Below are 64,779 nucleotides of genomic sequence, written 5' to 3'. Positions count from 1 at the left end.
ACCGATGCAATGGTCATGGTCGTGGTTGCGGCAGCAGACGCCGAGGTCTTCACGGTGCCACCGCTCTCCTTCCACGTCTCCACCAAGTTCAGAGACAGTGCGGCAGTGGCGGACCCGTCACCGGCCATAAGGCCATTAGCTTTCACACCGGCCACGGTGGCCAACCTCGACGCAGGCTTCGTCTTCTTCGGCTGTGCGATGGTGGATGCCTTGATCTCCCTCGAAAACACCATGACGGCCACTGTAGACCCTTCCCTGCCCGCCGGCATGGTTGCAATCGCAGGCATCACCTTCCCATCCAGCCCGCACACGCCGGCTGCCTCTTCCGCGACCCGCTACACAACTACGGGGTTCCTGCTTCCATGAAAACGCAATATAATTTATATTCACCAAGAAGCAACAGAAGTAAGATCACTATATTAAATCCGGATGAACCATTTATGCCGAGATACATACGGAGCAACACATCGGTTAAATTAAATCTAGCAATATAGTACACTTGGCACCGGGTAAACCCCAGATTAAACAATGTGGTAGATAGTTGTTTAACTGAATGACTTGCTAGTGAGCTGCTAGAAATGACTTGTTAGGCTTTGTGTGATTTTCTCTACATACCAAGTATATGACATTTCTCTCATAGCAAACAACCGATTTTCCCTTGAAAGCAAACAACCGATCCTTCTCTTCTTACCTTAAAAAAACAATTCACCCTCTCACTCATCGCACGATGCAACGGTCACACTCACATCTCAATTCCCTGGCGTGCTCTGCCCACCACGGCTTCTCATTGTCGCCTCCCCTCGACGCCACGTCATTTAGCTCGCACCTTGCTCTCAGCGCCACACCCCCTCCTCTCCCCTCCACGACATCCCAGGCCGATTCCCGGTGCCAAGGACTGCACACCATCGTAGCCGAGGGTGACCACCACAACGACACAACCTGCTGCTCACCGCAACGTTGCACCTTCTCCAACAACATATTCCTCTGGTGTCTGTAGATGATGGATGCGGATTTGTAATTGCCAAAGAAACAACCGGTGTAGCTTCCTGTTTGACAGCATAGTAGTCAGAGAAATAACCTTGCATACCTAGTTCACATGGTCATGATATCATGATTAAACTGGATTTCTTTTGCTATGATAATAAAATTAACCATAGTGGACTCTACAATTCAGAAAGAAGTGGTTAATTTGGCGCAAGATAGATAACATAATTCTGGAAAAAAAAACTCCATAATTTTTTTAGTCAAACCACAAAATAATTTAGTTAGAGGAGATAGTAAATAAAATACCCCTTCAATTCTAGAATTGTTATAGAGGCGTCACAACTATGCTACTACTGCATAAATCTATGGAGTTTTTTGAAATCAAATTATCACATCTAAACTCAAAACATCGGGGCATCCTTAATTCATACATTCAGAGCAATGCAAACCTCCTAATCGAACATGCTGGACCTATGTTCTAGAAACTTCTAAAAAAATTGTAAATCAATAGCAGATTCATGAACCATACATGACCTGATTAAGACCTAGTAAGGATAAATCAGTGTCTATATGAATGCAACCACGTACCTTTTATCTCTTTATCTTTTACGTAATCCAATTCATATGATACCCTTGGTTTTCCTGAACTTGATGGGTAACAAACAGTCTTCAAATATCCCGAGGGAAGAAAATTATCTGAAAGCTGCACTCTAACCTGCAACAATACGGGGAGAAAATTAAAATACACATTTGCTAGAAAAAATGATCACCATGATCTTAAATAAGCAAATAGAGCATTATCATTTCCACAACTGCAAATGACAGAGTACAGCAAAACTGGAAGTACCAACCATCATATCTTGAAATATGTTGTTTACATCATCGACGAATCTAACAAAACTGAATTAAGTTAGAAACCTGATCAGGTGCAAGCTTGCAGTATGGAAGTAGATCGATCATGGGTACAAGAAAGGAATTAAATTCAATATTGAATAACCTCCTCACTCATCTCTGGTGCTTTTGCAAGAAAGGGATTAAATTCAATATCGGAGAGTAGATCTCTTATTTTAAGCTTGACTTGATTCTATTGTTAACTAAATTCTACAAAAAATAATGCTCGTGTTCTAAAATTTGAGTCATCTAGCAAAATGTAGTTCAATCTATAAAGTTGTTGGTGCAGACATCCACTCTGCCTCTAAAGCTCCATTTCTCTTTCTGTCATGGTCATATTTTTGCAGAATTTAGTTAGAACCATCAAGTGAGCTTTAGTTAACTCACAAGCTTATATACATCTAGAACTTTAAGTTATACTCAAATCTCTACAAAAAGGTGAAAAAACATGCAGGAACTAAGAACAGACCGTGAACTTCTAACAAAACCTCAAAACTGGCACATGAGCGGACATATCCTAATATTGAACGTAAGTCGGCATGAAGATGTCCCAAGATACAAACTTTGTGTAATTTATCATGAAAATTGTCCCTGATACAATCTAAAGTCCAAATTTTCATAAATCTTTATTACATAAAAAAACTTATGTTTTCTTTGATTAAATATGCATACCAGACCTCTCCAACAAGATGCACCCCTTCAAAATGCTTTATGAAGCTGACAGATATAGAAAGCATGTAGCCATACCTATTCTTGTGCATGTCTTCAAAGCTTGAGAAAAACCAGGTACCAACAGAATACTAATAGTTTGCTGAGTGCTAACCACCTTGCAGGCTGAATAAACACGATGGTCAAAGTCCTAATTAATTCAAACACAAACAACATAAAAAATTGAGATAGAAGCCACTGCACACATACTTTTCTGAATCTGACAATCAATTAAATTGGCGCCTTTCTATTTGTACACTTATAGACATCTCAAATATCACAAATTACAGTTCAGATTTTGTTCACACCAGATTTTGTTCACATACTCTAGTAATTACTGGTAGTGAAAAAATGGTTTACAAATAGAACGTGGTGTGATCTTAAAAAAAAGAATAGAACCTGGTGTGTTGTTGCTTCAGCATCGCGTTACTACAACGGGAAGCCATCGGCCTCCTTCCCGCTAGCTCCGAGAAACCGCATTTCCGTTGTCGGGGTGTCGGCGTCTTCTTCAACATGATAGCTCTCCCTCCATCTGCTTCTTGCTGTCTCCAGTTGTGCCAGCATCAGAGAACCATCCACCCCTAGCCTCGGCGAGTGCGCTGAATGGGCGACAGCAGAGTGAGAGTTGGGCCTGAAGATGCTATCACATGCCTTGATGATCATGTGACCTGTCAGACAGCAGTGTAACGGATAGGATCGGCGGTCACGCCATCCCCGGATGCACAGTTCCTCCGGTCCTTGCCCGCCACAACCCAGAGCCCTCCGTCATGCCCCATCACGACTCAGAGCCCTCCTCCATGCTCCACTCCTTAGCAATTTGTAAATCTAAGAAGTCAAAATGAACCACTCATATAAACCTTGCTGTGAAGTTGCTTCTACACGTGAACATAAGAAAAAGGGGTACCATAAACTACAATTAGGCAAAACTTGTGAACCTTCTTAGTCTCATACCTGAAGCTACAAGGCCGTTGTGGCACCTGTCAGACAGTATACCAACAGATAGGATCGGCGGTCGCGACATTCCCGGATGCACAGTTCCTCCGCTCCTTCCCCGCCACAATCCAGAGCCCTTTGTCATGCGCCGCCGTCACCCAGAGCCCTCCTCCATGCTCCACTCCTTAGCAAAATCAAAAAAGGCAAAACAAACCACACATATAAATTTTGTTGTGAAGTTGCTTGTACACGTGAACATAAGAAAAAGGGGTACCATAAACCAAGGTTGGAAAAAGTGCTAGGCGGTAGGCGGGCGGTGACCCTCTGCCTAGCGCCTTGCCTGCCTAGGCGTAGCCTAGGCGGCCCAAGGCGTTTCGTACGGTGGAAGGTTAGGAGGATAATTATTTGGGTAGATTTTGTACCATAGCAGGTTAGAAAGACAATGTGGTGATAAAAATAACATACATCAGGCAATGTGAAGAACCAAATATAGTCTATTCAATGGGGCAGCACGCCCAAAGAAATATCAAATATTCAAATAGATTAGAGGCAAACATCACACAAACCCAATTGGCATAGCATTATAAATTATGAGTTCAACAGTTCACACATCAAAATGAAGTTCTTTAATTCCTAGAATCTTATTGGGAAGACTTCTCTCACAAGTCAAAAAGGGAAATTCCACATGGACGCACACACAAACGGTTCGACTCAATGACATAGAGATATAATATATAAAAAGTACTTAAGAAAAGACACCTGTTCATTCGGGTCTCCTCAATTATTAATAGCCATTCTCCTCATCTGAATGCATCTCCTCCTCATCATCAAATTCCTCTTCTTCAGAATCAAATTCTTCTTCTTCATAAAGTTGTCTTGGTCTCGCACTTCTACGTGGCTCGAGCAGTTCATCGCCTCCCATTGCTTCTCCAATGCCACTCCCTGGCATCCCTGTACTATTCATCTCCTCCTCATCTTTATCCATATAGATGACTTCTGCATAATCATCTCCGCCCTCAAAAAGAAAACCTTGAGCTTCAGTAGTTTCAGCGGATAAGAGGACATCAGTGATCTTCTTCTCCTTGATCATATTTTTCTTGGCCATCATTCTCGAGTTGAATTGTATGAACACAAGAGAGTTTAGACGTTTTGTAGTTAGCCTATTTCTTTTCTTCGTATGTATCTACAACAGGAAAAAACATAAGGATTAAGAACAGGGAATGTTTTGACATGTGACGGACTAATCAAGCTAGATGTGAGATTAGAGAGTCAGGAGACTAACATTTTCGAAGGTACTCCAATTCCTTTCACAGACTGAAGAACTTGATGTCAATGAGAGGATTCTCACAGCCATCCTTTGTAGAGCCGGTGTTTCAGTTCCATAGAGCCTCCACCAAGCTGTTATGAATTAAAGCACAGAATCAAGTTAACAATGTATTGCATAAATTCTGAATATATATTGAATAAATTAGACTTCACAAAATCAGAATGCATACCTGCATTATAATCAAAATTTTGACAACTCCTCGCAAGCTTCTTTGCAAATGATCCTTCTTTAATTCAAAATTGACAGCTTGATCTTGTTTGTCATCATCACCATAATAAAAGGTCTCCACACAGCTAATGAACCCTTCGGCATTAAACTACAATTAGGCAAAAATTGTGAGCCTTCTTAATCTCATACCTGAAGCTACAAGGCCATATGTGTTCTAAATTTGCACGGGCTAGCATAAAATATATTTTTATATGGTATGTCTATCTACAATAGTCTTATGTTCTATGGCATGCATCGTCGTATAAAGTTAATAAAATACATAAATATATATAATCACGACTATAAACATTTTGGTATTTATAAATGTTGCACTATTTTAGTCCAGTTAACAAAACTCTTAGTTCTATTAATATATTTAATTTAAAACACTTGTGTAAGGGCATATTTATCCCTACGGTGTTTTGGTGATTGATGACAATGCATTTGCGGACTAATCGGGTGCTTTGAGTTCTTTCAGATATTCATCTTTCGGCACGAAACGATTATTTCCCCTCGGCGCTCTACTCAAGACGGTGTAGCTTCTTTCGTGACATTGTTGGTGGACTAAGTTTCGTAGTAGTCACCGTACTATCAAGAGGGGATCTGCTTCGGTATGGTTTGTGTGGAATCAACACGTACACGTTCTTCTCTCTCCCATCGTTTCTTTCCGTCTCTCTGGAGCTCCTCTTTTCTCCTCTGTGCGTCTTTTCCTGGACCCAGCGGTAGTACCGCGGGCCACAGCGGTAGTACCGCTGAGGCTCACTAAGCGGCAGTACCGCTCCTCGGAGCGGTAGTACCACGTGCAGCTGGTGGCGGGACAGGTGCTGGCCGCGGCGCAGGTGGCGGCGGCGGCGGCGCAGGACAGCCGGCCGGGTGGATGGGTGTGAGCTAGAATGATTTGGGGATTTAGTTGCACGGGCCTACATGTCAGCTCCGGACCCACGTCCACGCGGTCCCACGTGTAAGCTCCGGACCCACAACAACTAACGCCGGCGGACGGAATGGACTCAAATATGGCCGTTTGGCCTCGTCGTAGTTGCTGTGTTCGGACTAGGGGCAAAACTGAGGACAATTCGCATTTGAGGGCAAAACTGAGCACATGGACACCACTGAGGGCAAAAGGATAATTAACCCCTTTTATTTTTGCGGGAAAAAAAATCGGCTAGCTACAGTTGTGGTTGCTGGTGCTAGGAAACTGAAATCAGGACACATTAATGAATTAAATTAAGTTTCTAGGTGTTGTGAAACTTTAACACATTGTTTGGTTAAATTCGGCTTTTAGTTATTAGTTTGATGCATGTTCCACTCCTCAAATGTATGCAAGTTTTGGTAAATTCAGAGGTGGGCATTTTTTGCTTGAATACACACAATTCAGTTGAGGGCTATGTACTGTTTTGTAAAATAATCAAAATATCGCATGATTTTTTTAGCATCGTGCAAAATTCGGCTCGATGTGTTTCTACCCAAAGTGTTTTTATGTTTCATCTTATTCATGGACATATCTGGCGCTCTGGGTAACTGGTTCAAAGCCATCTCTCACTCCCAGATACTCACTCAGAAACAACTATAACCCAAATCAATGCCACACAGTCTGACAGGAAAATTGACAAATGAGAAACACATACATCTTGAGCAGCAGTTGCAGCCAGCATAGACAAGAGAAGACAAGAGAGATCGATCATCTAGGCGCTGGCTCTCAATGAAGCTATATATCCCTAGTCAGTCAGGATTGATCTTCTTATTATGAGTAACTTGAGAGGACTGTACAAGTGTGTGAGATGCCCGGCCGGCCAGTTGTGTATATACACTACTTCCATGGGTTTCTGGGCAGTATGATATGGTTTGACAGATCTAGATGGAGAAACTACATATATGTCTGTCCCTTGTCAGGGTCGAAGCTCTGCCTCCCTTGACCAACATCACAAGAACAACACACACACACACACACACACACGCGCACATATTGCTTATTTATTTAATTGTTGATTATTCACGCAAAGTTGTTCTCTCAGCTAGCAACTGCCGGCAATCTGCATAAGCATCACAAACAATTATTACTAATATATACTATGCTGCTCATGCAAACCTTGTCCAAATTGTATAGTACAACTATTGGTGAAGGAATGGCACATTCATGCATTTACCGATAATTAAAGCATTACCAGGAACCAAAAACTAACTACTCCCTCCGTCCCATAATATAAGAACGTTTTTGACATTAGTGTAGTGTTAAAAACATTCTTATATTTTGGGACAGAGGGAGTAGTAAATTAAGTGTCTACCTTAATTAGTTCTCTCTAAGATAAGCCTCCTTGATTCCGTGCAGCCTTGCAGCCACTTCATGCATGTCGAGGCGCTCGTTCGGAGACACCTTGGTGCAGCAAAGTCCAATGTTTAGCACTGAAATTAAACAGTTCAAGTCCTTTGCCTTCATGGCCGATCGACTTCCTTGGGGAAACTCCACTTCATCTTGCAGTAAGTCAAGGTCAACAATCTGTGATATTCCACAAGGATAGTTCACCTCGACGAATTTTACAATGTCCAGTCCATCCTTGAACATGTCGTCAGTTGGCCTCTTACGTAAGAATATTTCAAGTAGAACGATGCCAAAGCTATAGTCGATACATGAGCGTCCGTTGCACATTCTATAGTAGCTCACATGCAAGAATATATAGGTTAATCCCATGTTAGTATATATATACAGGCATAAATCATTCTCAACTTAAAGAGGAGGATATGAAAATCTCAGCATTATTACCTGGAGCAACATATCCAATTGTGCCCTTTATGGCAATTGAAGAAGTGGAGTATGAGCCGCTGGCTAATGATACCGCTGAATCAACTTTAAACCTTGCAAGGCCAAAATCTCCAACATGAGCTGTCATATTGTCATCCAATAGAATGTTGCTAGGCTTCATATCACAATGAACAATCGTCCTTTCATTGTTATGGTGTAGGTACTCCAATGCATCTGCTACGCCCACCACAATGCTTAGCCTTTGAGCCAATGTAATAACATATCTCCGGTCTGAAGAGCCCTCGTCGTCTTGAGTTGAGTATAGTAGTCTATGTAAGTCCCCTCCAGGCATGAACTCATACACTAGAGCTTTGAAATCATTTCCGTTAGAATCAATGCTTGAGCATGTAGTTAAGATAGGGACGAGATTACGGTGCCGCACATTTCTTAAGGCGTTACATTCTGAAATGAAGCTCTTCTGTGACCCCCTTGTCTCTAGATTGAAGACTTTTATGGCAACATCACTTCCATCTTGAAATAATTTTCCTTGATAAACAGAACCGTATCTCCCTCTTCCGATTATGTTGGCCGTTGCAAACCCCTGTGTTGCTCTAGCAATATCACTGAAAGACACTTTGGGAAATTGTCTACCAAATGATGGCAGCACTAAAGATTTCCTCTTATGTTTTCCCCTCCAGAACAATAAGACAAGTATGACCATAGCAATCAAGACTATAATGACCAAGGGGTCACTACTTTGAGTACAACGTAGGGCTTGTGATTGGTTGACTTTGAAGGCATATCAGGGCATGCCGGTAAGTGTAACTCCAAAACCCCACCACAAAGCCTGCGATCTCCATGAATTCGCACAGCTGTTGCATTCTTGAAGATTCCTTCAGTTGGGACCTCCCCCTCAAGATGGTTGAATGACAAGTCTAGTTGCTCAAGATATTTCAGGTTGCCGAGAGAGGCTGGTATCGACCCAGTCAAGTTATTGCTAGAAATATTGAGAACACTTAGGCTGTGGATGTTGCCTATTGAAGTGGGGATGCTACCGCTAAATATATTTGAATCCAAATTGATTCCTTCCAAACTTTCACAATTACCCAGAGTGTTTGGAATATCTCCAGATAGCTTGTTTGTTGAAAGTGACAAATATGAGAGTTGTTTGGCATTGCCAATCTCTGTAGGAAGACGTCCATCAAGGTTATTGAAAGATAGATCAATTAAAAATATTGTTGGGATTCCAAAGATCTCCTTTGGCACCGTACCATGAAGACTGTTGTTGGAAATGTCTAAATGTTGAAGCATTTGGAGGTTTCCTAGGCCTGGGGGTATGAGACCACCAAACTTATTAGAGCGTAGAAGGAGTTGGCCCAGTTGAGATAGATTTGAAAGGGATGTTGGAAGGAACCCTGTGAAGTTGTTCTGATATAACCATATAGTCTGTAACTTCTTGAGACATCCAAGCCATTCAGGAATCTCACCCGTAAATCGATTGTTGTACAAACTTAATCTAGTCAGGTTGGTAAGATTTTCAATGCCAGAAGGAAAACTCCCTGATAATTTATTTTCGGACAGGTATAGAGTATCGAGCTGAGAAGAAAGGATACCCAATGAAGCTGGTACGTGACCTTCTAGAAAATTGGAAGCGATCGAAAAAATTTGTAGTTGTGTGCAATTGGCTAAGCTATCCATAAACTCCCAGTGTTGATCGCTATGTGTTTCGAGTTTATTTTGCCCCAGATTTAACTTATACAGTTTTGTCAGTTTTCCGATGGAGCTAGGGACCACCCCTGTGAAACTGTTCAATGATATATCAACCAAGGACAGCTGTGAAGCGTTTATCAAGGAAGGGGGCATATGCCCTTGAAACAAGTTATTGGCTAAAGTGATTTCCTGAAGATTAGGTAGATATTTACCGAGATTGGATGGCAGCTCTCCAGTAAGATAATTAAACGAAAGGACAAGACTAGCAAGAGTAGACGTATTCAAGATGGCCAACTTGTTTTTACTAATGCTTAGGAACTGTAGCCTGGGTAGCGTTGCAAAGCCATTGGGGATGTTTCCTTGTATATTATTTGATGAACATTCAAATAGGAATAGTGCTGTCATATTGGCAAGGTAATCCGGAATGGTTCCAGTAAGATTATTACCTCCAAGGCCGAGTACTTCAAGGTTGAGAGGAAAATCCATAGGAATTTGCCCTACTAGATTATTGCCATTTAGACCTAGACCTATGAGATTTGAACAGTTTGCAAAACTAGGTATAATTCCTTGTAGTGTGTTATTACTCAGCACGAGGCGTTGCAGGCAATGCAATTTTCCAAGAGATGGTGGGATCTGCCCAGTGAACTTATTTGTCTGTAGGAGCAGATGTTTGAGGAGTGTTAGATTTGCAAGCGAAGGGGAGATTTTTCCGACTAAACCTTTATCTGGAAGCTGAAGAGCAATGACTCGCCGAGGATTGTTTGCTCGACAAGTAACACCTTCCCAGTAACAAAAGTGGGTGCTGTCATTCCAGGACATGAGGGATCGCAGTGGGTCGACAGTTGCCTTCTTGAACTCGAGCAGTGACAACCGGTCTGTCTCGTTTCCGTACAAGGAGCTGCAGGTGTCAACATTTGCAAAGGCAACCAAGAGCACCAAGAGGAATTGTCCAACTATGATAAACTTCATCGTTGGGCGGTCGCGCTACCTAAATTTGCATAAATAAATTTGATAATAAAAACAGAAGTTCAGTTCAGGCAACTGTAATTAAACTAAAAGGATGCTTATTATGTATCGACCGATCGATATACATGTGATCGATGTATCATATACTGAATTGCATATACCTAAACAGTTAGCCCAATTGCTTAAAAACTGGCAACGAAAAGATTGTGTTTTCTCAGTGTGTGTGTGTGTGTGTGTGTGTGTGTGTGTGTGTGTATTTGCGCGGCTGGTTGATGTATTGTAATAATAAAGATAGATACATAGGTCGCTGGCTGGTATAGCAAAGTAGACTCCAGCCAAGCATTAAGCAAGTCTTTGGTGGATGCATGGCTACAGATTATCAGATTTGTATGGTGCTGCTTTGCTTGGAGTAGTCCGCGATCGATGTGAAAGCATGTGGTACGGGAATTAAAACAGAGCACGTCTTCCATTCCTCAACGTCAAGGAATTCATATACGATGACGATGATGGTGATGGAAGACGTACATAGGGGGCTTCACTTTCTCAACACCACGAAAACCAACCATTTTAATTTGGCTGATGTATTTATTCGTGTGTAATGTAAAATAAAACCAACAGCAATGCTTCGTGTGTACGTGTGTAAAACGTATGCTCATGTATTTATATATTCCACACAACATCCGTATTCTATGATTTGATGCATTATGTCAAATCCGTATTCCACACAACACCCACATGGCCTCTTCTCCCTCTCTCTATCACTTTTCACTAGCAACACACGCGCGCGCACACATGTTCGCACGAACAACACACGCACACCCGCACGTTCACATGGACAGCACACCCACACGTTAGAAGAAGCACCGTTGTACACTACATTAGGGAGATTAGGAGGGACTAGTGAGATGCATATGTACTCGTCTACGACCATCGAAATAGAATACGTACAATACAAAAGTCGTGTCAAATGCATGGCGAGATGAAGATACTGATCGTGTGAATCAAAGGGCGGTGTAGATGACAAGAGACTAAGTGAAGGAGATTACAAACATGGCATACCACATGCATGTATTATTCCTTACAGTACTGACATGTAGATCTACTCGTTTACAATTTGTGAAACCGAAAATGTACAACACAAAAGTCGAAGAAAACTTCAATGGTCGACCGTGTGCCACGGATTTGCCAAAATTCGTCCAAAAAAAAAGGCTTCAAATATGAACATGAAAATCAACATGTACAGTGAACGAAACTACAATCCAATCGCCTGAATGGAACCGGGATATCAAGGAACATCTTTTTCATGCACATCTTCTCACGAATTGAAACACGGTTGTATAGGAGAGAAGAGACTAAGTAGAGAAGATTAAGAAAGTGATTAGGGGAAAATACGCGCCAAACAGTACAAGCTCTTATGCAATACTGGACTACAAAAGGGTCCAGAAGGTTGCGATGTTTTCTCTGCAGGTGATACATACTTCTCCTCCTCTGCATTGTGAAGTTCAATTTATTTGCATGGATACTTGGCCCATTTATATTCTTGGGGATGCAATTGCTGTCTCTTGTGTTGATAGAAAACACAGATTAAATTATTGTCCATTGCAGATAGGACTAGCTAGCGGGTTAGCTTTGGCAGTTGGCCTGTATATCCACTAGTAGAAAACAGGGCTATGGTCCAGGCCGGCTCAGCCCATTAGTCCCGGTTCGTGAGCCCAAGGGGCCGGCCGGGCCACGTGGGCCATTGGTCCCGGTTCGTCTGGACCTTTTGGTCCCGGTTGGTGGGACGAACCGGCACCAATGGGCCTCGCTCCTGGCCCGGCACCATTGGTTCCGGTTGGTGGCTTGAACCGGGACCAAAGGCTCCCCTTTAGTCCCGGTTCATGCCACCAACCGGGACCAATGAGGTGCCTATATATACCCCCTCGCGCAAGAGCAGAGCACAGTGCTCTGTTTTTTCTGGCCGAGGGGGAGAGGGCTTTGTGGTGCTCTAGCTCACCTCCTATGCACATGAGGTTTTCGATGGAATGCCCGAGCCACACCACTTAAGCTTTCTCCTCTCGAAGCTCGACCTCCAAGCTCCATTTTCCTCGAGATTTGTCTAGATTTAGCGGTCCGTCACGCCCCGTCCCCGTCTTCACCGCCGTCGATCACCCGCGCCGATCTCATCACCGACACCACCGTGGTGAGCCTCTTGTTCTTATCTTCTTTCTGAAAGGAAAACTATTCTTATTTGTATGTTTAGATAGATACTTGTATCATTTTCTTACATTTATTATTGCATCTTATATAGTGCGATGGTTTTGGTATCCGCCCCCGTCGGCCCTCGTCCTGTCTATGATTCGGATTTGGTATGTATATTATCTGGAGAGCTATATGTTGTTAGATGAGAACTATGTATGCACTTTGGTTTTAATGTGATGATGAATTTCTATTAATTTGGACACTTAATTATATATAATGCACGCAGATGAACCGGCAATGGATGTACGGTGACATACACACCCGCGAGTACATTAAGGGCGTGCATGAGTTTCTCGATGCGGCTGAGGCAAACAAGCAGAATGGTTTTATGTGTTGTCCATGCACTGAATGTGGGAATACGAGGTCTTACTCTAACCGGAAAATCCTTCACTCCCACCTGCTTTACAAGGGTTTCATGCCACACTATAATGTTTGGACGAGGCACGGAGAAATAGGGGTTATGATGGAAGACGGCGAAGAAGAAGAGTACGATGACAACTATGTGCCCCTGAATACGGTGATGCTGCAACGGGGGGAGCTGGTGAAGATCAAGAGGAACCAGACGATGTGCCCAATGATGCTGCCACGGGTGAAGCTGCTGAAGATCAAGAGGAACCAGACGATGTGCCCGATGATGATGATCTCCGCCGGGTCATTGTCGATGCAAGGACGCAATGCATTAGTCAAAAGGAGAAGCTGAAGTTCGATCGCACGTTAGAGGATCACAAAAAAGGGTTATACCCCAATTGCGAAGATGGCAACACAAAGCTTGGTACCGTACTGGAATTGCTGCAGTGGAAGGCAGAGAATGCTGTGGCTGACAAAGGATTTGAGAAGCTACTGAAAATATTGAAGAAGAAGCTTCCAAAGGATAACGAATTGCCCGACAGTACATACGCAGCAAAGAAGGTCGTATGCCCTCTAGGATTGGAGGTGGAGAAGATACATGCATGCCCTAATGACTGCATCCTCTACCGCGGTGCATACAAGGATCTGAACGCATGCCCGGTATGCGGTGCGTTGCGGTATAAGATCAGACGAGATGACCCTGGTGATGTTGACGGCGAGCCCCTCAGGAAGAGGGTTCCTGCGAAGGTGATGTGGTATGCTCTTATAATACCACGGTTGAAACGTCTGTTCAGAAACGAAGAGCATGCCAAGTTGATGCGATGGCACAGTGAGAACCGAAATAAAGATGGAATGTTGAGAGCACCCGCTGACGGGTCGCAGTGGAGAAAAATCGAGGGAAAGTACTGGGATGAGTTTGCAAAGGACCCAAGGAATGTATGGTTTGCTTTAAGCGCGGATGGCATTAATCCTTTCGGGGAGCAGAGCAGCAATCACAGCACCTGGCCCGTGACTCTATGTATGTATAACCTTCCTCCTTGGATGTGCATGAAGCGGAAATTCATTATGATGCCAGTTCTCATCCAAGGCCCTAAGCAACCCGGCAACGAAATTGATGTGTACCTAAGGCCATTAGTTGAAGAACTTTTACAGCTGTGGAATGGAAACGGTGTACGTACGTGGGATGAGCACAGACAGGAGGAATTTAACCTTAAGGCGTTGTTCGTGACCATCAACGATTGGCCCGCTCTCAGTAACCTTTCAGGACAGACAAACAAATGATACCACGCATGCACGCACTGTTTAGATGACACTGAAAGTATATACCTGGACAAATGCAAGAAGAATGTGTACCTGGGCCATCGTCGATTTCTTCCGACCAACCATCAATGTCGAAAGAAAGGCAAGCATTTCAAAGGCGAGGCAGATCACCGGAAGAAGCCCGCCATGCGCACCGGTGATCACGTGCTTGCTATGGTCAATGATTTACACTACGTAATCTTTGGAAAGGGTCCCGGTGGACTAGCTGTTCCGAATGACGTTGAGGGACACACACCCATGTGGAAGAAGAAATCTATATTTTGGGACCTACCCTACTGGAAAGACCTAGAGGCCCGCTCCTCAATCGACGTGATGCACGTGACGAAGAACCTTTGCGTGAACCTGCTAGGCTTCTTGGGCGTGTATGGGAAGACAAAAGATACACCTGAGGCACGAGACGACCTGCAATGTTTGCACGAAAAAGACGGCATGCCTCCGAAGCAGTATAAAGGTCCTGCCAGCTACGCTCTTACGAAAGAAGAGAAAGAAATCTTCTTTGAATGCCTGCTCAGTATGAAGGTCACGACTGGCTTCTCGTCGAATATAAAGGGAATAATAAATATGCCAGAGAAAAAGTTTCAGAACCTAAAGTCTCATGACTGCCACGTGATTATGACGTAGCTGCTTCCGGTTGCATTGAGGGGGCTTCTACCGGAAAACGTCTGATTAGCCATTGTGAAGCTATGTGCATTCCTCAATGCAATCTCTCAGAAGGTGATCGATCCAGAAATCGTACCAAGGCTAAGGAGTGATGTGGCGCAATGTCTTGTCAGTTTCGAGCTGGTGTTCCCACCATCCTTCTTCAATATCATGACGCACGTCCTAGTTCATCTAGTCGACGAGATTGTCATCCTGGGGCCCGTATTTCTACACAATATGTTCCCTTTTGAGAGGTTCATGGGAGTCCTAAAGAAATATGTCCGTAACCGCGCTAGGCCAGAAGGAAGCATCTCCATGGGTCATCAAACAGAGGATGTTATCGGGTTTTGTGTTGACTTCATTCCTGGCCTTAACAAGATAGGTCTCCCTAAATCGCGCTATGAGGGGACACTGACTGGAAAAGGCACTCTTGGAAGAGACTCAATAATATGCAGGGACGGATATTCTTGGTCTCAAGCACACTACACAGTTCTACAGAACTCTACCTTGGTGACCCCGTATGTCGATGAACACAAGAACAGTCTGCGCTCCAAACACCCGGAGCAGTGCGACGACTGGATTACATGTGAACACATCACGACTTTCAGCAGTTGGTTGGAAACACGTCTCAGAGGTGACAACACTGTTTGTGATGAGTTGTACTTGTTGTCCAGGGGACCATCTTTGACTGTATTGACTTACAAAGGATACGAGATAAATGGGAATACATTTTACACGATCGCCCAAGATCAAAAGAGCACCAACCAAAACAGCGGTGTCCGCTTTGGTGCAGCAACCGAGAGCGGAAAGGACACATATTATGGTTACATAGTGGACATATGGGAACTTGACTACGTACCTGATTTTAAGGTCCCTTTGTTTAAGTGCAAATGGGTCAATCTGTTAGGCGGCGGGGTACAGGTAGACCCACAGTACGGATGACAACAGTGGATCTGAAAAATCTTGGGTACACTGATGAACCGTTCGTCCTAGCCAATGATGTGGCACAGGTTATCTATGTGAAGGACATGTCTACCAAACCGAGAAAAAGAAAAGATAAGGAAGCGAATACATCATACGATGAGCCAAAGCGCCACATAGTTCTTTCAGGAAAAAGGGACATCCTGGGAGTGGACGGCAAGACAGACATGTCTGAAGATTATGAAAAGTTTCATGAAATTCCTCCCTTCAATGTCAAGGCTGACCCAAGCATCCTGATAAACAATGAAGATTATCCATGGTTACGGCGCAATAAGCAAATGACACAAGCGAAGAAAAAGTGAAGACTTTCTCCCGCAATAAGCAAATGCTATGTGGGTGAAATTATGATACCATCCCAACTTTCAACTTTTTCAGAGTTCATTTGAAATGCTTTCATGTCTTATGGTTCGAAATTTTGATACTTCGAAAGTGATTGTCCATTTTGTACACGAAGTGCATCAAGTTTTTGTCGTAACCCTCTCTACATTTTTGAACATGCTATGTGGGTGAAATGATGGTACCATGCAAACTTTCAACCTTTTCAGAGTTCATTTTGAAATGCTTTCCAATTTCAGAGTCATTTAGCTCAAAGAATGAATTAATAGCAAACAGAATGAACTACAAAACTTTTATAAAAATAAAAACAATCAATTAAAATATTATGTTATGATCAACTAAAATAAAACTATAATATTCTTCAATAGCAAAAAGAATATAATTTTTGTGACCTAAAATCAAACTATAAGTATTTAATTGTAAGTATAAATAAAAAATAAATAGCCAAGAAGAAAAAAATTTCTATTTTTATAGTAAAGTTATTCATAAACTAGTGATTCACACAAATTTTATAAAATTCCAATTTAAACTATTCAAATTTTAAAACTAATGGCACTAACAGAAAGTTTATAATTTTTGTGACTTAAAATCAAAAAGAAATCACTAAAAAACTATAAGTATTTAGTTGTAAGTATAAATAAAAAATAAATAGAAAAAAAATTCTATTTTTATAGTAAAGTTATTCATAAACTAGTGATTCACACAAATTTTTTAAAATTCAAATTTAAACTATTCAAAATTTAAAACTAATGGCACTAACAGAAAGTTCATAATTTTTGTGACCTAAAAGCAAAAAGGAAATCACTAAAAAACAAGTATTTAGTTTTAAGTAGAAATAAAAAAAATAAAAAACCAAAAAAATGTAGAAATAAAAAAGAAAAAACCAAAAAAAAAATGCCACCTACTGAGCATCCACGGCCTGAATACGACTAGAAACCCTACATGGGCCAGGATTCAGGCCCGCAGAGGCCCAATAGGCCCATAGGCAGTAGCAAGTTAGGCCCGAAAGCCTGCATTAGAGAGGAGCTCGAATGGAGAGGCACAACAGTGCTTATAAACCAGTGCCGGCGCCCTTCAGCTAGCGATGTGGGACTAAACTTTTGGGCGCGGGCAGCACAAGGGCATTGGTCCCGGTTGGTGCCACCAACCGGGACCAAAGGCCGCCGCTTCCCGCCCTTTAGGCTGCCGAAAATTGGCCTTTGGTCCTGGTTGGTGGCACCAACCGGGACTAATGCCCACCTTTAGTCGCGGGTTGTGCCACGAACCGGGACTAAAGGCTTTGCTATATAAGTTCAGACTTTGGAAATTTTCACTCCCGTCTCTCGCACTTGCCGCCCCGACGCCGACGTCGTTGCCTCGCCCGTGCCCGTCGTCGCCCGCGCCCCCGCCGTCGCCCGCGCCCTCGCCGTCGCCCGGGCCCCTGCCCCGGCCCGCCCCTGCCCCGACACGGCCGCCCCGGTCCGCCCCCGTCGCCGTCGCCCGCGCGCCGCCCCGCCCCGGCCCGCCCCCGTCGCCGTCGCCCGCGCGCCGCCCCGGCCCGCCCTTGCCGTCGCCCGCGCCCCTGCCCCGACGCCATCCTGGCCGCCGACCTCTCCTTAGCTTGGTCCGGCCGCCGGCGCCATCCCTTTGCAAATTTTTGTTCATAGATGATAGAGATCAAATGATGATTTTTTTGTTCATAGATGCATGATAGATGATCAAATGATGTTTTTTTTGTTCATAGATGATCATATGATTTTTTTTAGGTTATTTTCATTTGTAGAATTTTTTTATGTATCTAGGAATATTTTTGTTTATAGATGATAGATGATCAAATGATGAATATTTTTGTTCATAGATGATAGATGATCAAATGATGATTTTTTTGTTCAGAGATGATAGATGATCAAATGATGTTTTTTTTGTTCATAGATGATCATATGATTTTTTTAGGTTATTTTCATTTGTAGAAATTTTTTATGTATCTAGGAATATTTTTGTTCATAGATGATAGATGATATATATGATGATGATATATATGTTGATGTTTTTTTTCATATATGCATTTTTTCATATATATGATGATGTTAGTGGAGAGGAAAAAGTAAAATAAGGAAAAGGAAAATAAGTAGAGAAAGAAGGAGAAGAAGAAGGAGAAGACGAGGAGAGGAAGAAAAGGAAGAGGAGAAGAAGAAAGGAATAGAGGAGAAGAAGAGAAAATTAGAATATATATTCTAATTTTCTCTTCTTCTCCTCTATTCCTTTCTTCTTCTCTTCATGAGAGAGGCAAGGAAGAAGGGGAAGAAGAGGGAGAAGAAGAGGAGAGGAAGAAGAGGAAGTCTTCTCCTCCATTCTTTCTTTTCTTCTTTTTTCTTCTTCTTCTTCCTCTTTATTTTATCGGGAACGAGGGTTGTCGAGAGGTCGAGGAGCGGTAGAGGAGAAACCCTAAATAGAAAGTATCGTCGGTGTGAGATACATGTACCGTCGGTGTCGGACACTACACCCACATCCCACAAGTGGCGCGGGCTTCGACGCCCACGTCACTTGTGGGACGTGGATGTAGTGTCCGACACCGAAGGCCACATGTATCTCACACCCACGATACTTGCTAGCTATTTAGGGTTTCCTCTACCGAAAAGAAGAGGAGAAATAAATAAGAAGAAGAAAAAAGAAGAAAAAGAAGAGGAGAAGAAGAAAGGAATAGTGGAGAAGAAGAGAAAATAGAATATATTCTATTTTCTCTTTTCTCCACTATTCCTTTCTTCTTCTCCTCTTCTTTTTCTTCTTTCTTCTTCTTCTTCTTCTTCTTCTTCTTCTTCTTAGCCGGAAGTAGAGAGAGGTTTCCTAGTGTCAAAGTATTGAAGAAATCCATGCCTTCATCATTAGCCGGAAGTAACCAGGGCATGTTGGTACGAAGTTCTGCAAAGTTGTTTTGGAATGGAGTCCCGGATAGAATAATCCGCCTTTTGGTACGAATTCAGCAAAGGCCTTCCAAATAGCGATATTCGGAAGGCTCTTGCTGAACTTTGTACCAAAAAGCGAATTATCCTATCTGGGACTCCGTTCCAGAACAACTTTGAAGAGCTTCGTACCATCATGCACATGTTACTTTCGCCTAATGATGAAGACATGGTTTTGTTGAATCCCTTGACACTAGGCAACCTCCCTACCCCTCGGCGATCCTATCGAACATGAGAGGAAGAAGAGGATAAAAAAAGAAGAGGAAGAAGAAAAAAAAGAGGAGAAGAAAGAATAGAGGAGATCTTATCCTCTATTCTTTCTTCTCCTCTTATTTTTCTTCTTCTTCCTCTTTTTTTTATCGGGAACGAGGGTCGTCGAGGGACATAGATGTAGTGTCATCGTTGTCGATATATACCCGCTCCCGATAGCTTACTATGATTAGGTAGCTAGTTCTACGTTTGGCACTAATATATCCATCTGTCATGTTTGAATAATAATTGCCATGTTGTAAATATTTGTAGAAACTATGGACACCGCCCTAGACGAAGTAACAAAAGAAGCGTTGTTGAGGGACATAATCGCAGAAGGAAGTGATGCCATCTCGTTGTTTCTCAACGAAACCGATGGTCTGGATGGAGAGGGTGAACAAGCTGGCTACGGTGACCTAATGCCGGTGCAAGAAGAAGAACATGAGGACGGCTCCGGTGACCCAATGCCGGTGCAAGAAGGAGACCGTGATGACGGCTCCGGTGACCGAACCGAGTCCGGCCAGGTATATATATTAGTTAAGCCTATGCTGACTAGCTGATTGATGCATTCATTGTTTTGGTATGTACACATATTAATTAAGTCTTTGTTCTTTTTTCTAGCCCTCCAGCTCGAGCACAACTTCGGTAAAGAGACGAGGCCCGAAGAAAAAGTTGAGCTCGGATGAAAAGTTTGAGATCATAGCAATCGCGCCCGACGGCCAACCTATTGAACCCCTCCGGACAAAGAGCGCATTTGTTGCTCAGTGTGGGGTTCTGGTTAGGGACAAGATCCCGATAAGCATCCAGCAATGGTTTAAGCCGGCTACAGAAGACCCTGAGGTCTCTTATGTCAATGATATGCAAAAAAATGATCTTTGGACTGAGCTGAAGTCAAATTTCACCCTACCGCGTGAGGATAATCCAGAGAACCCAGTTAAAGAGAAATTAATCAAGTCTTTTGCTCTGAAGAGGATGGCAGAACTATTCAGGAGGTGGAAGAAAGAGCTGAATAAGTTTGTCGAAAATAATGAGACACCAGAATTCAAGGGCAGATATGAGAATATCAAAGATCACTGGCCCGCATTTGTGGCCCACAAGACATCGGAAAAGAGTAAGAAGATGTCGCCGACAAACAAGCAAAATGCTGCGAAGAAGAAGCTTCACCATCGCACGGGGTCAGGTGGCTACCTCGTAGCCCGGCCTAAGTGGTCCAAGACTGAGAATGATCTGGTTCATAAAGGGATCGAACCAGAGACAATTAACTGGCCAGATCGTTGCCGGACTTGGTTCTTCGGGGCTGGCGGAACACTGAACCCTGTAACAGGGAAGTGCATTTGGACGAACGATCAAATGGACATACCAGTCAGTAAGCTTAAGCAATATATCGAAGCAGCGCATGAAGGGACGTTCTTTCCAGACAGAGAGAACGACGAGCTCACAATGGCCCTCGGGAATCCTGAGCACCCTGGACGGACACGAGGCACGCCAGGCTCCATTCCGTGGAAGGTTGGGTTTCCGGACGCAGGCGGTTACAAATCCCATGAGAGGAGGAAAAAAGTGCAGCAGACCCAAATGCAGGCGCTGCAAGCAAGGGTAGACGCGATAGAGGAACGAGAAGCAAATCGCAGCAAACATACTGTCGAAGCCTCCCCCGAAGCTACCCCGCCATCTCAGCGCAGAAGCAGCGTGGCTTCCACCGAGCTGCTTCAGCCGGAGCATGCCTTGACGGCTCCTGCCAGCTATCCCGTGGATGCTATAACGGAGTCTCAAAATTGCCACCTTATGACACAATGGATGAATTTGAAGGTCAAGGCGGCTATTGGCTCTGTTTTTCCTACTGAACCCGGCGCAACTTTTCACTGCCGGCCGATTCCAGAAGGATATGCTAGGGTGATGGTGGATGAGATAACGGAGGGATTTGAGGACCTCCAGCTTGACCACCCTACCGGTGAAGGGGAGACTCGGCTGGGGTCTGCTCCGAAGACTCCATGCCTATGGCGGAATGAGCTCATCAACCTTCCGAACTGGACGCCACCGCCTCCTCCTCCTCCTCCTCCGGCGAGTCAGGGCACTCCGCCTCCACCGCCTCCTCCTCCGGCGAGTGACGATCAGGGCCCTCGGCCGGCTCCTTCTCCGGCACGTGGCGGCACTCCGCCTCCTTCTCCGCCTGCGCCGACGCGCCCGAGCAGCCAGCCTCCTCCTTCTCCGCCTCGTCAGCAAGGGCGGAAGAGACCTGCCACCGCTCCAGCTGCTCCGGCGCGTCGTAGTCCTTCTCCTCCGCCTCTTAAGCAAGTAAAGAAAACCGCTATGTTTGCTCGGTCGGCGTCTAGCAGTACAACCAGAGGCGAGAGGACATACAGATTCGGTCCTTCTCTGAAGACTCCAGAGAAGTTACCATACGAGAGGACCCAGGAGGAGAATGCCGAGATCGCGCGAGAAGAAGTGAAGAAATTCTTTGAAGGGGTGAAAGCAAAGAAACATCCACCTCTGGAGGAGAAGGTAGATCGGGTGAAAGTGAAGCGCACTCTGGCTGCCCTGACAAAACCACCGAAGTCTGATCCGCCGAAAGGAAACTATGACCGCATTATTGGAAAGGAATTTGCCGAAGCGGAGCGGTCGGGAAGTACTGTCAGTGATCAAAGGCTGAAAGAACGACGAGCTGGGAAACAAATTGCCCAGCTCGGTGAACAAGCGAAGCAATCATGCCCCCCGCTCAAGGTGCCTAGCCACAACGTCGATAATGATCCGAGGATGGTGCCCGGTTATAGCAATCTTGCAGATTACCTGCCCGACGAAGTACATTATGAACCCATGGAGATGCAGATACAAAGATACGAGTACGGAAGTCTCTCGTCAAAGATGAAAGATCTCTATCAACGATGATGCGAAGATTGCATGATTGGTACTTGAAAATCTGCAGAGACTCTGGGGGGAGGAGTACTTTGTATGTGAAAGTTAAAAATGAGCATGACCTCGTTGGAATTGATCTGTTGCCTGTTTCATTTGAGGAGTTCTATCAGTTTTTCAATCAATTGGCCCTCGATAAAACAACGGTCGCCTGCTACTGTCTGTAAGTAGTACTACTTCTGTCATTAAGTTTCTCTATATAGCTTAGATCTTTCATTGCATGTATTTATAATCATCCTCACTATATTATGCAGATTGAAGATCGTCGAATTGAAGAAAAGACAAGTCGGTGATATTGGGTTCATTGACACATATTTCATAGATGCAACTCAGGTTAAATTTCATGCCACAGAAACCGAGGCCAGCATGCTAGAATCGTTGATAATAAATCAAAACAAAGATATAATACTCTTTCCTTACAACTTCAAGTGAGTGTTACTATCTTGTGCGTATTCGGTTTCCCTTATATATTAGTCAAGGTTATAGTAATGTAATTGATGAGTTATGCATGCGTGTGCAGTTTCCACTATATTCTCCTACATATTAAGTTTGAGCAGGGACTAGTAACCGTCTTAGACTCAAGACGAAAAGATCCCAAGGACTATGCAGACATGACTCAAATACTCGAGAAGTAAGTTAAATCGATCATTATCCACCATATCAGCAACTTTGTTCATTTCCTGATATATCAAGTAATTGTTTTCTTTGTCCGGCAGGGTTTGGAGAAAATTCACCAGAAAAGCTCCGGGGCTGCCGAAGGAGCTGCAATTTAGACACCTGAAAGTAAGTACTAGCTATAGTAGCATTTTAAGCGCATCTACTAGTCATTCAAGCGCTAGTTTCATCAATACCATTTGGCGTTCTTGCTTATCAGTTTGATTAACCTCTATTTCTTGTAAAGTGGTTGTGGCAGGAACAAGGGAATGATTTCTGTGGATACTATGTTTGCGAGTCCATCCGCCACACGACCTGTGAGCGGGGCTACACTGACGAACAATATGAAGTACGTAAATAACAACATTCACAATTTTATTTTATTACCATCATTTGTGTTGAGTTTCATTCATTCATATATATATATATATGTATTGACCCCCTTCTTTAAATTAGATGTTTCGGAAGCGGGATGAACTCCTAGCACCAGCTCGCATGCGAGGAATTCAAGAGGAATTGGCGGCATTCTTTCTTGACCACGTGATCCCTGAAGACGGAGAATTTTATGTGGACCCTGAGTCTGTATGATTATATTTGTAAGAGATAATTATTGTATATATGTAGCCGGTAGTGTCAGATAGATATACGAGAACTTGTTGTTCGACCAATCTCTCGGAGAAGGAGAGGTGGTCGATATCACTTCTCTCTATATATATGCATATATGTTCATCACGATCTTCTGTTTCCTTCGTTTGCTTACTAGCTAGCTAGCGTGTCTAGTCCTCTCTATATACGTATGTATAGTACGTAGCGTCGACCAAGCACGGACATAACAGAGGACACTTCTCTCTATTAATTATAACTAGCTAACACAATATATGAAACACCTAAATTAACCCCCCAAAACCCCCAACCCCCAACCCCCCTTTCAAAAAAAAAAAACAAAAACCCCAGCCACAGAAGTGCTGACGCGTGGATGCCTATTGGTTCCGGTTGGTGCCACCAACCGGGACCAAAGGGTCTCCTGACTGGGCTCTGCGCACTGCCCACGTGGAGGGCCTTTAGTCCCGGTTCTGGATTGAACCGGGAGTAAAGGGAGGAGGTATTAGTACCGACACTTTAATCCCGGTTCTGGAACCGGGACTAAAGGCCCTTACGAACCGGGACTATAGGCCCTTTTTCTACCAGTGATCTCATTTGGCAGTATAGCAAAGCTATTTACCAATGACCCTCAGGTCCTAGCGGTTGTGAGCTCCTGTGCATTGGTATGCCTTCCTACTTTACCACTTAATTGTTACGTACATCTAAGCCTTATTCTGAAAAAAAAAAACTAAATTGAGAGATGAACAAGGAAGCTAAATTGCCATAATAGGAGGCGAATGGAAAACAGCACAAGAATCAGCTGCAGCAGCCAGCAGGGAATAGATCTGAGCGCTCTTGAGGCTTCAGGCTAGAGAACCAGCGCAGGAAGGGTAGAGGGCACCACCAAGGCACACGTGCAGTAGAAGCTCGCTGCCAGGACGCGGCAGCTAGGTGCCGAGGAACATGGAATAGAACCGGGACATACACATAGGAACCAGCTCCCGCTGCTATGCATGTCCAGCTGGACCTCTTGGGCCTTAAGGGCCCTAAATTGTTGTGGAGGCTCCTAGGTAGCTCCGTTTTATTGTTTAGTAATTGTTACGTACACGGCACACCATATCTAGCCTTATTCTAAAAAAGGAAAGTACTAGGGATCAGATTACAGATATATGCTTCCTATCAGACCAGTAAATGGCCGTAGGATTAAATAAAATCATCCTAATCGTCCAAACCTATCGTGCGGGTCTGATGGTAGTTAATACTCAACTGTTTACGTACGTGAATAATGCATCCGAGAACAATACGCTGGTGCATGCTCCCAATGGACTGATTCCGTGATTTCTTTCTTCTTATTATTAACAGCTTCCTTGAATAATGCTTCTGAATAATTGTGAGTAGTTTCAAAACTAAAATTATAATATAATATAATAATGATATTTTTAGATGCATTTCTCCAACGCCCAAGACTCGGACTGTGCCGACTTCATTTCTCTCGAGCTTTCCTGTCTCCAAAGAGACGATGCCAACAAGAAGAAGAAGAAGCAGCATGTGGTGGAGGCCAAGGTCGTTTTCAGTTTCATAGACCAGGTTGAGATGCAGAATCCAGTCTACATTGCTCAAGCTGAGACATGCAGCTTCCATGATTTTTCTCGGGCCAGACACATGTTCATCACAAGACAAGCCCTTGAACAATCATCGGTGAATCTAAAGGACGATTCTTTCACCATCCGGTGCGACATCATGGTCTCCTCCTCTTCCTCCTGCAATCCCAACACCAAGGACCAACTCCTGCCTCACATGTGCCAGCACTTTGAACATCTCCTTCAAACTGAGGTGGGCGCTGATGTGAAATTCGAGGTCGGCGGAGACACGTTGGCTGCACACCGGTGTGTGCTCGCAGCCCGATCCAAGGTCTTCATGTCATAACTCTTTGGCCCCATGAAGGAAGGCACTGATAACACCGGTGTCATACACATCAAAGACATGGAAGCAAGCGTGTTCAGGGCTTTGCTTACCTTTATGTACACAGACTCATTCCCTTTTATGGAGGAGGACAACGGACAAGAAGAGGAGGAGGAAGCAGCAGCAGAGGTCATGTCCACTCTTGCTCTAGCCGAGCAGCACCACTGCCATGGATTGAAACAGGCGTGCTTCAAGTTTATCCAAGTCCAGTCCCCCTCATATCTGCAAACACTAATGGCATCTAATGGCTGGGATCATGTCTTTGAGACCTACCCCTCGGTTTTGAAGGAGCTCATTGCAAAGCTTGCTTCGAACCACCGGAAATAATACTTTCTATGCCGTACATGTAACTTGTTAGATCTGAAGTGACGGTCTTATGCATATGTGGGATCCTCTAGAGAGATTGCTTTTGTCTTGTCATCTACTGTATAATTTGCGTATTTGCTGGGCAAACTGTCGCTTGGTGCAGTGGTTGGTCTGTAAATTCCTTGGTGTGTAGGCGCAAATTGATCTGGTCAGTATGGAAGTTCCCTATCTAATGGTTTTATCCTCATGTATGTATATGTTTCTCTGTGTATTAGGTGTGTCGTACATCGTTCCTTTCTGCCTCCTTATTCTAGCTAGCTAGCTAGCTATTCTAAAGAAGAAGAAGAAGAATGTTGATGTTTCTAGAAAGTCATCTTAATTATGATCCTGGAATTAAGGGAACGAATCTGGATAACAAAACAGTTGACCAAGAATTCTGGTTACCATGACAGTGATAGTGTGAACTCTTGGTCCAGTACCTAGGACTAGGAGCCTTCTCATGGGTTCATCGCAGAGGAAAGTCAGAGCTTGAAGATTCTGCAAATTTCAGTGTTGTTGTAGCTGTGCCCTGTACCAGGTTTATGAACACATATTTCCTTGCTGTGTAGGGAGTATTAATTCATTCCAGTTTATGAACAAATGTCAGTCAAAACCTAGCCTGGGTATTAATTACAGCCAGCCAGGTTTAGTTTACAGAAACCAGAGGATATATATGATTCATCATCACCTTACCCTATCTGCTTGCAATTGCATGTTCTGGAACACTCACTATATATGGAGGTGTACAAAATATACTCCCTCCGTAAATTAATATAAGAGCGTTTAGAATACTAAAGTAGTATTCTAAACGCTCTTATATTAGTATTCTAAACGCTCTTATATTAGTTTACGGAGGGAGTACACAATAATATCTCAGTTTCTGTGTGTCTTTGTGTGGATGCAAAACCAGGCCAGATACACAATATGGAGAGTAATATGGACATGCGAAAACTCTTATAGTGTATTATATATTATAAATTGTTCTCGGCTGATTCTTGTCTACTCCACCAAGTGTCTGAAACTTTTGGCTTATTCTTGGAACTTCATTGGAGGGTTCGCGACACACATCAGCAAGGAGGAACTCTCCAATCTAGCGAGCGACACGGGCGGCGACCCAGGCTCCCTCCGGCAGCCGGCCCCTCCGTCTGTCTCCCTCCTCGCCGCCGCCGGCAGCCAGCAAAGGGTCCGAGGCGGCGTGCAGCGGACGCGACAGATCTGGTCCCTGCGGGTGCTCGGCGTGCATGGTGCTCGACGGTGCCCCTGATGTTTGGCTGTGGCTCGGAACCGTTGTGGTTTCTGGCCTCGGGCAGTGCTCATCTGTTCCTTCCCGGCATGGTGCTCGGCATGGAATGGTGGCTCGCTGCATCCGACGATCATGGGTCCGTTCGGCCGCTGATGGTTCTGGTGCCTGCTGATGGAGTTTGGCTGCTGATGGAGATGCAGCGAGGGAAGGTGGGCTGCCGGATTGGCTGTCGACCGGAGGATTACGAGGGCTGGGTGAAAACCCGTCTCTGGCCATGGCCGGAGCCTGTGACGGTGGCGTCTGTGGACGCCGTAACCTTTTTGAAGGCGTCGACAGAATGCTCTCTCTTCCTCTGCGAGGGACAACTTCGGGGGAAACCCCAGACCCGGAGGGTCAGTCGTTGGCGGCGTGTTGGCGTCGTTTCCCTCTCGAGGGCATCGATTTTGAAGTTCAATCCGGTCAGAGGGACCAGCTGGTGTGTTGGGAGGTTGGTGGTATGCGTTGGTGTGGCGTCGAGGCTTCTGTGGCAACGACGATAGGGCAAGCGAAGTCGGAGACATTGCAGTGGTAGTCGGCTCTTCTTCGGCGTGTTCCTGGGATTACCTCGGTTTGGTTGTTGTGGTGAAGTCGGAGCTGCGGCAGCGGGGCCCCTGTGGCAACGATGACAGGCAGCACGTGGTCCGTTCGGTGGTCTTCCACGACGCCAGTCTTGCATAGTTCTCCTTTGGATCTTTGCTTCAGAGTCGGAGCTGCGTAGCCCTCGATGCGGGTGGTTGAGTTCTGGCATGGATCTTCATGTTTTCCTACTCAGCCTCTGCGGTGAGTGTTGGTTCGACGTTCGTCCCCGGAGAAGTCAGAGTCGCTTGCTCGGGGATTAGGGATGGCGATGACGCCTGTTTGGGAAGAAGTGATGACGATGACGCTTGTGTGCTAGCTTGACAAGACACTCTTTGTAAAGGTGTGCGTGGGATATCTTGGTGTGCCGCTCAGCGGTTTGTGACGGTTTTCGCCCGGTTTTCCGTTGATTAACTGGGCAATTCTCTTCTGCTTAATTAATGGATGAGGCAAATCATTTGCCTCCGTTTCGAAAAAAAAAACTTCATTGGAGGAGTGTTGTCATTTGAGTATTGTTTTGTAAACTCGCAGCCGTCTGCATGCCATGCCATATTGTGATAATTCATTCATTCTACTGTCATTCCACATGTACTATGCAACTTTCGGCTTATTCTTGGAACTTCATTGGCTGGCTGATTCTTGTCTAGTGAAACAATAGTTTGTATGTTTTGGTAAATACAGGGGTGGGCATTTTTGCTTGAATCCACACAATTATAGTTGAGTGCTATGTACAGTTCCGTAAAAAAAACATTAGAATATTGCATGATTTTATTTTATTTGCATCCTGCAAATTTAGGCTCGATGTGTTTCAACCAAAATTCATAATAGGCTGTTTCGACCAAAAAAGGTGTTTGTATGTTTCAGCGTTTTTGTGGGCAGTCTGGGTAAGTGAAGCTGCAGTATTTCTTCCTTCCCCTGTCCCTGTTACTGTTACTGCTGGCTCTGTTGTACAAGAACAGAGTATCGATAAAAAAAAAACAAGCTAGGACTACCAAGAACAGAGTATCGATCAACGAATGAGGTCATATATAGTGCACTACAAGAACAAGCAGCAAACAGCAACAACATTCTTATATACAACATGGTGCACAACATAACCGCAGTAAACCGATTCAGGAACAAGCTAGGATGGATGCACAAACATTTCTGTGATTTCACCGCTAAAAATAAAAATAGTTGGGAGCACACCAACCAAACACAAACCAATAGCAGCAATCTCAACTTGTCAAAAAAAAAAACAAACAAAAAAAAGGAATAGCCTCCAGTATACTGTATGACTAGCAATGTGCCCGTGCGTTGCAACGGATCCAAAGTAGAATAATACATGTTCACAAACTTGAAAGAAAAACAATCTAATTTTGGTATATATATATATATATATATATATATATATATATATATATATATCACTTAAAATATACTCGTATTAGGTTTCACTTAAAATATATTCCTTGTGGCTTTTTTGATGAGGTGGGGGAGGGATGTGGTTGGTTTCAAGATACTAAGGGGCTTCTGCAAATTGGAGCACAGAAGTGGGGTCTTGCTGCAAAAAATGCCACAGCTTTTACATCACAGTTGTTAGATGCAGATCTGATGGTCAGAAATGATGGATGACAGGCACACAATCATTACCAACTGAGTCTTTTATAGGAGTAGAGATATTGTGCAAACAATATGGGCTTGGTTGGGTTGGGTGAACATAGCCAGCCGTACAGTACAGCAGCCATAGATACAAGAGTGTGAATCACTCGGTCACTGAACTACAGAGACAAAATGCACACATAGAAAAAAAACACAGAATATATGTATATATGCCGCCGCGCCGAGATGTTGGCAGGTCGTGGCTCAAGGGTTACTTCTTCTTCCATGGCTGGATCACCCCGAGCACGACGATAGCCACTACCACCAGCAGAAGGATGATGGCGTAGCACATCCACTTTCTCGAGTTCTTCTGAAGCGCCTTTGCCTTCTGGAGAGCACCCACGCCTTGCTGTATGTGGTTGGTAGCATTTGAAACCTTGCAACAAACAAACAAAATGGTGGTTAGCTTTGCTTGCTTTATTTATGAAATCGGTTTAGGTCTATTTAGAAAGAAAATATAAACTGATTTCACAAGTCTTGGTCGTCTTACTCTTACATGTGTCTCTATGTGGTTGAGCATGTCTCCTTGAGCCTCAACCAACACCGCCATATCCAGGAATATCTATTCACATATAAGCATCATATGTCTCTATTCACATATCCAGGTTATGCATGGTGGGTGTCAACTACTATAATTTTTTTTTGTACAAGAGCTTATTATGCAAATGAAAATAGTATAACCTGCTGCAACTCCAGAAGCTTCCTCTCTAGATCTCTTACAGCATCATGCCGCTCCTGTATCTCAGCAACAGTCTCCAATACCTGCAAGACTCATGCTTGGGAAATTATCCTCATGAGATTTCACAAGTGTCCAAATCATGACCTCATATACCTACCTGGCCTCTCCCCTGCTGCTGAACCGCATCTTTGAAAATCTGCTCGCTTCTCCCTGTCTCGATTAAATCGTCAATTGTCTGCAGGTTCCAAAGTAACATCAGAGGGTAACACACTGTAAGATGAAGGGATAGAAAGAAAAAAGCACAAATTTAACCATAGAAAAAAAAAGTTACAACTATACCTCTTCATCAGGGCGATTACCAGTTACAGTGAATACCCTTCTTTCAACGACTTCCCGGTACTCCTGCCGGATTGATTCTCTCAACACCTGCATCAGGGGGGTAACAACGCCATATCACTCACATAGTTGCAAGATTGCATTATATTATTCCATCTTGAGAGACATCAGGCTGATTGCATAGTATCAATAATCTACCATAATGGCTAATAAACATTCTTGTAAAGTTACTGCTGCAAGTTGAAAGGAGGACAATTTGCAAAAAATATAGTTCAGTAGTATGTTTCTTTTTTTTACTTTTTAGAACATATAAGCATCAACGAAGCCGCTTGCACCGCTTGTGAAGAGCTAGATGTTGAGAATTCATATAGCTGGATTCTAACCTGGATGGGTCATAGACATGGGAAAGCAGAGTAGTTTCTCCCTGCTGCTGCTCTATATATGAGGGCATATCAAATCAAATAGCCCAAGTAGTAGTAAGTAGAAATATGTGTTAGCGTTTGAAGAGTTCCGGAGATATGCGTCAGATGAAGATATTGAAAGTTAGCTTGAGCAGCAAGATAGATAGGAGTTGTTAGCATATTCTGTATTTATCTTTACTTTCTTTCTTTGCTTGCAAGCCACGATTGTAACAAACTCCTGTATGCATATCCGGGATAAGCCCCGCTCTATTAATAAAGACCACGCGGCCTCCTATGGGAGGTAAGACGCTTCTGCAAAACTTACATGGTAATCAGAGCATCCTCTTCCATCTAGTCTAGATCGACCTCCCCCTTCGTCCCCATGGCATCATCCAGCTCCACCACCGCACCCAGCCTCAACACCCAAGTCACCGAGAAATTAACTCGGGACAATTTCATCCTCTGGCATGCACAGGTGCTGCCACAGATTAGGGGCGCTGGGTACTTTGGCTACCTTGATGGATCCATCGCCAAGCCAGATGAGAAGCTCGTCTCCACCGACAAAGAAGGAAAGGAGGTGGCCGTCCCCAACCCTGCATATGCGATCTGGCTGTCCCAGGACCAGGTCGTGCTGGGCTATCTCCTGAACTCGCTAAGCAAGGAGGCGCTGATCCCTGTTGCCGCGCTCGAATCTGCACAGGAGGTGTGGAAGGCGCTTGGCAACATGTTCGCCTCTGCTTCACGAGCTCGCATCAACAACCTAAGAAGCTCCCTCGTCAACGCCCAGAAGGGGAGCCAAACTGCAGCAGCCTTCTTCATCCGCATGCGCTCCTATGCCGATGAACTCGCTATGGCGGGAAAACCGGTGACTGATGATGAACTCGTCTCGTTCATCACATCAGGCCTTGACATGGAGTACAACCCTCTTGTGTCGGCACTGGATAACAGGACGGAGCCCATTACTCCCGATGAACTCTTTGGACAACTGTCCAACTTCGACCAGCGGCTCGAGCGTCTTCAAGGAGCAGGCTCGAACGGCTTCCGGTCGTCCGCAAACGCAGCAGCACGCGGGCACGGTGGCCATCCTTCACGCGGGCGAGGCATGCCTCGCGGTCGAGGCAATGGAGGCCGAGGCGGCCAAGGTCGCGGTGGACGCCCCTTCTACAACAACCCTAGGGGTGGTCAGCGGCAGGGAGGCCAAGGTGCTGCACGTGGTGGCCAAGGTGCTGCACGCGGCAATGGAGGCGGCACCCAAGGCACCAATGGTGAGGATCAGAGAATCCAACAATGTCAAATCTGCAAGAAGTATGGCAAGCACATTGCCAGCGAGTGTTGGTGGCGTTACGAAGATGACGACAACCATCAACAAGGCGAACACATGGCTGGCTCCGCCAACACCAACTCCTACGGGATCGACACCAACTGGTATGCTGATAGTGGAGCCACCGACCACATCACCAGCGAGCTAGAGAGGCTGACGTACCACGACAAGTATCGTGGACAGGAACAAGTACACACTGCCGGAGGTACAGGTATGAGAATTGCACATGTTGGTCATTCAGTCATTAAAACCCCATCACATAAAATTCGTCTTCGAAAAATCTTACATGTTCCTAGTGCCTCCAAAAATCTTCTATCTGTTCATCGCCTTACCATTGACAATCATGCTTATATTGAATTTTGGCCAACATTCTTTTTGATCAAGGACCAGGTCACGAGGAGAATAATATACCAAGGCAGATGTGAAGGAGGTCTTTACCCCTTGATTCCATACGCTAGGACATCAAATAAGCAAGCTTTTGGTGCGGAAAAATTGTCGTCTACTCGATGGCATAGCCGGCTTGGTCATCCTTCTTTTTCCATTGTTCTTCGAGTGCTTAGGAATAATAAGCTCGCCTATCATAGTGAGCCAGAGTCAGTGTGTGATTCATGCCAAAGAGCAAAGAGTCACCAATTACCATATCCTGTGTCAACTAGTGTATCCACTGCTCCACTACAACTTGTTTTTTCCGATGTATGGGGGAAAGCTCCTGAATCTGTTGGTAGACATTTTTATTATGTAAGTTTTATTGATGACTTCAGTAAATTTACATGGATCTACCTCATTAAGAAAAAATCTGATGTCTTTGAAGTCTTCCATAATTTCCAAGCACTCGTAGAACGAAAGTTTGACAGAAAAATTATTGCCGTCCAATTTGATTGGGGTGGTGAATACGAAAAATTAAACCCATTCTTTCAGAAAATTGGCATTTCCCATCATGTCTCATGTCCCCACGCACATCAACAAAACGGTTCGGCCGAAAGAAAACACCGCCATATTGTTGAAGTTGGTCTTGCTCTCCTTGCTAATGCTTCCATGCCTCTTAAATTTTGGGATGAGGCCTTCTTAACAGCCACACATCTTATCAACATGTTGCCTAGCAAGGTCATCAACTTTCAAACACCTTTAGAACGCCTCACCAATACCAAGCCAGACTACAATTCCCTTCGTGTGTTTGGATGTGCATGTTGGCCTAACCTTCGACCATACAACTCTCGAAAACTTTCATTTCGATCCAAACAATGTGTTTTCCTTGGCTATAGTGCGCTTCATAAAGGGGTCAAATGCTTAGATGTGGAAACCGGTCGTGTCTATATTTCCCGTGATGTTGTGTTTGATGAAACAGTGTTTCCCTTTGCATCACTTCATTCTAATGCCGGTGCTCGTCTTCGTCAAGAAATTTTGCTCCTTCCGGAGCATCTTCATCCCACATCACCATTTGATCATGGGGGGCATAATGACTGCGATGATTCAAATGTTGTTAATCCTCATACTTTTAACCCCGTGTCTACTGAGCATGTTGCAGAAAATACAGGACAAAATGATGATGGAATCACAGAAAAAAATGGCAGTCGAACACCTCCCGTATTGCATGTACAGCAAGAGCCAAACTGCACGGGACTTGAGGGAGATACCCCTTTGCATGGCGAGCGATCCCATGGCGAGCGATCTCAGGAGGATCCACCTGCGCCTCCCCTGCGCACGTACGTCAGGCGCGGAGTTCGACCCAGGACAGATCCATCTGCGTCGGCTCTGCCAACTGCATCAGCCCGTCCGGCCTCGGAACCTGGCGTGAAAAATTCCGGAGCCGACCCGAGCGGCTCGTCTGGCGACAAGTCTCCATCAGGAGGCACAGCAACAGCAGTTGACCCGGCCGTCTCAGATCCAGAGGCTGGTTCACGTGGGTTGCATGGCCACAGCAGCCAATCAGCAAGCGACAGCGAGTCGCTGTCTCCTCGAGGGTCCTCTGGTGCGGTGCAGTTCAGATCCATTGCGCAGGCTGCTGGATCTCCTGCATCACGCAACGCTGCAGCTCACCTTCAGCCTACAACAACAACACGCCCTGTTACACGACTTCAAAGTGGTAAAGTACAGCCGGTCAACTATAAAGGTATGGTTAAATACAGCATGCTGAGCAGTACAAATGAACCTGACACGGTAGAAAAAGCACTGGAAGATGCTAAGTGGAAAAGAGCTATGGAAGAAGAATATAGTGCACTCAAAAAAAAATAAAACGTGGCACTTAGTACCTAAACAAGAAGGCAAAAATTTGATTGATTGTAAGTGGGTCTATAGGATAAAAAGAAAAGCTGATGGTACTATAGATCGTTACAAAGCTAGACTAGTTGCCAAGGGATTTAAACAGCGATACGGAATAGTCTACGAGGACACCTTTAGCCCAGTAGTTAAAGCTGCTACTATCCGTCTTGTTTTGGCTATTGCTGTTTCCAGGGGATGGAGTCTTCGACAACTAGACGTACAGAACGCGTTTCTTCATGGTGTTCTGGAAGAGGAGGTTTATATGAGGCAACCCCCAGGCTTTGAAAATCCAAGTGCACCATTTCATGTTTGCAGGCTTGACAAGGCCATCTATGGATTAAAGCAAGCCCCAAGGGCATGGTACTCTCGTTTATGCTCAAGGTTGCAAGACTTGGGGTTTGTGGCTTCCAAGTCTGACACATCTCTGTTTATTTATCATAAGTCTGGATTGACAATATATATGCTTGTATATGTTGATGATATAATTGTCACCAGTTCTTCAAATGAAGCAATTGCAGCACTGTTAAAGGACCTAAGCAAAAGCTTTGCACTCAAGGATCTGGGAGATTTGCACTTCTTTCTAGGAATTGAAGTGAAGAAAACTAGAGATGGTATAGTCTTGACACAAGAAAAATATGCATCTGATCTTTTGACTCGAGTTGGATTGCAAACTTGTAAATCAGCACCTACACCTCTCTCCAACACTGAAAAAATATCTGCTCATGATGGAGACCCATTGGGAAGTGAGGACAGTACAAGGTACAGAAGTATAGTAGGTGCTCTTCAGTATTTGACTCTTACTAGACCTGATATTGCTTTCTCAGTAAATAAAATATGTCAGTATCTTCATGCACCTACCACCGTACATTGGACAGCAGCAAAGCGCATACTCAGATATGTTAAAAACACACAGAGTGTTGGACTGACTTTTACACGATCATCCTCCACTTTGGTGAGTGCCTTTTCTGATGCAGATTGGGCAGGTTGTCTTGATGACAGAAGATCCACTGGTGGCTTTGCTGTGTTCTTTGGACCCAATCTCATTTCATGGTGTGCAAAGAAACAAGCCACAGTATCAAGGTCAAGCACTGAAGCAGAATACAAAGCTCTAGCAAATGCAACAGCTGAAATTATTTGGGTTCAGTCTTTGCTCACTGAACTTGGAGTGGATCAAAGACAGACTCCTTGTTTGTGGTGTGATAATCTAGGTGCTACCTATTTATCAGCTAATCCAGTTTTTCATGCTAGGACAAAGCACATCGAAATTGACTTTCATTTTGTCAGAGAAAGAGTTGCAAACAAATTATTAGATATTCGATTTGTGCATTCAAAAGATCAAGTTGCAGATGGTTTCACTAAAGCTCTCCCTGTGAAAATGTTGGAAGAATTCAAACGTAATCTCAACTTAATAAAGTTGTGATTAAGGGAGGCTGTTAGCGTTTGAAGAGTTCCGGAGATATGCGTCAGATGAAGATATTGAAAGTTAGCTTGAGCAGCAAGATAGATAGGAGTTGTTAGCATATTCTGTATTTATCTTTACTTTCTTTCTTTGCTTGCAAGCCACGATTGTAACAAACTCCTGTATGCATATCCGGGATAAGCCCCGCTCTATTAATAAAGACCACGCGGCCTCCTATGGGAGGTAAGACGCTTCTGCAAAACTTACAATATGGACTAGTTTTAACTTTTTTGTTTGTATATACATAGTACTACTCTATTAGGCATTAGAGGGAACATTTATTCATTCACAGACAGAAGAGGAAGATCATCACATACATGTAGTCAATTTGGACATTCAAGTTAGAGGAAAACAATACCTGAAAATCGTCCATCCGTTTCTTCAGTTTCTTTTTCACTGCTCTGTAGAGAGAAATCAGCGAGCACAGTGAACAAGGACTAATTCATGCAGGCAAGAGAGACAAATTGACAGTAAATGGAATTTACCCAGTAGTCTGTTCCCTTGATCGATCAACCGCAGAGTCCTCCTCGCATCCAGGTTTCTTCCTGTTAGATAAGTTCTGCAACAGCAAGCCATAAGCAGCATGTCCATCTTTTAATTTGTGCACATGCAGATGCAGATGCAGATACAGCTAGGAATCAAAGAAGAATAACAGAGAGAGACGAGCAAGGTCAGGTGAAAACATACATCTTTGTCCAGTTCATCAACTTTTGTTTTCGCCATACGAGCAATTTTGCCGACTTGGTCAATGTCTTTCTCCATTCGCTGCTTGATTGCTACAAAAATGCATGTTGTGCGTGATTACAAGTAGAGCGGGATTTTCAACTCTGTCTAAGATGATGAGGTTTTGGTGTTGTGCTAAGTAAAGCACACGAGCGAGTTTTGTTGTCACCTTTCATGGCGCTTGCTTTTGTGACTGCTTTTGATTCCTCGTTGGCAGACTGCAAGCAAATTAAAGGCACACCATGAAACTTGCATCATTACTATGAGAATCAACATACTATACTATATAAGAAGCAGAGGCAGAAATAAGGAAACTAGCTAGCTAGAATGGGAGATGATGAATGAATTGACGAGCGGACCTGGAGCTTGGTCAGGAGGCTCGTGAGCTTAGCTATCAGGCTGTCGATTCCGTCAACCTGTTGTGTGCATGATATAAGGCATCATGTCTAGCATTAATTAATCTTTAGTGAAAAAACTAATGGAGAAATAACAGAAGAGACTAGCAGAGAGCATCCTATCTTCCTAGGTAAACAACAGAAGAAGAGCACCAACATGGTCAGGAAGGCTTGTAGATTGTCGGAGGCATCGGGCTGATGCATTCCCATCTCTCGAGGAATCCCCAACACAACACAAGTGTTTAGGTGAAGAAAGAAAGAAAGAAAGAAAGAAAGAAAGAAAGAAACAAGATTAAATCCCCAACACAAGCTGCAGCTAAGCTAATGTGATGACCATGGGTTGTTTTGAACCTAAGTAGGTAAGAAAGAGTGAATGACAAGTAAATTTGAGACTGGAGCGGTTGGTAATACTATATGAGCGCAAATCCCTTAAATTAAATTAAAGCCGTCAAGAGAAGCAGAGACTAAACTAAATTGAGAAGAAGAAGAATCCCTTTCTGGAGGGAGGCTTAATTAGCTGCGAAAAAGAGGTCGAATCTGGGGCCAAAGAGGTCGGCAGCGTGCGTGAAGAGATGAAAAGAGCAATGCAAGGAAAGGAGAGGGGGGGGGGGGGGGGGGGGGGGGGGAGGGGGACTTACGGTTAGTGTTCGTGTACCAAACTGGATTACATTATACTTTCCTCTCTTTTTTTAAGCCAGTGCTTGCTAGGCGCCAGCCGACCGGCCCAAAATTTGGTCCGTCCACGTCGACGCCGTTCCCTTTTCTTCCCCGACGCGCATCGAACCACCCCCGCACGCTGCAAGAGAGATAGCGACCCAACCTGCCGGATCCCCTGCCATCCATCTCCATCGACGCCCCCTTCTGATCCTGCAACACCCGCCACCGACGGGCGTGCTCGGCCATGGCTGCTTGCAGCTCCTGCTGTGAATGGCCGCAGACGTGACCACGCTGACATGGAGCCTCGACCAACGGCGGTTTCAACTTTGCCACGTGGTTGCAACATCGGTTGCGCCGCCGTCGTTAACGCTCGCACGCACAGGTGCATGTTGCAGCACCGCCATCATCTCCATTCCATCAATTCTACTTGCTTGTTGCAGCTTTTGCCCCTGCCGGTGGTGTGCTCGATCGATTCTAGCAAAATGTAGCCAGTTCCAGCAAAAACGACTTCACCGGTTGACCGGTTCCAACAGTGGACTCATGTGGTCGCAACTTTCTATCTAACTGATTCCATCAAAATGACACGCCAGCTGCACACCGTAGTTGTTGGTTGCAGCGTCGTCATCAGCACATGCAACACAGATACAACTAGAACCCAGACACCATTACCACCGGTCGCAACACCAATAGGTGGCCCCATCGGGTTGAAGTGTGATTGGTCACCATCATTGGCACCCGTGACCTCCATCGAGGCTGCATGGAGAGAAAAAAGGGGGCCCACGACAATGGAGAAGTGCTTGTACAGGCGAGCGCATTGAGGAGTGGCTACCCCGGCGTGGCTGGGCTAGATAGACAAGGAGTGGGGAGCGACTACATGAGTGAAAGAAATCGATAAGATGAATACATAGGAGGAAGAGATAAGTCGGGGCATTTGAGAGACACATGTCAGGTCGCGATCGCATGGCTCACGACACTCACGATGGATGTGACGCGGACTGGAGGAAGACACAACGCCGCAGGGGGAGCCGAAGGGAATAACATGGGATGAGCGAAAAAAAAGGTCGGACAACACAACAACACATGGAAGGGAAGGGAAGGGAAGGGAAGGAAGGAGAAGGCACCGAAAGGCCCTATTACATGCAGTATGCATTGGAAGTGCACCAATCGTGCACCGTGTTGCCCCAGCTGTTACAAACTCCGCCGCCCCAGTAACGATAGGAAGGCTATGGTACGTAAGTCATTCTCTGTTTTCAATCAGTTTACTCTAGCCACTTTTTTTGGCTGATTTCCTATTAACATCTTTTTTTCAAAAACTTTAGGAATTTCAAAATTTCTGTGAATCAAAAACCAGTTTTTCTTTAAAAAATATTCAAAATTTTTAAATATGTTCCCAGTTTTTTTAAAAAACATTTGCGATTTTAACAAATTTGCATGAATTTTAATTTTTCTTTTATGTTTTTTTAAATCCCGTATCTCAAAGAGTTTCATTAATTAGAATGATTACGAAAACTTCGAAAATGGAAAAACAAAAAACAGAAAAATAAAGAAATATAAAAACACACCCATCAAAATAAAAAAAATAAAATATTAAAAAAAGAAAGAACTGATCCAAAACTGATAGAACCCAAAAGTGTCGCAAATGGGTTGGCCTATATAGGCACCTGCGCAACAGGATGATGATAGGAGGATGAGGGTGGACGATGGTGTGGGGAGGAGAGGCGGGCGGAAAGTATATTGGCCTATACAAAAGATAGAGGGCGAAGATTAGCCGTGAGTTCATGAAAATACAATGGTGATTTTTAAAAACTCAAATTAGATTATTTTTTTGTGATTAAAAAAATCAGTCAATTTGTGTTTTGGCGCCCCACAAAATTCAGCTCCATTCTTAGTAAAGAAAACCTATTTTTGATTTTGAGACAAACTTATACCGAATAAATAATAGGCCTTGAGTGATGGGCTTTGCAGCTTGTGGACTCAAACCCAATAACGAACGTGGTGAGTTGTTTGTTAACCCTAGGAGAGCGCTAGCTCTAGGCAGGCCCAGGTGAGGTCGCACACACGGGACGACCGGGCGGCGGCGGCGGCGCGAGCTCTGTCTCCGGGGAGAAGCCGAGGGAGAAGCGACGGCGGCGACACCGTGAGGGAGGCCGCCGGTGCAAGCCCAGGTTCGCCCCTCACCCCATCCATCCCAACTCCAAACTCTGAAACTTCGTGTTTTTCTTTTCTGAGATGAACTCTGAAACTTAGGAATCTCTATTCCTAATGTCTCAGTTGGTAGGTCGCGTTCCGGGTTTTATTTTCGTCCCACCATTTTCGTCCGGTTTTTTTTCGTCGGTTTTTTCGTTCCCTCCACTCCCCCAGCCACCCACGCACGTAGCCGGAAAAAACACTCCGCAAAAAACACTCCTATCGATCTAGGTCACAGCCCCATCAGTTCAACTCCTACGAGACTGCCGCCGCCGGCGGCATCACCCATCTCGATCCAACTTCTTCCTCGGTCCAACTCCTACGAGACCGACGCCGCCGCTTCCATCGCGGAACCCCATGGTTCCTAGCCTCGCCACCCATGTCTTGCTCCTCTGCCAATCTACGAGACCGCCGCCGCCGCCGCCATCGCGGAACGCCAAGGTAGGGCGTGGTCACATTGCAGGCAACGAGGAGTAGCGCAAGGCTGTGTCTGTCGTGCCCTGCATCGCGCCACCTACCACCTCCACCCTCCATAGTCACCCCTTCCCCAACCTCTGTCCCGTCCCGCATGACGGTCGGCCGCTGTGCTTCCTTAGCAGGCCAAGCCATGTTCATCCTCCCCCGCAGCACTGTGATCCCACCACTCCTTCGATCGATCATCCACGCCCGCCCCGTTGCGGCGCAACGCACCGTGCCCTGTAGGCGGCTGAGAGATGGAGAAGGGGTCGTAGGGGAGTCGTCCTCGCGTCTCTCCAATACGTTTTCCTGTCCATCGTCTTCCCCCCATCTCCAGCAGCTAGATCGTTCCCACATCGGATCCATGCATGTGCATCTACGTAAGTACCATCCACGTGCCTTCATTTGATTTTATTCATCGTTCATCTGGTCCTTAATTAATTATCTTGAGCGTTGATTAATTAATATGGAACTCGCACATTTGCGATGGTTTTTTATCTTGCATAAAAAGGAGAGGTGGTCCTTCTTCAGAAGAAAAAGCATTCTTGTTTTCCTCGGACGTGATTATCAGTACGATCTAATCTGATCTGATTTTTCTAGATTATGGATGCTTTCTTGTTTATCCAGTCTTGATTTGGGCAGCTGGTTCATGAATATCTTCTCCTGTGGAGAGTTAGTAGCAAAATTATTTATTATGTCATATGTACTTCCATAAATGTGAAGCTCAGACAAGCTATTCTGTTCAGGGTGTTTGCTAACAGTCCATATTTTTAGATTTCCCACGTGTGCACAACTAATTTCCCCGGTGAAGCTGCTGCTTTCTGGTTAGCTGCAAGCTCCTATTTCTTCCCATAGTTTTTGTACTGTGATAGCCTCAATGAAAAAAATAGTTGTTCTATATAGGTGCTTCTCATTTCACGGATAGATTGTTCTTGATAGGTAGCTGACATGAATTATAGTTTGTCCTGGAGACCTTAATATCAATAGTTCTAAGTAGAGTTCTGAATGAACTGCAAAAAGTACTCTTGTTAGATTGCCAGTTATCTTAGTTAAACCTTCTAGATGTTTGTTCTATGCTGCATCATCTATTAAATCGCCGCTAAGTATCCTGCACTGCACTGAGATCCGTAGCAATGTTTGTGTGTAGCCACCGCGCCTCAGCTCTACCAGCGGAATGGCCATGTATATATTTTTCTTCTACCCACATAATGGAAAAAATCCTCAAAAGTAGTTGCAGGTGGGCCGTCGGTGACAAGATTTACCCACAGAAGTTGAATAGGTATTAACCCTTAAGAATACCCAAAAGCAGAGGTAAGGAAGATCGAGGTAACTACACTGATGTTTGAGGAAATATTGTTAATATACCTTGTTAGCGAATTGAGTCCTATCACTGGCTAGACAAGAGTGACTGCCTTATCCTTGTCCTTCAGACGCTTGCTGCTCTGTAGCCATAACAGTGTGATAACTGATAACTACTTAGTTGATTTTTGGGTTGCTTTGCTGTCTGAATCAGTTTTTTGCAGATCATTACTATCCTTTTTTAGGGGCAATACTACCCTTACTTACCTCATAGTTGTGCAAAAATCTTGACAAGCAGTGATTTTAGGGTTTGTTCTGTCTGAAACCGTGCTAAGCGGCGAGCCAAATTAATTATTTCACGGTTCTTAAGCAGTACATAACATAATGCTAACTGTTCGTTCTACGTGTTCATATAACTGATTATTGTTGATTTGTAAATATTCTATCTGTATTGTTGATAGAAGATAGACTGTACTATCCTATTTATTTGTCCCTCCCTTGGTTTGCCTTTGGCTCTATTGGTCGTTTTTTTTTTGCACAAATTTATTTGCTTGCCTCTATTTTGAAATAGAATATCTGGCTTGGCTTTTGACTGTTGTTGTATGCGTGATGGCAGATGGATTTTTTTCAGCTGACACACTAAGAGATGCTTGTGATGTAGCAGTTGTAAGTATCGAACCAAATGAATTATTATTTTTAATGTTATTTTTGTGCAGTTTCGCCTCTTACATACTCTGGTGATTTTTTAGATGCCTGCAACTTTGTGATTGTACAAGAACATGTCGCGATGGTTGGCTATTGCCCAGTGTAGGCCTTTTAACAAACATGTCGTGATTGATCTATTCCACACTGGTACATTAGAAGATCTATGTCTATACATGTATGTTGTATTGAAAGATCTTGCATATTTCGAAGCTAAATCATGGAAAAGTAGATATCAGTTTTTAGGTTAATTCTAATGTAATGCAATTAACTTCCCATGAACTCTTGAAAAAAACTGCTTTTCTTCGTCTGCAGTATGTTCACCCAGTAGAATGGATGCTTTTGAGTACAAAAAGTCTGAAAGCTTGTTCAACTATGATGTATAGTATGTAGTAGCACTTCGGTTAGGTATAATTCTTGCTAAGTGTCGTTCATAGTGTTCCTTTTTATGGCAAGGCATAGTAGATTGTAGTTGTCATAGGCATCCAGCAGTTCGAAAACTGATGTAATGCTGATAAATATGTACATCAGTGCACAAGTAGTTGAACAGTCTTTAATATCTTGATGGAAGGAATAAGAGGCACTTACGATGCTCAGTTTTTTGTGTCCGCCGTATTGTTGTGCTATTTCAGGAAGAATATGCAAAAGAGATCAATGACACCAGGGCCCTCAAGCTCATGTAAGCTGAAGAGGCAAAAATTCTTGATAACGTAGAGCATACTAGCATTATCCTCATTTTCTAATCTATTAGTCCTTCATAATTCTTCGCGTGATGTAAGATTGGTTGCATTGTTAACAAAACTAAAGAAAATAACAATACATAAGATAATACTCCCTGTGTAGCTTGCAAAATTGTTTTATATTATGGGACGGAGGGAGTAACTTTTATTGATAGATATTTAGATTGCACTAATGTGAACAATCCAGGTATATTAGCACGTCTATTGATTGTGGAAGTTTTAAATGTTTAACCACATGGATATCACAACGATACATGTACATATTGGTGTAGTATCTTCAAATTTATTTCTCAAATGTTAAAATATAGATAGAATAAGATCAGAACAGAAGAATTGTGTTTACATGATTGTGATGCATGTGTTTGTCCATGTATTTTGGTATACACTAGAATGTGTATAGTATATCTTGTTTGTGTTTTCTTTTCAGATGATTTTTTTGGCATGTTGGGTTTCTTTATGTCACTTCAGGAGTTGAAGAATGAGAAACTAAAGGTTGCTCTACTTCTTATATTAACTCATGATGTGACTATACTTGTGCATAGTGAGGTAGTCAATGATGGCGAGAGTGACATGGACACTCTATGCCCTTGCTGCTCGCCAAACACGGTGTTTCCCCGGATGTGATCTACTGCGACGATGAGGTCATGCAGGTATGACCTCTGATCATATGCCTTAGGTAATGCTTCAGAAGCTATTCATTGTATTTTAGTTTTGGTTAGGTAGGTATAATGTCCATTATAAGCTCATATATATTTGGGTTCTTCAAGTATTTGTGCAAGAATTACTAAAAAATACCCCTAATTTATTATCTAAAGTAGTTAGCAGTAATATTGTACTCATGATTATCAGCAATAAAAAGCCCATCTACTTTAGCCACATCTACTTTGACATTTTGATGAATTCTATAACGAATGCCGATTGATGTAAAAAAAAATCTAGAAGCAGTCGCATCGTGCACATGACATGCTATTTGTGCACATGTAAAAACAAATTAGGTGTTTCAAATATTAATAATAGTAAGTGTATGATAAATAATTGGATTCTTTCTCCTTTTTGATGATGACAGTGTCTAAATGCCGACAAAGATGTATGTTTTGTGTCAAGTTGATTCGGGCTTCATATTGGGCGGTCCTTATTAAGCACGAGAGGGGGCATATACGATTTCGGGAGCGGCAATAACAATTTGTCGAAATCCACTGCTACAAAAGTTACATTCACGAGTCGGACAGTTGGTACGGTGGATTTCCGCGGACGTCTCGTCATCTTTTAGGAATACTGGTGTTGGGTGTTGGTTCATTTTGTTTGACGTGTTTGTTGCGAGTCTTTGTGTGAAAAATAAATAAATAAAATAATTCAACATGATTATTGGTTCATATACATGTACTAGGTTATCTATATAATAATTGTGATTAGATTGGTACTAAGTAGCATGGATGGATGGTTGGGTTTTGTTGGTGAGTAGTATTACTAAAAGTAGAGAAGGTTCTTCATGTGATGAGTGTGAAACTCTCATCCATCCTTCTTCATCTCATTGTATGTAAAAATCTCATCTTTCCTTCCTCCTTAACTGAAAGAAAGAAAAGCGGAGCAGAGCCGTGGAGTCTCCCTCCCTCCCAAGTCAGTCAGACAGACAGGGGGCGACTGCTCTGCCTGCAAAGGAGTCGTCTTTCTTCCCCTGCTCCGCCGCCGGCGCCGGCGATGGCGCGCAACCCCTGCGACATCCGCCTCCTCCTCGTGGCCGCCGCCTTCGCCTTCATCTACATCCAAGTAAGATAAGAGTCCTCCCTCCCTCCTCTGCTCTGCTCTGCTTTCTGCGAGCCAGATCCATCCGGGTCGCCGCCCGGGGATCTGACCGCCGCCTCCCATCTGCAAGTCAGATTAGTCCAGTAGACGATGGTGGGATTCCTCGGTTGTCTCTATTTTCTTGGTTGTGATTTCCCCTTGTGTTTGCATCCTGTCTCGTCTTCAGGTGCGGCTCTTCTCCACCCAGTCGTCTTCTTCTAATTCCCAGGCGATGGACGGCGGACGCCTCGCGGAAGCAGTAAGAAAAGAGAGGATCCCCTCTTTTCTTTTCTTTTCTTTTCTACCTACACCCTCCGTTCCAAATTACTCCATATCTAGATTTGTCTAGATACGAAGGTATCTAGCACTAAAATGAGTCTAGATACATCCATATCTAGACAAATCAAAGACAAGTAATTCAGAACGGAGGGAGTACAATACACTAAGCAGGTAGGCACTTTTTTGAAGGAGAAATGCGAGAGCCAGCTGCACGCCATGATCGACCAGGTCAGCGCCCAGCAGGAGAAAATCGCCGCGCTTGAAGGTACCTACCTACCTACTTCCGCTACTTTTACTGTCTCTCCTCATGCTGCCCTTCATCAGGGTTCAAATGTTTGTTGCTTCTCAACATAGATAGATAGATAGATAGATAGATAGATAGATAGATAGGCGCTGATTACAGGTGTCTGTCTTCCTTGCTCTATGATGATGATGAAATCCCCCCTCATTTTTGGGAAGAGCTCTTCTGTTCCACGCTACTACTACGATTGCCAAGCCGATAACCTGACTGTAACGCTTCCGCTCACACTTCACAGCATTAACCCCTGCCTGTCTGTTGATGCAACAGAGATGAAGGTACGCCAAGACGAGGAGCGTGTGCAGCTCAAGATTTTAATCCAAGATCTTGAAAGTAAGTATGTATGTATGCAAGGAATCATTAATTACCCTCTGTGTTTAGCCTTACTTGATGATTTCAGCTACCCTAGTTGATTTTCTCATGCTTCCTCTTCTTTTAGTAGTTATCATACATGGTACAGGCATATTAGGTCGTAGACTGCCACCTGTTTTATCCATCCAAACCATGTTGAACGTTGACAATACTCTCACATTTCATCTTTGAATTGGTGTGTTTTTTAGACAAATTCAAACTACTGTATTATTTTCCAAACTTCTAAATGGGAAAGTATTTTGACCTTGGCCATGTTTGTGGAAATAACTTTAGGAGTATTGTATTGTTTAAATATATGGCATCGCAATAGATGGTATCGAGTTTAACAATTAGTGCAACACATTCAGTTTGGGCTGAATGCCAAAAATGTTACCGAGACATCGGCAACTTGAAGAATCTAAATCTACTTTTATCATTTCTTTTTGGATGCAGAAAGGAGCTTACAGACCTTAATAAACAAGAACGTGGTATGTATGTGATCTTGCTAACCTTTGTTGCTCCACAGGATCGACCTCATCTCTTTCTGTACATCAGGTTCCTGTCGCCGCTGTTGTCATAATGGCTTGCAATCGACCAGACTATTTGCAGAGGACAGTGGAATCTATCCTCAAGTACGCTCTGTTTTCTCCATTCCTTTATTTTCCACAAGAAAAACATTTCTGACGTCTACTGTGTTGTTTAATTCTGTAAGAGCCCACTCAGTTGATGACACCTGTGTCAGTTATCTTTGAAATCGAGTTGCACTGTTGATTACCAGGCAGCATCTCTGAGGAAACTTAGACTATTACTCCCTCCGTTCCAAATTACTCGTCGACGAATAATTTGGAATGGAGGGAGTACTTCCTAATCTGTTAATTGCTCCTTCTAGATCCATGTAGCTTCAGTTTGTACAACACCCTTCCTGACAAAATAAATGATGGACGGTAACTCTTTCAGGTACCAGAAAGCAGTTGCTTCAAAGTTTCCACTATTTATATCACAGGTGCTGGTAGTAGTAATTTCAGTTCTTGTTTTCAGTATCTTTAAGTGTGTGGGAAGGAATTTTTTTACACTGCTCCTTCCAATCGCAGGATGGAACAAATGGAGAAGTAAAAAAGAAAGCTTTGAGTTACAATCAAATAACATTTATGCAGGTGCGTAAAGAAACACTTGCTTTATGCTTCTTAATTGCCTGATAGAATAGAACAACTCTGTTTCTCTTGTAATATTGTTAGCATAGCTGATACATGTTATGCATGACTGCTCATACCAAGTAGACATATAAGTACAAAAATTGAAATAAAAATTTGGCCTGCAAGAAGCTGTAGATGTACCGAGAGATGGTAGAAAATCTAGATGGAGGTAGGACTTGAAGCATTTGAGACATGTCGGAGCAACACTTGATCCAACAGCAAAATGGCTTAGCCACAAGGGAGACATGTTCACTTGTCGCATCTTGATGTGCTGCTTTTTAAGAGGGCACTAGATTATTTTGGTACTGGGAAAGTACGTTATGTACGTGGATATCAGATGCAGTGATGTCAATGGTCCAATCGTAGAAATGGTCTGCCCCTGGTACAACATCAATGGGAACTGCTACCCTTGAGGAAACTGTGCAATGATGTGGTACGGGGTGGGGGGAGGTTTCTGAATTTGGATGATTGTATCTTTTCTAGTTTCAGTCTTCTCTACATAGTATTTCTAGTATTTTTCTAAGAGTGCAGGCTACCAGCAAATGATTTTATAGCTAGCACTCAGTGTTCTTTTCGCCTTTGATGTGTTGCAGCATGTGGATCTTGAGCCTGTGCGCACTGAAAGACCAGGAGAAAACGTTGCATATTACAAGATAGCTAGTAGGTGGTCCTCAATTGATGCGTGTTTTCTTAAGACTGATGATATGATCGATTCTTATCCTAATGATGCTTCTTAACCCAGACCACTATAAATGGGCCTTGGATGAGCTCTTCATTAAGCATGATTTCCGCCGAGTAATCATTCTGGAAGGTGTGATCACTTTGATGGTTCTTTGACTGTCTTGTTCTTGGATATTTCCAAATGTCATCTCATTTCCATGGTTAATTGGTTAATAGATGACATGGAGATCGCCCCAGATTTCTTCGACTACTTCGAGGCTGCAGCGAAATTGCTTGACACTGACAAGTATGTTACAACTGCACTCTGTTTTATATATGGCAAGTCAGTGAATTAATATCAAGTGTGTCTAACTGCGTTATTGTAACTGTTGTCGTTGTGGTATTGAAGGACAATAATGGCTGTTTCATCTTGGAATGATAATGGGCAAAAGCAGTTCGTTTATGACCCAAGTTAGTATTCTGATAGGCCTCTGTTCAACTTTATTTCCACATTAATAGGGAAAGTTACTCAATTTTCTACATAATCCATTGCAGAGGCTCTTTACCGTTCGGACTTCTTTCCGGGGCTTGGATGGATGCTAACGAAGTCAACATGGATGGAGCTGTCGCCAAAGTGGCCCAAAGCATATCCTTACTGTTGCCTACTGATTCTTAGATGAGCAGATATGCTTTTCTTGACTATCTTGTATCATCTGTTTCTTCCTTGACAAGAGTTTACTTATTGGGATGACTGGGTGAGGCTAAAGGAGGTACACAGAGATCGGCAGTTTATTCGGCCAGAAGTATGCAGGACATACAACTTTGGCGAGCATGTATGTTGGCTACTCTACACCAATGCAAATTTATCACTGCATTTTTGCATGCCGTACCAATATTTGAGCCATTGGTTCTGGATTGCTGGCATTTACACTTGGGTTTTTCTTTTTCCGTTCCAGGGATCAAGCATGGGACAATTCTTTGATCAATACTTGAAACCTATCAAGTTAAATGATGCTCATGTATGCAAAAATCAATCTCCCCATATAATTCATTTTGTACAGATTTTTAAAGCTGTTTGTTGCTGAGACTTACTTGTGGCCACAGATTGACTGGAATTCCGAGGACCTGAGCTACCTCAAGGAGGTAAGGAGTATTTATCTGTTCTTCAGAGAGAAAGTTGCTGTTTCCATAAGAGGGTGCCTTATACTAGTGTTGGTGACATCAGGACAAGTTTTTGACCAAATTCGGGAAAGACGTGGCTAGCGCCACACCTGTGCATGGATCCGATGCTTTGTTGAAGGCCCACAATCTGGATGTGGACGTAAGGATTCAGTATGACAATCAGGGCGACTTCGAGCGTATAGCTCGTCAGTTTGGAATATTTGAAGAGTGGAAGGTTCCTTGCTATCTCAATCCAATTCTTAACCTTTCTCATTGTCACATGAGCCAAATTACAATTTCTGTGTTACGTCTGAGCAGTTTCTGTGTAACAACCTGGGTATTATAGTGTCCAGTAGAAAATATGACGGCTCATGTTCTGTTTTTTCTGCCCTTATTTTCCCAGGACGGTGTTCCACGGGCGGCTTACAAAGGCGTGGTGGTGTTCCGGTACAAGAGCAGCCAAAGACGGATATACCTGGTGGGCCCCGACTCTCTTCGCCAACTCGGCGTTTAGCTTAGCGTTGCCAAGGTTGGGAAATGTGTCGACGTGGGGAAGGTGACACCCTGATGTAGCAAAACATTGAATGATGGGTGCAAATTCAATGCACTGTTGGCAAGGATATTTTTTCCTTTTATGATGGATGGACGACGGGTGTTTATTTCGCCCTCGAGCCGAGGTCTCGAGGGGTTTCGCCGTCCGTCGACAGTCGAGGAGGGGATAGAGTAGAGTAAGAGAGTAAGGGAAGAAGAGCGCGCGGTGTAGAGATGTATTCACAGAGGTACATTATTTGGCTGGGATTCATTCATCCATGTGTGTGTTGTAGTTAGTAAAAGAGTTTGTATTCAAGTTTGCGTCTGTGTGTTTACTACTTACATGATCTAACAAGAATATATATAAAGGTTCCCTTTATTTGACCTGGCATTTTGTTTGTTTGTGCACAATACAATATAATGCTGCTGCAGAAGAGAAGAAAATTGTTGCTTGTGTTTGAATACTGGTGATGCTTGGTGTTTTGAAGTTTGAAGCTGTCTGTCCATGTGAAAAGAGTCAGCAATATCCATGTGTATATCTCTGTCTCTGTGTGTGTGTGTGTGTGTGTGTGTGTGTAGTAGGGTAGTTGGGTTGGAATGGATCAATACAGTGGTGGGTGGGAATGGATCAAGTCAGTCAGTCCCATGCATCCATCCATTTGATGATGTTTAATGCAGAAGAAAGAAGATAATGACACTGATTAGACTTATGGCCTGATGAAGAGAGAAAGAAAAGGGAAGGCAGCACATACTATTATTTGAGTTGACCAAAACACAAACTCCAAGAGGAGCCAGCCAGCCATCAATTATATATGCAATTTTTTTTTACTTATATACTACCTCCGCCTTAAAATATAAGATTTTCTTAGCCTAAAAACGTCTTACATTTTGAGATGGGTGTAGTAGTAGTAAAGTGGGAGGAGGTTAGTAGATGCTAGAGTAAAATAAATTTACCAAGAAGGAAAGATTGAAAGAAAGAAAGAGGTAGGTGCTACTCTTGTTGTGTCTTTCTGTTGACTAGGAGGTGTTTGTGGACGTTGGGGGTTTGTAAGAAATGTGTGAATGTACGTGTTGTTGGGGGTTTGTATTTTCTCAAAAAGAACAAAAAAGAAAAAAGTTGTCCCTCCATCCAATCCCATAATATAAACGCTTTCTCTTATATTATGGGACAGTGGTAGTATTTGTGAGCACCATTGATTGATTGATTGATTGATTGAGCCTTGAGTCGTCGTTGTTGTTGACCTTGGGACAAGTTTGCTTTGGGTTTGGGCTTGGTCTTCCATTTCCAGTTGCATCTGCATATGGGACAGTAGTAACTTGGCAGCAGCCTGAATATGAAATAAAAAGAGCAACTTTCTTTCTTTTCATTTCATTTTCGAGCTGGCTTGTCGTCGGCAGGCAGCTCAGCACAGCACAGCTGCTGCTTCTTTCTTCTTCCCCTGCCTGCCTGCCTGCGACTTTGATTGATTCAGCTCCCCTCCCCTTCCCTCGCCGTCGCCCTCCATTCATTCTCATTCCTTTCGGCGTCCTCTCCTCCGCTGATTCCTCCTGCGCCGCCGACTCTTGCTGCTGCGCCCCGCCAGGGCCAGGGCCGCCGCCGCCGCTGCAGATCCAATAAAGAAAGAAGCTCCGGTCGATTTATTCTCCGGCCATCTCCACCTGACTACTCAGGTTTGCTCTTTACTTTACTTTAATTGATGATCCCCTCCAACATCTTCTCCCACCCAATTCCTGCAAACACCAAACAAATTAGTAAGAAAGATTTTGATTTTGATTTTGGGGGCTGTATTGCTTTGCTTTGCTTTGCTTGCTTGGGTTGCCCTCCCCATTGTTTTTGATTTCTAGTATAGTATTTGGGTTGGGGACAAGTTTTGGTTCCATTCCTAGGTAAGGTAGGGTAGCAGCAGCAGCTTACTTAGTTTTGACTACCTGAAGGCCAGTCAATCTCTAGGCCTGTACTGTATGTAGGCTCTATCTATCTATCTATCTATCTATCTATCTATCATCATTTTCATTTCATTTCACCTATGTTTATGTATGCCATATATGTTCCGTCCATCACCAGCCCCAATCTTAATTTCGAATTCAACAAACAGCACTATTGCTATTGCTGCTGCTGCTGTATTATCCATGCATGTATTAATGAATCCTTACAATCCTTACAATCACTAGTATATTTTGGTACAGAGGTAGTATATGCCCAAGATATTGCCAAAACTACTAGTGCACTGCACCACTGCTATTTCTGCTGCTGTTGCTGTATCTACGTCAGTGTTAATTCTTACCACATGTATCGCACAATTCGCTATCTGACTCGTGTAGGATCTGCACTGCACAGCTGCAAGATGATGGCCCGGAATTCAGACGGCGAGCTGGAGGAGCAGTCCACCGAGGGGTACCAGGAGGCCGCGTTCGAGGCCTTCATTTGCCCGCTCACCAAGCAGGTGATGCAGGACCCAGTCACCATCGAGACGGGCCAGACCTTCGAGCGCGAGGCCATCCTCAAGTGGTTCAGGGAGTGCCGCGACAACGGCCGCAGGCCCACCTGCCCTCTCACGCAGCGCGAGCTCCGCACCACCGACATCAACCCCAGCATCGCCCTCCGCAACGTCATCGACGAGTGGAGGGCCAGGAACGACGAGAAGGACCTCGAGAAGGCGTGCAACGCGCTCCGCATGCACCCCGAGGACGACGAGGATGACACCCTGCGTGCCATGGCATACATCTCGCAGATATGCCAGCGGAGTGGCGCCAAGAAGAACCTCGTGCGCGCCCAGGGCATCATATCCACGCTCGCCGACTTGCTCAAGAGCAGCAGCAGGAGGGTCCGCCTCAAGTCCCTGCAGGTCCTTCGCACCGTCGTCGAGGACAATGATCAGAACAAGGTTTGTCTTCTCTTTCCTTCCTGAAGTCCTGTTGGATGGGTGGATTTTCCACAGTTGGCCCAGTGTATATGCTACCTATTCAAGTAAGTAAGTAACTATATGTATGTATGTATGTATGTATGTATGTTTGGTTTCTTTTGCAGGAAGAGCTGGGGAAAGGCGACACGGTGCGCACCATCATAAAGTTCCTGTCGAACGAGCATATCCAGGAGAGGGAGCTTGCAGTTTCCCTGCTGTATGAGCTGTCAGAGTATGAGCCCGTGTGCGTAAGGATCGGTGCCATCTATGGGGCCATACTCCTGCTGGTTGGCATGGGGAGCAGCAAGTCGGAGAACATGATGGCCGTGGAGAAAGCAGAGAAGACACTCAGAAATCTGGAGAAGTATGACACCAACATCAAGCAAATGGCTGAGAATGGCAGGCTGCAGCCTCTCCTCACCAAACTGCTTCAAGGTTTGCATCATTATCTTCACTTTGCTTCACCATGTTCGTACTATTATAGTTTTGCTAATTCTGGTCTGCTCCTCTGTTTTGAACTGCAAAAGGTTTAGAATGTTTCCCAGAGGTTAATTTGTGGTCTTAATTTTCCAACTTCTGGTTTGAATTGCAGGCGGGCCTGAGGTGCAGGTTACCATGGTTGAGTACCTCGGCGAGCTCGCGTTGGCCAACGACGTCAAGGTGGTGGTGGCGGAGCAGGTTGGAACTCTTCTGGTGAGCATCATCAAGACCGGCGGCCTGCCGGCGAGGGAGGCGACGCTCAAGGCGATGAGGGAGATGTCATCCAACGAGCTGAGCGCCAAGATACTGCTGCAGGCCGGCATCCTGCCGCCGCTGGTCAAGGACCTCTTCTCCGTCGGCGCCAGCAGCCACTTCCCCATGAGGCTCAAGGAGGTCTCCGCCACCATCCTCGCCAACCTGGTCGCCTCTGGGGCCAGCTTCCGCTCCATCCCGCTGGACGACGCCGGCAGGCAGACGCTCCTGTCCGAGGACGTGGTGCACGGCCTGCTCCATCTCATCAGCAACACCGGCCCTGCCGTGGAGTGCAAGTTGCTCAACGTCCTGGTCGGCCTCACCAGCTCACCGGACACAGCCCAAGACGTGGTGTCGGCCATCAAGAGCTCCGGCGCGACCATCAGCCTGATCCAGTTCCTGGAGGCAGCTCACCGGGAGATCCGCGTGGAGTCCCTCAAGCTCCTGCGCAACGTGTCGCCGTACATGGGCGCCGAGCTCGCAGATGCACTCGGTGGCCACCTCAGTAGCTTGCTCCGGGTGATATCCGACGCCGGTGGTGGTGGCGTGACAGAGGAGCAGGCGGCAGCCGTGGGCCTGCTGGGTGACCTCCCGGAGAGGGACTCGAAGCTGACGCGGCAGCTGTTTGAGCTGGGAGCGTTCGGTACGCTGAGCACGAAGCTGGCAGAGCTGCGGCGGGGCGCCATCCGCGGGAACCGGTACACGACGCCGCTGACGGAGGGCATGGTGAAGGTGATGTACAGGCTGACGTGCATGCTGCAGGAGGCGCCAGAGTACGTGGAGTTCGCCCGAGAGGCCGCCCTGGCGCCCTTGTTTGTGGAGCTGGTGCAGGTGAACGGGCAGGACGCGGTGCAGCTCTACTCGGCGATGGCGCTGGAGAAGCTGTCCCTCGAGACGAGGAACCTGACGGTCATCCCTGACCCGCCGCCGCCAGCGCCTTCCGGAGGCTTCCTGTGTGCGTGCTTCGGGGTGCCATCGTCGACGGGTGCGGCTGCAGGTCGTCCGGTGGGGGTGTGCCGCGTGCACGGCGGGTTCTGCTCGCTGCGGGAGAGCTTCTGCCTGGCTGAGGGCGGGGCCGGAGGGAAGGCGGTGGAGCGGCTGGTGGCGTGCCTGGACCACCTAAACCCAGAGGTGGTGGAGGCGGCGCTGGCGGCACTGGCGACCCTGGTGGGGGACGGGGTGGAGGCTGCGGAGGGTGTGGGGGTGCTTGGCAGTGGCGTAGCCAGCCCAATACACCAGGGTGGTCCATTAATAAAAATATTAACATAAGTTATTTATTTTTTAAAAAAATATTTATTTTACTACATTATATACAAGCTATGGGGAAATTCCAGGGTGGTCCATGGACCACCCTGGCCACCCCCTAGCTACGCCACTGGTGCTTGGGGATGCGGACGGGCTGCGGCCAGTGGTGGACATCCTGGTGGAGAACCGGACGGAGGCGCTGCGACGGCGGGCGGTGTGGGTGGTGGAGCGCATCCTGCGGGTGGAGGACATCGCGCAGGAGGTGGCGGCGGACCAGACGGTGGCGTCGGCGCTGGTGGAGGCGTACCGCAACGGCGACCCGCGCACCCGGCACACCGCCGAGCGCGCCCTCCGGCACCTCGACAGGATCCCCAACTTCTCCAGCGCGTTCCATGCCCAAGCACGCCGGCCATGAACATGACAGCGGCCATCATCTTCTTGGCGCCATCCTCTCTGTTTCAAATTCGAACCTTGTTTTTTGGTCCTGTGTATGTAATATATTATGTATATGTGTATGTAGCTTGATTTTATTGGTTTGTTCATGTTTAATAGGGTAGGCGGATTATCACCTTAATAAGGTGCACCATAATAGGCTGCTGGAGCCTCGCCAGGTTGGCTGCTGGAGCCGCCCCGACGTGTAGGCTTGGGCGGCTCCCCTCCCTCTCCAACCGGAAGCAGGTCGGTCTCTGCATGCTTGAAACCAAATCGAGGCAGAGAGAGAGAGGATGATGGAATGACCTAGGAGCGTCTGGCTAGCTGCATGGGCTTTTATACACTAGCTAGCTAGAGAGAGATGTACAACTGTACCGCATCAGCCTCTTCATCCAAAAGCTCAAACTAATACTAGTAGAAAAAAATGGGCAATGCATGTATAAAAGCGACGGAGACGGTGGATGCGGTGCAGAGGTGAGCTTCTGGGCGACGGACACACTTGACACAGTTGGTCGTTGCTGCCAGGAAGAAGAAGGGCAAAGGGGATGGCCGCCGACGCCGCGTACGCGAAGCTGGTGCTGCTCGCCTGCAACGGCGGCGTCGGCGTCCGCGCTGCACCTGCTGCAGTGAGGGGGGTTCGGCCGGGGCCGCGTCGTGGCCGGGCTCGTCTCCCCGCTCCCGCGCCACTCCACGCACCAACACCAGCGCCGCCTCCGCCGCGTGCTCGCCGTCGCCACCGAGCCCAGGCCCCCTCCCTCGCCGCCGGCCCCACGCACCGGCAGGACCAGGGCCAACACCATCCAGTCCACCGTAAGCCCCCTCCGCTCCGGCTTCTTGATTAATTACAGTACCTCTGACGATGACACGCGCTGACTGACTGACATGACACGCGCTGCGCTTTCTGCTCTGGGTGGACATGGATATGCTATGCAGAGGTTCGGGGACGTGTCCAAGGAGGTCAAGCGGGTGTGGAAGCAGATGGAGGAGGACGAGCAGCTGGCCTCCCTCATGCACGGCCTCCACGGCCAGAACCTCCACGACGACAAGGCTGCAGTTAGTTGTACTCCTATATCTCTCCATACTCCGTACTTAATTCAGTTTGGTTGCAGTACTTGTATCTCTCTGTATCTCTGATGTACTCTTGTCTCAGTTTGGTTGGAGTATATTCAGTTTGGTTGCAGTACTCTTGTCTCTGCATACTTAATTCTGTAGTTTCTCTCTGATGGTAGTAGTTGTATCTCTGCATACTTAATTCACTGAATTTTGTTGCAGTAGTTGATTCAAGTGAAAAGATTCAGTTAGTTTTCCAGTAGTTTTGCTGGAGTAATAAGGAAAAGTTGCAGTAGTTGTCAATGTTAACCTCGACGTATCTGCAGTTTCAGTCACTGCTTGCTACTCCTCCTTATAACTGCAGTTTAGTTGCTTCAGTCGCTGCTCATTTCTTCAGTAGCTAAATAAGTTCAATTTAGCTTAGTTGAAGTGAGCTGCGTTCTTGCTGCGGCCTTGCGTATTTCATTTTGTTTAGTCTAGTCCTCTGATTTTAACACAAGCCTTCCTGAGTATCAAAAACTCCAGACCTTACTTCCAAACTTCAGCATTAAAATAAACTTTTTCCTCTCCTCTCCTATTCCACTCCACTCCTCTCTCTTCTATTCCACTCCTTTCCTCTCAACAAGTCATTTTCTTTAATTAATTAAAATGAAACTAAATGATTTTTTAATTAACTGAAACTTGTTTTTTAATTAAAACTAAATGATTTTTTCAGTAAATGAACTTGAGTTAACTAAAATTAAATGAATTGTAGCAGGAGTACCCTCCTTCTCTTGACTTCTCTTCTCTTTTCAGCAAGTGCAGCAACAGTATGAGTAGTTCTTGGAGTAGTGTAGTGTTTAGTGTAGACTTGCAAGTACTCCTCTCCTCTCCTACTACTCTCCTATCAGAGATTACTGTAAGTGTAGTACTGCTTGGAAAGATTAGTGACATCAGTATTTGTATTTTGGTGTAGTACTGCTTTAAGTGACCTTAGTTGGTTTAGTACTGCTTGGAGTAGCTTGCTGTAGAGATTTGTGTATTCAGCTTGGAGTTGTTAATACTCCTTTTCATCCAGTGCCAAAATACTCCTTTTAATGCAGGTTTTTTAAAATTAGGATTAGGAGTAGGATTAGTAGGAGCAGGACTAAAATTAAAAGAATGCCAATAAGCAAACTTGGCAGTATGGAAGCTTGTGAGTAACTTGACCAAAGAATGATGTTAAAGAGTAGCTTGGCATTAATTAAAGAAAAGTATCTTCTCTCTTCTTCTCTCTTCTCTTCTCTCCTCTCTTGTCTCCTCTCTTCTCTTATCTTGTGTTAAAGTTAAATTAATTTTTTTCCTCTCCTCTCCTATTCCAGCCCACTCCTCTCCTCTTCTATTCCACTCCTTTCCTCTCATATTCCTCTCACATACTCTTCTCGAATTCACTCCTCTCCTCTCCTACTACTCTCCTATCAGCGAATGATCATACAAATGGAGTAGTAGAAATATACACATACAAATGGAGTATGGAGTAAAAAAATACGTGGAGTAAAAATACAAGTGGAGACATACAAGTGGAGTTACACATACAAGTGGAGTTAGACATACTCCAACATACTCCACAAAAACAACGTACTCCAACATACTCAAATATGGATTATTACAGACATGACAAGCATCACTAGCATCACAACCTCATCACTAGCATCACAAGCATCATCACTGGCATCACAACCTCATCACTAGCATCAGAGCCTCATCGCAAGCATCACAAGCATCATCACTAGCATCACAACCTCATCACTAGCATCAGAGCCTCATTGCAAGCATCACAAGCATCATCACTAGCATCACAACCTCACCGCAAGCGTCATCACAAGCTCATATTCCATTACTGAACCCTCTCCATTAGCTCTAAGTTGTATAATGCATTTGCGTAAACCTCTAGAGGGCATGATAATCTTGGAGGTAGTTGCCCAATCCCCTCAAGCCTTTCCTTGTTTACATGGGGTATTTTATACCCATTGCCCCCTGCATGGTTTAGGATCTCAATCATGCACGTCTGCAGAGTTAGGAAAATTCTGTTGAGCTTGTAAACATCATAGCCTTCAAATTCCTCCAAAACACCCTTAATAAGGTCTTGTAGTGTTTTAGGACTCAGACAATCTGTCAGGGATTGGAGCGAGTTGAAAAACCCAAGGTCAAGCACATTCAAATCAGGACTGTTGGGAGGCTGTTGTATTATTCTGATGTCAAGTCCAGTTTTTGCGACAACTTCTAGAAATTCCTGATCATCTGGCAAGATATGGGGCTTAGCATTATCCTGCTGAATGTAGATAGTTTGTCCAGCATCGCCTTCAGGCCAAACAGCTTGTATTGCTGGCAAGACCTTCTCTATCAGGAACTCCCTCATCACTTTTCTGAACCATACTACAGGCAGGGGTCTCTAGCCGAAGTTGATCACAATCTACCGGCAACTTGGACTGCCTATCTCAGTATGCGTCAGGAGATCCGAGACCCACAGGTGCATCATCAACTGCAGAAAGATCTGATTGAGCACCTATGGAGGCTCAAGGGGGACGCCGTGTGATGAAATACGAGTTTTTATTTCTTGAACTATATAATTTGTATTGAACTATTTGTTGCTGTACTATTTTGTTGAAGTATTTGATTTTTTTGTGATGAAATATATGATAAGAAATAATTGTGTTGATAATTGAACGCCGAGACACGGCGAAACCACGCCGAATATGGGCCTATTCTCGCCCACATGGGCCCTTTATTCGCCGAAATTGGGCTGCAAAGTGGGCCAATTTCGGCGCCTGGGGGCGACGACTGGGCGCAAAACCACCCCCAGCGCCGATTGTATCGCCGGCTCGCCCCCAGGGGGCGATTTTTATACGTCCTGGGAGGGCCAACGGCTGGAGATGCCCTTATAGGCACGTACATGGACCCCAGCTTAGAGGCCATGTTGCCTCTACACACTGTGGATGCTTAGAATAATATGAAGTAATGTATGTACTTTCCTTTAATGAGAATATGCCATGCAATTAAGTTTCCAATGTTATGTTTGTATAGCCCATTTTGCGTGTATAATGTTAATTGAGATGACAACTCAATGTAGTTAAGCTAGCTATGGCGGTGAGGAAAAGGGTATTTTGTATAGTATTGTTTTCAAGTTGAATGCGAGTCATTGATCTAAGCCGCCACCCTACGTACGTCTGAAAAATCATGCAGAGATGATTGGAATCCGGCATGCGCATGCACTAGACGGATTAACACGATCATGTCAGTCCAACTGTTTGCGTTCTCCATGTAGCGACTGTTGTTTGGGACCTCGATGGACCTCGATGGCGAGCTGCACATGCATGCATGGGCGCCACTGAGCAGTACAGGAGCACGGCGTGGCGGCACTAGGGCATGCACGGTGGCAAAAGCTAGCGAGTCACTCGGTCTAGCCTGCTCTGAACCGCCGCCGATCGGGTCCCGAAAATCCAGACCGTTCGGCTGGCCGGTCTGTTAGGTAGGCTTGGTCACGGACCCTTGGACCAGACTCGGAAACTTGAATGACAAAATGACCAATAAAGTTGAAATCACGAGCCAACCAACCATTCCTTCGTCTATGTTGTTCGAATGATATCACATGCATCAGACCCGAGAAAATAAAATTTTACTCGAATTTCGTACCGGAATCTTCCATTGTGGATCACTATACTGTTTAAAAGATACTACGATATTTATATGGAGCAAGCGTTGGTTATAACAAGTGAATGCGCGACGCCAGCCTGATCCGGAGATTATGCTGCCACCATTGATATCAAAGCTGAGAGAGCCGATGCACGCGCCGGTAGTCCATGGCGCTCTGCCTACAATGAAGCACTAGTACTACTTATGATAGAATAGAATAGACTGGACGGGCTCTGTGTTCGATGTTCAAAATTAAGAGCGCATCGGATGCACATGCTGTGTGCATGGGAGTTAGTGACTGACAGTACTGGAGGTCAACCTCAAGACTTTTGATTAAACTAACCTCGCGCATTAATGCGCGTTTGACAGTACTACCACTACTACATTCGTGTGGAAATCTAGTGGTATACTTTTCATGACATACAACACATATTTAATTCCTCAAATCGATGACCTAGAACTACGCGAATGACTTATACACCCGGACAGAGGGAGTAGTATGCTTCACTTGCAAGAGATACCCATAAGTAGGAGTGAAGTGAAGATCAGTATAGTGTCCACCATTATTCACTGGAGCTACTAAGTGACCAAGCCGGCCAGTACGTACGTAGGTACAAGAGCGAGCGAGCGAGCGAGATGAAAAAGGCCGGGAGCGGTAAGAAGCTTGTGAGCGGAGGAGGAGCGGCCGCCGTCGCGTGTCTTGTGCTTCCTCTCGTCGTCCTCGCCGTGCTCAAGTCCGACTTCATGCCGCAGCAGGTTGTTCACAGTAAGTGCTCTCTCTAAATATAATTACCACCACCAACTCGATCGCTCACCTTAATTTAGATTGATATAAGATCGACCCGCCCGGATCAACATTTAGTGTTACCTTGAGCGTACCTTTTAGACAAATCAATCGGTTTTGATGTACCAGTATTCTTGAGCGCATATTTGTAGACTGGTTCATCTGTTGCGACCGCCGACTTTGTATATATTTGTGGTTTTGCTAAACGTCGGGCGCCTGAAAATTTTGTTGGCGTCAGTCAACCGAATTCAAACAAGACCCAAGGTGTGTGAAACGTGAGAAGTGCGGTGACGAGCGTCGTCCCCGGCGAGGCCGAGCTCCGGCCCCGCTGGAGACGGGAACGACGGTGCAAGCTACGGCGTTCCAGGCTAAGCCAAGGAAGCAGGTTGACGGGTGCAGGGGTCGTCGGTGTGTGCTGCATATTGCCAGGGCTTAGAGGGATGATCGTGGCGACAACATGTAGTACGTCGATGCATGGAGGGGGCGGTGGAGGGGAGGATGGGGCTCCGGGGCGTGGAGGCAGGCGGATGGGACGGAGCAGGCAGGCAGTTACTCCGGAGGGAGAAGAAACAGAGGTTCAAGATGAACAGTATGGCACGATACTGGCCGTTCGATGGTGATCCAACCGCCTAATAATTCGACTGGCACAATTGTTTTTTCAATACTGATAAATAGGCACTCCCATACCATATTTTGCGATCACAACGCGTGTAAAACTAAAGGTGGACATGACTTGCGTTCCATTGTTTTGCAGTTGCAGAGAGCAGCATTGGCGAAGCTGGTGTAGAGGGTGCAATATGGCAGCCGCGGCAACAACTAGTAGCCAGGTCAAAAGCTTCACATGGTATGCCACAAAACTCACTTGTTTAACCTGGTAGTATATGCTAGAGACTAGACAAGCTTTGGCACTAACAACAATAGTATTTGCCCTGTGGTCGATGAATTCAGATCCGGCATCGGGCGACGAGACGCCCGACAAGGTCGTCGATGCAAACAGAGGTAACTAATTAATTACCTTTCTCTTCTCTGCACAACAAGATCTGAGCTGACTAATGTGCAGTGCACGCATGTGTTTCTGTCCAAATGATTCCAACTTCTGGATTTACTATGTGCTACTCCCTCTAATCCATAGTAATCGTCCCTGATTTAGTACAACCTTAATATATATAGTCAGCTGCCGAGCTTCCCTAGTAAGACTAGGCATATATAGCGCGGATAACTTAGACTAGTAACATGCATATGTTATTAGTATCTCTATAGTTATTAGTATCTTTATTACTAGTACACTTCATTTATTAGGTTGTAAATTTATCTTGTTTTTGTTACTCATAGCATCTCTCTTCTCATTAAATTATTGTCACATAAGTAATTTTACTGAGTTGGACCCTATGTTACTACTGAAGTTACTTCAACTATGGCCAGTCTAGCAAACTGAGCCATGCCGCCCTACCCTATTAAATTCCTCTAGAATAGGTTGAATTTGTTACTTAGGCTTAAATTTTAAAGATTACTGCTCAAGTTTAAGCACAATTAATTTGTCTTTTTGGCCCCCTCAATGATGCTTTGCTCCTCAACAATCTCAGTCAAGCTCCACCACTGTATAGGATAAGAAAATATATACTACTAGTATACAACATTTACAATGCCAAAATTAGTTTTCATCATAAAATATGTTTGTGTACTATATATATATATATGTATTTGATGGTGTAGATATTAGCACATTTATCTGCAGACTTGGCCAAACAATAGGGAATTTTAGTTAGCACAAAGCTTGAACTTGAATTAATTTGGAGTGGAGGAAGTGCTACCATTCAGTGGTAACCCTTACAGTATGATTTATGTTTTGTGGTGTGGTATTTTCCAGGCTTTGGGAAAGCTGGTATTGATGATCATTGTTATCTATTGCAGATCTAAAAAATGGGAAGGGGTTCCTGGCCACTAAGGTGGGAATGGATGGTTCTTTGATAAAATCAGGTATATACAAAGTAGCATACTGAATATATATTGAACCATTATTTGAATTCATAATTTGTTTGGTCCACTCAGCTAACAGGCAAAGAGTATATTTAATTTGCTGGCGATTCCAGAATTTGGTAGCAAACCAAACTAATTATATCAGACTTTGCGTTGGCTGTACAGTACCAACATGGTTTTTTCTTCCAAAAGGAGGATATCCCATAATGGTAGAATTCAGTGGCAAATTTAATTCCTCCAATTAAGAGTCACAGAAAAATGTAAAGAGAAGTTTTTAACCAATTACGTACGTTATAATAACTACTGCGTGCATGCAGATGGTGATGTAGCCGCACCAAGGAGCAAGTTAAGTTGCAACTTCAGCAGTTATCGCACCAACATGTGTGCCATGCAAGGCGACGTCCGTCTGCACGGCAAAACCGCCACCGTCTACGTGGTGTCAGCGTCCGACGACAACCGGCCAGAGAATGGGACGATCACGATCCGGCCGTACCCGCGCAAATGGGAGACACCGACGATGCAGCTGGTCCGTGAGGTGACCATCCGTTGGAGAGCCCCACCGGGAGCGGGTGCGCCACGGTGCACGGTGACCTACGACGTCCCAGCGGTGGTCTTCTCCACCGGCGGCTACGGCGTCAACATCTTCCACGCCATTACCGACATCATCATGCCTCTCTACAACACGGCGCGGGAGTACGATGGCCGCGTCCGGCTCGTGGCCACAAACTACGACCGCAAATGGATCGCCAAGTACCGCCACGCCCTCTCCATGCTCTCCATCTACCCGGTCATGGACTTGGACGCCGACAACGAGGTGCGCTGCTTCCCGTCGGTGCATGTGGGAACGGAGAGCCATAAGGAGCTAGGGATTGACTCGGCTCTCTCCGGCAAGGGCTACACGACGATGGGTTTTCGCGGCCTGCTCCGGTCGGCTTACTCTCTGAAGCGTGAGTGGGTGACCCCCATAAAGAGTGGAAGGCCTCGTCTCGTCATGGTGCTGCGGAGGAACTCGAGGGCGCTGACGAACGAGGCGGAAGTTATAGCAGCTGCCACTGAGGTTGGCTTCGAGGTGGTAGCCGCGGGGCCGGAGGTTGTGCGCGACCTGGGCAAGTTCGCGGGGACGGTGAACTCGTGCGACGTGCTGGTGGGCGTGCACGGCGCGGGGCTGAGCAACATGGTGTTCCTCCCGCGCAACGGCACGGTGGTGCAGATCGTCCCTTGGGGCGAGATGAAGTGGCCGGCCTGGACCTCCTACGGCGAGCCGGTGGCTCCCATGGGGCTTCGCTACGTCGAGTACGAGACCACCGCCGAGGAGACCACGCTCAAGGACGTGTACCCGAGGAACCACACCATCTTCACCGATCCCGTCTCCATACACAAACAGGGATTCAACATGTTGTGGGAGACCTTTCTCAACGGCCAGAACGTCACCCTCGACGTCCACCGCTTCAGAGGGGTCCTGCAACACATCTACCGCTCCGTTACCATCACATAATAACTAGATTACGTCCCAGGTTTTTGAATTTTCTTTTTAAAATTTAAAAAAATGTAATAACACGTGACGTCGATCGATTCCATATCTCACACTGGCTCAGCAATGGCTCTGGCCCCCTCAGAAAGCTTACATCGTCAGGTAAGGCTATGCATGGTACATAGCTGTCTAACAGATTAGATTCAGGACGTATACGTGAGCGACCCCCTCTCCATCCACACGCAGGGGTTCGACATGTTATGCGCAACCTTCCTCAACGGTATATCTACCAGTCCGTTACGTCCCAGATTAAGCGCATGCGATTTTTGTCTTGGCTGCTTTGTATATCTACTACCTCCATCTTGAATTACTACTTATCGTAGAAATAAAAACAAATGGATGTATCTTGTAATAAAAATAGGTTTAGATTATGAATACATCATTTCCCCGACGACTAAATCTGGACAGAGGGAGTACTTAGATTATGAATACAAGATCATACGGACATTTACTAGCTGTGAGAGGGTGCAGCACTTTTTTGGCTGACCCACCCGCTATAATGCTGTGAGAGGGTGCAGCATGTGCCGCATACTCCTTCCATCCCCGAATAAGTATACATCTAACTTTCGTTCTAAATCAAAATTTTAAAATCTTGACAAACTTTACACTACTAGGAAAAGGGCTATAGATGATATGGACATTAATGACGCATCATGTATGTGGTGCGCCATTAGTAATATATTACTAATGGCGCACCTGGTGTGTGGTGCATCATTAGTAGTTTTAAAAAAATAAAAAAAATTGTTAGTAATGACACACCATGGGATAGTGCGCCATTACTAGTTGACATAGTAATGGCACACCACACCCACCGTGCACCATTAATAGTTTTGAAAAAAAATAAAAAAAATTGTTAGTAATGGCACCACACACCAGGTGCGCCATTCGTAATATATTTAGCACCAGGATTACTAATGGCGCACCTGATGTGTGGTGTGCCATTACTAACCCCGGTGCTAAATGCACCCCCTGGACCGCCTTTTCAGTTTTAAAAAAAATAAAAAAAATGATGGAAATGTCAAAAATAAAATGAAATAAGTTTCCCATGTGATATGTGGTCTAGTTGTTGGGAAAATTTACAAATATGAATTTCGACTTTATTTGCAAAATTTCTTTGGAATTTAGTAAAATGGGCATAAC

General features: G+C 45.0%; 4 protein-coding genes and 3 pseudogenes across 6 annotated transcripts; 5 read left to right on the top strand and 2 right to left on the bottom strand.

The window, feature by feature from the left end:
- Positions 1 to 7,337: 7,337 nt before the first annotated feature.
- LOC123129878 (receptor kinase-like protein Xa21) lies at positions 7,338 to 10,466 on the bottom strand (annotated as a pseudogene).
- Positions 10,467 to 25,102: 14,636 nt separating this feature from the next.
- LOC123129877 (BTB/POZ and MATH domain-containing protein 2-like) lies at positions 25,103 to 25,948 on the top strand (annotated as a pseudogene).
- A 3,728-nt stretch (positions 25,949 to 29,676) lies between these two features.
- Positions 29,677 to 37,248, bottom strand: LOC123131489 (syntaxin-132-like). The gene is made up of 11 exons (XM_044551156.1): positions 37,192 to 37,248; positions 37,003 to 37,059; positions 36,813 to 36,861; positions 36,608 to 36,696; positions 36,406 to 36,479; positions 36,279 to 36,321; positions 30,484 to 30,570; positions 30,302 to 30,379; positions 30,147 to 30,227; positions 29,962 to 30,027; positions 29,677 to 29,841 (listed from the first exon to the last, which is right to left on the bottom strand). The coding sequence occupies exons 1-11, from the start codon at positions 37,246 to 37,248 to the stop codon at positions 29,677 to 29,679; spliced, it is 846 nt and encodes a 281-aa protein (XP_044407091.1).
- On the top strand, positions 31,743 to 31,882 carry LOC123132821 (uncharacterized; annotated as a pseudogene).
- Positions 37,249 to 44,568: 7,320 nt separating the features above from the next.
- On the top strand, positions 44,569 to 49,725 carry LOC123129239 (alpha-1,3-mannosyl-glycoprotein 2-beta-N-acetylglucosaminyltransferase). 2 transcript variants are annotated; one of them, XM_044549479.1, is made up of 18 exons: positions 44,570 to 44,846; positions 45,049 to 45,120; positions 45,330 to 45,405; positions 45,709 to 45,771; positions 46,243 to 46,277; positions 46,345 to 46,421; positions 46,747 to 46,792; positions 46,881 to 46,943; positions 47,576 to 47,642; positions 47,725 to 47,793; positions 47,880 to 47,949; positions 48,052 to 48,113; positions 48,198 to 48,288; positions 48,382 to 48,475; positions 48,599 to 48,661; positions 48,747 to 48,785; positions 48,868 to 49,038; positions 49,207 to 49,725. In XM_044549479.1, the coding sequence occupies exons 1-18, from the start codon at positions 44,574 to 44,576 to the stop codon at positions 49,315 to 49,317; spliced, it is 1,542 nt and encodes a 513-aa protein (XP_044405414.1). In that variant the 5' UTR covers positions 44,570 to 44,573; the 3' UTR covers positions 49,318 to 49,725. The 2 variants fall into 2 exon arrangements, with proteins under 2 accessions (XP_044405415.1, XP_044405414.1); XM_044549480.1 differs by lacking the exon at positions 46,243 to 46,277 and having other exon boundaries at positions 44,569 to 44,846; positions 46,316 to 46,421.
- A 954-nt stretch (positions 49,726 to 50,679) lies between these two features.
- Positions 50,680 to 54,744, top strand: LOC123129238 (U-box domain-containing protein 24). Of its 2 annotated transcripts, none has more exons than XM_044549478.1 (5): positions 50,680 to 51,005; positions 51,657 to 52,219; positions 52,363 to 52,672; positions 52,830 to 54,172; positions 54,348 to 54,744. In XM_044549478.1, exons 2-5 carry the CDS (start codon positions 51,680 to 51,682, stop codon positions 54,627 to 54,629), a joined length of 2,475 nt encoding a protein of 824 aa, XP_044405413.1. In that variant the 5' UTR covers positions 50,680 to 51,005; positions 51,657 to 51,679; the 3' UTR covers positions 54,630 to 54,744. The 2 variants fall into 2 exon arrangements, with proteins under 2 accessions (XP_044405413.1, XP_044405412.1); XM_044549477.1 differs by having other exon boundaries at positions 50,681 to 51,005; positions 51,673 to 52,219.
- A 5,130-nt stretch (positions 54,745 to 59,874) lies between these two features.
- Positions 59,875 to 63,687, top strand: LOC123131488 (alpha-1,3-arabinosyltransferase XAT3). Its single transcript, XM_044551154.1, has 5 exons — positions 59,875 to 60,113; positions 60,886 to 60,975; positions 61,080 to 61,130; positions 62,043 to 62,108; positions 62,426 to 63,687. The coding sequence occupies exons 1-5, from the start codon at positions 59,984 to 59,986 to the stop codon at positions 63,601 to 63,603; spliced, it is 1,515 nt and encodes a 504-aa protein (XP_044407089.1). The 5' UTR covers positions 59,875 to 59,983; the 3' UTR covers positions 63,604 to 63,687.
- The last annotated feature ends 1,092 nt before the right edge of the window (positions 63,688 to 64,779 follow it).

This window comes from Triticum aestivum, chromosome 6A (genome assembly GCF_018294505.1).
Source record: "Triticum aestivum cultivar Chinese Spring chromosome 6A, IWGSC CS RefSeq v2.1, whole genome shotgun sequence".
Lineage (NCBI taxonomy): Eukaryota > Viridiplantae > Streptophyta > Magnoliopsida > Poales > Poaceae > Triticum > Triticum aestivum.
The sequence above is the reverse complement of the archived record's forward strand: the minus strand, read 5'-3'. Positions and strand labels throughout refer to the sequence as shown.

What these genes read in the sequence shown, in the direction of transcription:
- LOC123131489 (XM_044551156.1), bottom strand. Translation starts at nt 37,248, where the DNA reads ATGGGAATGCATCAGCCCGATGCCTCCGACAATCTACAAGCCTTCCTG. An exon ending in GTAATCGCCCTGATGAAGAG is followed by an intron (nt 30,380 to 30,483) that starts GTATAGTTGTAA and finishes TGGAACCTGCAG; the next exon opens with ACAATTGACGATTTAATCGA. An exon ending in TCAACCACATAGAGACACAT is followed by an intron (nt 29,842 to 29,961) that starts GTAAGAGTAAGA and finishes GTTTGTTGCAAG; the next exon opens with GTTTCAAATGCTACCAACCA.
- LOC123129239 (XM_044549479.1), top strand. Translation starts at nt 44,574, where the DNA reads ATGAGTGTGAAACTCTCATCCATCCTTCTTCATCTCATTGTATGTAAA. An exon ending in ATCAAATAACATTTATGCAG is followed by an intron (nt 46,944 to 47,575) that starts GTGCGTAAAGAA and finishes GATGTGTTGCAG; the next exon opens with CATGTGGATCTTGAGCCTGT. An exon ending in GCAGTTCGTTTATGACCCAA is followed by an intron (nt 48,114 to 48,197) that starts GTTAGTATTCTG and finishes AATCCATTGCAG; the next exon opens with AGGCTCTTTACCGTTCGGAC.
- LOC123129238 (XM_044549478.1), top strand. Translation starts at nt 51,680, where the DNA reads ATGATGGCCCGGAATTCAGACGGCGAGCTGGAGGAGCAGTCCACCGAG. An exon ending in AGGACAATGATCAGAACAAG is followed by an intron (nt 52,220 to 52,362) that starts GTTTGTCTTCTC and finishes TTTCTTTTGCAG; the next exon opens with GAAGAGCTGGGGAAAGGCGA. An exon ending in CCTCACCAAACTGCTTCAAG is followed by an intron (nt 52,673 to 52,829) that starts GTTTGCATCATT and finishes TTTGAATTGCAG; the next exon opens with GCGGGCCTGAGGTGCAGGTT.
- LOC123131488 (XM_044551154.1), top strand. Translation starts at nt 59,984, where the DNA reads ATGAAAAAGGCCGGGAGCGGTAAGAAGCTTGTGAGCGGAGGAGGAGCG. An exon ending in CAGGTCAAAAGCTTCACATG is followed by an intron (nt 60,976 to 61,079) that starts GTATGCCACAAA and finishes CGATGAATTCAG; the next exon opens with ATCCGGCATCGGGCGACGAG. An exon ending in GGTCGTCGATGCAAACAGAG is followed by an intron (nt 61,131 to 62,042) that starts GTAACTAATTAA and finishes TATCTATTGCAG; the next exon opens with ATCTAAAAAATGGGAAGGGG.